The following is a 72,089-nucleotide window of genomic DNA, read 5'->3' as shown; positions in this document are numbered from 1 at the left end:
CTTTGATAATAAACATAAAGACATGGAAGACTCATCCTATAGGTTGAGGCATTATAGCCAATGAGACTGATAAAACTATTTGGACACTAAACAAGATCACCATTTAGGCCAAGAAAATGGCCAATAAAGGTGATAAGAAGTCCATAAGCTCTAAGCAAGCTAAGCTCTACCAAGCACCAGAAACAAGCTCAATAATGTCAAGGATGAGGGGCAGACAAAGAAGCTAAACTCAAAGATCTTGTCAAGACTCAAGAGGAATATATGAGGTAAATTCCCAAGTACTTTAACTCCTAAAATATCAAGGATGGAGTGGTACACAATAGAAGGCTCAAAGAAGCATGGGTGGAGAGCCACATGCTTTATATGATGGCCCCACGAGGTCAAAGAAGTAAATCTTGTTGTCTTGGCTCATGTGAAGAACCTAATCCAATGCCAAATACCTCACCCCCTAAGAAAGAAGGAGAATTGATGTCCTTGCTCAAACAATTTCAAAATATTTTTACTTGGGAACATACTGACATGAAGGGAATTCCTTTGACAGTGGTGAAACATGTAAAACCATCAAAATAGAGAGCCGATCCCCGTAATCCCAAGTATATATGTCAACGATGTGGGTTATCCATGTGTCATTTGTGTATGAAATTGAGCATATCGATGTTGATAATGATTGTTCTAAAAAAGAATGGAAAGCTTAGAGTGTGTTAATCTCAAAAAAGTTACTGCTGCCATAGTTCGCTCACTACCCTTTACCTCATAGGACCATATATTAGAAAGAGTCATCGTCAAGGGGGCATAAGCTTAAAATTCCTTGGATGGCTTCTTAGGCTTCAACCAAGTGACCATTGACCTAGCCGACCATCACAAGATAACATTTGCTATACTGAATGGGGAATCTACACTTATCATGTCATGCCATTTAGCTTGACCAGTGCCCCTGTCACCTTCAAATACTTGATGTGTATAGCCTTCAAGGATCTTCTTTGAAAGATCTTGGAAATATTCATTAATGACCTATGCATGTACTCAAAATTAAAGGAGCATCTTACTCATCTTAGGCTAGTCTTTGAGAGATGAAGACTCTATTGCATCTTGCTCATCTCAGGCTAGTCTTTGAGAGATGAAGACTCTATTGCATCTAGTTGAACCCATACAAATATTAATTTTGGGTTAAGCTTGGTACCATCCTGGGAAACAATCGGTGTACACATTGTCTCCAAGAATGGTATATCTCCACAGATAAGGACAATATCCATGTGATCTTGGAGTTACCACCACCCATCGTCAACTGCAAGGGCGTCTAGAGATTCATGGGGCATGTAGGGAGTTATAGAAGATTCATGTTCTTATATGCCATATATGCCAAACCCTTGTTCTTATATGCCATATATACCAGACCCTTGTATAAGTTGCTAATTATCTTTGAATGGACCTGACAAATGCCAACAGACATATACAAAATTGAAGAAGGTATTAGCAACACCACCCATCTTGAGATCCCCCAATTGGGATCTTTATGTGCATATCAATGCTTCAATATTTGCTATTAAATGTGTGTTACATAGTCGAGGGAGCACAACATGGACTTCTTTATGACCTTCACTAGTCGTTAACTCAATATCGTTAACTCAATAACGCTCAATGTAATTACATAACTACTAAGAGAGAAGGGTTAGCCATGGTATATACTATAAAGAAGTATAGGCTTACAACATACCAAGTTTGTTTTCTTTTGTCGACTATCAAGTTGTGCTTTTTTGGTGAGCAAGCTAGCGCATCACCATATGGTTTCTTATTCTTTTGGATTTTAATTCCACATCATTGTGTGAAACCATGCGAAAAAGATTCGTGCATGTCCATGCTGACCATCTTTCCATAATTCTAAATGTAGGACCCCCTTTAGGAGTGGAAGATGATCTTCCTGATGCTCCATTTTTCCACATTGACCATGAACCAAAATGGAGTAAAGATATTGCCCACTTTTTAGCAAATGGATTTCTAATTGGTTATTCCATCAAGAAGGATAGATCTAGGAAGAAGGCGACCCTTATCAATTGAGAGCAGGAATTATTTACAAGAAGAGTCAAGATGGCATCATGAGAAAATGCATTCATGAAGAAGGCTTTATCACCAATTGAGCAAGCCCATTTTTGCATAGGTAGAGGACACTTCACCTGGGGCATAAGTGCCTACAAAGGTTTTCCATGCCAAACTATGGTGGTGGCATACACTATTTAGAGATATAGTCAATTTTGTCAAGCACTATGAGGAATGCCAAAGGTTTATCATGGTCCACCAAGAGAAGGATCTCACCTTGGAATAACCATTTTAAAAATAGGACTTAGACTTCACAGGTTCATTAGCCCACCAACCGCTAAGGGAACACATGTGCACTTATCATAATAGTTGCCACACTGATTACCTTTCAAAGTGGGCTGAGGCCAAAGCTATGTAAAATGCCAACACACAATCTACTGCCAAGTTCCTCTATGAGAATGTGACTACTCGTTTTGGTTGCTTGCTCACTAAAAATAGTGAGGGATCAGGGTACACATTTTATAAAAGAATTCCTTATGGGGTGTAGCTGAGCAACCCATTGTTATTGCAAGGTTAAGAATGAACTCTACTAGCTTTTTATTGGTAATTATTTAATACAATCATGGGCATTGATCTTAAGTTCTTCTTCATTTTGGGAAGTGGCTCCTTCATTCTTTCACAATAAAGGGGAACTAGTCCTTGATTTATTTGCAGGGATTGGTGTCATGGCTAAGGCATGCACACGGAGCTTCACCTAAAGCATTGTATCAGCATAGAAAATGATTGGTTGTGCTATAATCAAGAGTAGGCTCATTTGCAAGAGGGGACTGTAGATCTTGGTTCCAATTTGTTTGAAGGAAAAGAATCTAAAAAGATCATTCAAGCAAGCATGCAACCTCAGATTTCATTGGAGGCACCTTTGCATGGACAACACCAATGGTTGTGGTGCATATGTACCATGTGGTGCTACTTCTATAGCTCGGCAACTTTCTTATTATCCACCAGCACCTGGAGCTACCAATATAGCCCGACAACTTGCTTATTATCCACCACCACCTAGAGTAGAAATGACATAACAATGATGCCATACCCTTATTGTACATACCATAGCTTAATATGACCAACCCATATCAGTATCCGAATTGGGGGGAACCTCCATGGCCCAACACTAACCAACAAGATCATGCAACTTCAAGTAGTATTGGAGCCCCACATGGAACATGAGTCATGGAGATGGCCATGTCATTGGTTGTTTCCACCAAGAAGACTTATTGATATTTTTTGTGCATTTTGTATTCAATGTCTCATGTGTGGAAGTGAATTTTATCAATATCTCATGTGCAATTGTAATGTGTTGGTGTGTGCATATGTAAATAACCCGAGAGAGAGAGAGAGAGAGAGAGAGAGAGAGAGAGAGAGAGAGAGAGAGAGAGAGAGAGAGAGAGAGTAATGCTAGAGCTATGTATATGGTATGATTTCAACCGTTTGCCAATTCCACAAAACCGCTCACATGCAATTACTTGCTAAAAAAATGCACCTTGGATTTCTTGTGGTGCACATACATAATTCCTTCTCAAATATTTCCTTGTGGCACACAATGCATCGAGAAGAAATTACAAGCACAAGTTGTATATTGTGCTCTATATGTAGTCATGCCATTAGCTCTAAGCCTTCAAATTGAAATAAGGCATAACCTCAAGGGAAACCCTCTCAAAGAGAGGTTAGTTGTCTTAGAACAACTAAAGGAGCAACATACCTTTCTAGCTTGTATTTGGTAGATATGACCATATGGCTTATACAAATTTGTAATTCTACTGGAGATATGACCATTTGTAAGCATGGCCATATATCATGCTTACATATATTTGATTGTGTTGGTTGCTTATATTCTTGATGAGAGTTGTTTGTATCCTATTCTACCCTATTCTTGATGATAGTTGTTTGTATACTATTCTATCTCTGATTATTGGGGTCGCTTATATTCCTATTATATGTAATGAAAGATTAACCACGGTTTTGTAGTTGGATGACTAATGCTCTTGTAATTCTTACCCTGGAGTACCTTAAATTGACTGATGCTCTTCTGATTCTTACCCTAGAGTACCTTAAATTTTCCATACACTGTATTATTAGTGGTAATTTTCTTGATTAAGGCTTGTGGTATATGAGTTCATCTATCTTGTGACCTTAATAACAAGAGGGAGTAGTTTATTGATACCTAGATTTCCCACTCCCCATTCATATTGTCTAGCCTTAATTAGTGTCTGGGATGGTTGCAACAAGTAAAAGCATGCTCCCCCTCAAACTAGGTGTACTTAAGATGACATAAGACAACACATGAAATAAATGATGGGTTTGCTTAATTAGTTTTCTACTTGTAATTCTATGATGTACCACTACACTAACCTCTACATTGTAGTGTTAAGCTAGTAATGTCCTAACTTTGTGGATTTGTAACGTCACACACACACACACACACACACACTTACTCCATTTGTGCTCATATGGCACGTGTAATGGCACAAGTTGCATGATAGCCTACTTTACTAGGGCTATTTACTTCCACAACTCTTTCACATTGGACCTATGGGTTGTTGCGACTCTGCCGTGCCTTTGTACACGAATGTTCATCAATAACCCTCCAAGGGACGATGGTGGGTAGTTATGTTTTTGTGGCACCTACTACCTATGGGTTGCTGTGACTCTGCTGTGCCTCTATACATGATTGTTCATCATAATCTTACAAGGGATGGTGGTGGGAAGTAACGTTCTTGTGGCACCTACTCCTATGATGAAGATGGAAGACTCCTCTGCTCTGCCTCAGTCATGACCCATATATTAGAATGGAGGTGGGTTCTTTAACTCACTTAACCTGTCTGCCTTCTTATTGAACATTACACCATGCCTCTCACCCTTACCTCTGCAAGGGGTACACAAGTACTTAAGAAAAATATTATTTTTCATACCTGAATAAGCAGGATTTTCTAAGTAAGTAAACTAATCCTTGGAACTATATTCATGGCAGCATCATTATGTGTTTTAGCTCTGAATATTGCTAGATCAAAGCTTTGTTTTAATTGTTTTGCATGGTAAGTATTTGAGAAAAATGAAAGAGTGTTTCTTTGAACTCTGAATACACATGGGTTCATTCTGGCCATGATCACTCTGCATGGTAAGTATTTGAGAAAAATGAAAGAGTGTTGCTTCGAACTATGAATGCACATGGTTATGAACATGGGTTCATTTTGGCCATGATCATCACTCTGTTTAGACTACATTTCCTCATACTAAAGATACGCTACAGATGGTTATGAGTTGCCCAGCCCATGGCACATAGCAGATTTACAACTATCCTCTAAATCTCTGCTAATATAGTCTGACACCTTACCCTCCTCAACTTGAATCAGATGATCCTCTAAAATGTCTTCTTACGTAAGATATAACTCTGAACAACCCTAATCTTCAACCCTATCTCCTCAGCTAACCTTCTCTGCTGATAACTTGCTAACCTAAACTAACCCCAGTTGACTCTCAGCTAACCACTACTTGATTATAATCTGATTGAGCTAATTGCTGTTGACATCTGTCAGATTCTTATCCTCCAGAACTTCAAATTTTCCTCCAAAACCAGCAATCTTCAATCCTCAAATCTCTAGCTCTAGGACCCTACTGAATATGTGAGCTGTCCTCCTACTGACTCTTATTTGACTCAGGTTTGACTAAATTGATTTAGTTGACTTAGCTGATTCAGATCTCTTTACCTTTGTGTCCTTTGACACTCATAGACCTTCAAACAGCTCAAAGATTTAACACTACAGTCTCTTACCTCACTTTAGCTGACCCTCGGCTATGATGACTGCCTGAGTCCTATCTGGTTTAGCTAATTGATCTGACTCGGATCTTTCCACTTATGTATCCTCTAAGGCTTAAAAATATTCAAAAACCTTAAATCTCACAAAGATTCAGCCTTATAACCCCTATATCTGCTCATACTAAAGATACGCTTAGGTGATTATGAGCTGGCCCCAACCGAGGGCACACAATAGATTTACAACTATCCTCTGAATCTCTATTGATACAGTCTGGCACCTCACCCTCCTCAACTTGAATTAGATGATCCTCTAAAATGTCTTCTTAGGTTAGATATGAATCTGAACAACCTTGATCTTTAACCCTATCTCCTTAGATGTCCTTCTTTGACAACCTGGTGACTTAAATTGACCACTACCTGACTATAATCTGATTCAGCTCTGCTGCTGCTGCTGACCTTCTCTGACAACCTGCTGAAATAAACTAACCCTAGTTGACTCTCAGCTAACCACTACTTGACTGTAATCTGATTAAGCTAACTTTGCTGTTCTCTATAAGATTCTTGTCCTCCAGACCTTCAAATTTTCCTCTAGAACCAGTAATCTTCAATCCTCACATCTCTAGCTCTAGGACACTACTAAATATGCTAGTTGTCCTCTACTGACTCTTATTTGACTCAGGTCTGACTAAATTGATTCAGTTGACTCAGTTGATTCATATCTCCTTACCTCTGTGTCCTTTGACACTCACAGAACTTCAAACACTTCAGATCCTACAAAGATACAGTCTCTTACATCACTTTAGCTGACCTTCAGCTATGATGACTACCTGAGTCCTATCTGATTCAGTTGATTGATCTGACTCAGATCTTTCCACTTGTGTATCCTCTAAGGATTAGAAACCTTCCAAAACCTTAAATCTCACAAATGTTTAGCCTTAAATCGACATCAGCTATCTTCCAAGCAGCTGACTCTATTAGATATCCTTCAGCCCACAAACTGTTTGACTGACTTAGACTTACTTTATGACTGTCAAACTAGACCCAAAATAGCTTTCTCTCAACCCAAAAATACTGACTATATTCTTCCACACCCTCAGCTGACATGTTCTGACACTCACCTGACCATGTCAGACACTGATGACTCTCAGTTGATGCTACCGACTCAAACCTGGCCCAACATACTTCAAATCTTCACTCACAAGTGTTTTACAGTCTTACTAAGATATTATAGTCTTACTGAGTTTTGAAAGTCTGTTTCAAACACTAATATCTTATTGAAACTTACAGGGTTTAGCTCTAGGTGTGTTGCTCCTTAGAAATTGTATGCAGGTTTGCTAGTTACATAGCAATGAATACTTTCCTAACTTCAACAAACCTATCTAGTAAGCATCCATCAAGCAAGATTTAATAGCATACTTGCAAGCAAGAATAGAGAAGAGAAGAGCTCACAAGCAAGTATTATATTGCAAGGGAAAATGACTTATACACAAGTGACTAGTTTTCACACAAAGTCGCAAAACTTAAAATGGGGCCACTATAACTAGTCTTAAGCAAGTATGTACACCAAGGCCTTAGACTTTCCCTAATTTACATTAAGGTCAAGGTAAGGCCGCTTTATATGCTCTAACCCTATAATAAATGCACGTTCAAGAGTAAATTGGCAAAGCACCTTATGGTAGGTCGACGTGTTAGCATACAAAGTGGTTGCTTTGGTTTAGCTTGTGGTCAATTTCAAAGAAGGCAGAATGGTAGCTACTCTTCATAACAAATACCTCTTGTAGCATCAAAGGTGGTACACTAAACCTAGCCATGAGTGAGTTGACAGATTTGGACATTGCTAAAGTTATCTTCTAACTAGTCATCATGATAGTTGGAAAACACAAATTTATAAATAAATTATCTTAGTTAATTACACTCATATGTATATAGACATATAATTACAACTCGATGAGTTATTCAAGATCCGACCAATTATAGATGGTCCCAGCAAGGAGGAGTTTAAGAATTGTGCATTTCTCCCCCATTTAAAGTGAATTCCATACCTTTGGAGAATTCAGTTGCTTCGTATAAAAAAACTACTAGTAAAGAACAAACCACTCTCATGAAATGATGCTTCACATGTGTGTTCCAATTAGAAAAAAAATCAGTCACATCAAACTCAGGAACACAATAAATGGTACCACATTTCTTGGCTTCCAACGCTGAACAAGCATGACTATCATCATGCATTACAAAACTGAATAATCAAGAGAAGAATCATTGGACCACAAAGTTCACTCCCCAAAGTCAAACTATTCCTATTGTATTCTAAATTATAAAATATAAAAAGACTGATTATAATGGGACTATTCCTATTGTACTCTAAATTATAAAATATAAAGACTTATTATAATGGGAATTCAGTGGTAAAAACCACTCTTTGGCCAGAAAAACATTCATGCTATGGAGTCTTAAAAATAAAGACAGATATATCCTCCTCAAAATCTTGGAGCCTCAAAGAGAGGAAAGGAAAGATAGCTCCTCCTTAAAAAATAAAGAAAGATAGCTCCTCAAAATCTTGGAGCCTCAACGAGAGGCAAAGAACCTCCTCTGCCTTTAGCATAGCATTATGCTTTGTGCCAAATTCTCAATGTATCGATGGGCCACAAGGCACCACCAAAATAAGGTATCTTAGGTCAAGATTGGATGAAGCATACTAGTGTAGGCTTGCCATGAGCTCCATCCACCACTACTAGGTTTCTTAATCATCACAGGACAAGCGAATGGACAACCCCATCACGCAAGTCTTAGGGGTTACCGAGGAATCACAGAATCTGATTGAGGTCACCAAGAGATCTCTTCTATGATTGCTCACAATGTGGGACCCCCCACTAGGTCTCTAGGTTGCAATTGCTTTTAGTGTTTTTTTTTTTGCATTTCTTTGATTTCTTTCCTTTTTAGCATCGTTCTATTTAGACGAACCTTACATTATCTTTCTCAGTGGCAACTACAGTATCGTCATAGATCTACGCAAAGTGAATTAAGTCCTTATAGGTCTTGGACGTACTTCACCTCACTTCATTTTCTAAAAGCTCGAGAAGTCATTATATATAAAAGAGGTGAACATGGGGTTAGAGAAAAACTCATAGACATGCACTAAGAAAATATATTCTAATGCAAGGATACGTCACTCAACACGTGATGCAAGCAAATATATTCTTTCACCTCCTCCTTGAGAGAAAAGAATGTATTTTTCTAGCATTTAATAAATCCAATGATTGGGAAAAAAAATTAATGAATTAAATATAATTATAAAGAAAAAAAATTTAAAAAAACAAATCAAAAGTTTAGTTTACCTAGATTTAAGAGGAGTCTTTGAATTCGAAGAAAACATTAGGTTATGTTAAGATGAAAACTCCAATTCCATGAGCAAAATTTGAGTATAGAGGTTTGCTTTGAAGTACTATTATTGAAATCTTGGAGTCAATTATTAGGAGGAGACATAAAAACTTCAAAAGGCTTAATGGCAAGTTGAAGTTTTTCTATTTTGATTTATCAAAGGGAATACCTTTGTTTTGTAAGGTGGACAGGTTTTAGTTCTAGGAAGATTTGAAAGTTTTTTTGGTGGCTATTTCTCATGGGCAAGATAGACTTTGGGGGTACTTTACTCAAAATACTCACCAAAATCTCTTTCTTGTTTTCAATAATTAATTAAATCGCGAATCGCGTTGGTCATTGCCTAAGGTGCATTTGCTAAGGTTTTATGAGCTTTTCTTTTAAGACATAATTAGGAGTCAATTTTGGTTATTTCTTTTTTTAGTGTACTTATACGTGGCAACCATGCTTCTAATAGCTGCACATTCTTTTAATAAATGCACATTCAATAAATGAATTAGAGCAACTACTAGCGCTACAGCATGGAGGTAAATGATTCTAGTGGAGAAGGCGACCTCGGTGCAAAATGGCAGAGAGCTCCTCGGCCTTCTACTTCGCCTCCAACTCGTGGGCGAGCTCGCCCTTCTCCTTCACCTCTAACCCCGATTTTGATTCTAGTGGAGAAGGCAATGTCGGTGCAAAATATTAGTAGAGAGACCACCTCCTTCACCTCCAGCCCATGGGCGAGCTCGCCCTTCTCCTTCGCCTCCATTCGTGGGCGATGGCAGAGCAACACTAATAGGGCTCGTCCTTCTCCTTCGCCTCCAGTCATGGGTGATGACAGAGCAACACTAATAATACACAACCTTAATCGTGTAAGGTTGTATTAGTTAATGCACGTGCATAGTGGGCATTAATTAATACAACACTAATAAAAAAAAGAGTGAATATACAACATTAAAATAATAACACTAATTAAAAAAAAGAGTGAATATACAACACTAATAAAAAAAAGAGTGAATATACAACACTAAAATAATAACACGTGGAAACAATTTAAAAGACCAAAGTTTAAAATTGTCAATTAAGAAATTGAAGCTTAAAATATGTCGCAAGAATTTAAAGCAACCATACTCAAGCCTCCCAAAAGGTTTCCAAGGCCCCAATGCCACCCACATTTGATTGAAGTGCTTCAATATGCTAAGCTTGCGCACAAGGTCCAAACTGCGCAACTCGGTGATACTCACAAACATAATTCAATCTGCGCTGGCGTATTTCAAAGGTTTACTAAGAAACCCCTTTCTCTCTCTCTCTTTGTGTGCATGGGGAACTCCAAATGACTACTTATTTGGATTTCTCACAGTTAACATGAAAAAGAAAAGAGTCTGTATTTGGTTGCTCAATTTCATGGTTCCGAACAATCATGATACATCACCAAATCTCACTCAATTTCATTCAACAATAATTAAAGCTAATACCAAAATATCAAACTTCACAATCTTAAAAGAAAACATTTGATACCAAATGAAACACCCCAAAGAAACAATTGTACTTCCACACACACATAAGCATAACCGTGAAGTAATTTAAATACATGTATTCTATAGTCACTAACACATCAACATAACCAAGAGTACATTGGGTTTTGCTAGCACTCACCACCCAAGGGTAGGCTCTAAACCAAATACAAAAGGAAGCCACCTCCTAGCTAGAGAACAAGAAACCCTTGCTAGTTCGCACCCTCAAGACATGCATGTCTCATACCATGCACCCTTAGTTCTCTTGGCAGTCAGGGAAGCCACGACATGCATGTCTCATACCATGCACCCTAAGTTCACTTGACAGTCAGGGAAGCCTATAGTAGGGCTAACTAGTAGTTGGGCTCTTTAAGAGGCCCTTTCCTGGAACAAGCCTTGTGGTCAAGCTTGCTGATGGGAATACAATTAACCATTGGAATCTTTCAAAAATGAGTCACAATCTAACTATATAGCCCGTAATCTAGTTCACATTATGATGAATTGTCCTACCGGCCTCTATGCTAGCGTCGTTATGAATTGTCAATGTGAAGCGCTACAACCTCACCAATGTTGCTTGTTGTGGCCGAACATGAAATATATTTTTTCTTTTAGTGGGTACAATCAAGTACTCGTGGCTCCAAAATACATGAAGAAAACCACTTTTGTGACTAAGTGGGGTGCTTTTGCATCCAATTAATAAATTTTAATTTAAAGAATGTTTCATCAATATTTCAAAGGATGGTGCAGGAATTTTTCTTATGAATTTCTTACCAACTTCATGATTGTTTTCTTTTAGTGTTTTGTGTAAGATGAGTAAGCATTTGGAATGTCTAACTAAGTGCTCGGAGCTATGTCAAGATGCACGAGTTAGCTTTAATTTGGCTAAGTGTGCTTTTGTTATAGCTCGTGAACTTCTATTGGGACATGTTGTCTTAGCTGTTGGTCGATATTTTAAAGCCTCCCACTAATAAGTGAAAGTAATTTTTGGGCCAGATCCCATAACATAGTTGTTTCTTGCACTATCTAGTGGATGTGGCATATCCACTATATCAATCAACAAAGATAGACATAATTTTTTATTAGGCTATTGATTGCAATCTTGAAAGCTTTTAGTCATTTAAAACAGACGTTTTCAGTGCGCTTGTAATGTTGTAGCCACCAAATTGAAGTTGAACTTTCATGGCTTTTATTATGCTTCAGATACAACTATTGGCAACGTCTTGATGCAAGAGTCAAAAGAAGACTTGCATCGACGACAACCTATCAATCATGAAATTGGATGTTGTCAAGGGAACATTTATTTCACCACAAAAATGGGAAGCATTGGGAATAATGTATTATATCCATATGCTTTGGTATTATGTGCTTGGAAACCTATTTTGGTTTTATTATGTCGCCTCTTTTCGTTTTATTTGGAGCATCAAGCACTAATATTTTTTATTAACAAGCCAAACATGACAAGGAAACTCATAAGATGAATCCCTTTGCTTCAAAGATTCAATTTACACACTCCTGATCATGAAAATGTAGTCATAGATTTCTTGTCTCGAATTGAAATTGATAAATCCACCTATGGAAGTAGATCATTCACCTCATGCAAATTTGTTTACAATACACTACTGGTGTGATGAAAGTGGTTTTTCTTAAGGATCATTTTTCAAAGCAATGTGTAGCGATGATCGAAATCGATTCGTGTTGAGATGTAAATCATTCATGGTGATTCCTGACCAACTTTATAAGATAAGAATAGATAAGTATTGTGCTCGTGTGTACATGCACATGAGAGAAGAGGCAACTTTACATGAAGACCATCCAAGGAATGCACAATTCAATAAAACTTTGAAGCAAGATTGTGGTGGCTAAATACTTTTTGAGGGATGCTTAAAAGTATACCAAGGAGTGTGAAAGTTGTGAATAGATTAGAAAATTGGGTTAGACTAATCGAATGCCTCTTAACCCAATGTCATCCTTCGAACCCTTTCAAAAGTGTGGAGTAGATTTTGTTGGGCCATTTTAACCAGTGGCTTAACATACCAAAAATAGCAATGACATACTATTACACCAAATGGGTCTACAAAAGCTTGAACTGTCGACGATAACATGACAATCAATAGCCAAATTTTTGAATGAGATGATTATATGACCTGCTTTGGCTATACCCTATACATCGACGATAACATGACAATCAATAGCCAAATTTTTGAATGAGATGATTATATGACCTGCTTTGGCTATACCCTATACAGTAGGTTAGTAATCAAGGGAGATTCATTTTCTGAGTGCATCCACAAGTAAATGATCAAGTTAATTCTACCTACAAAAGCTTCTTGAAGAAGGTGGTTGATGAGAATCGGAAAGAATGGGAGCAATCTATATTAGGCTTTCGTACGGCACTCAAGATGACTATTGAAAAAACTCCTTTTTTTGTATATAGATTTAGTTCCATTGGAATTTGTCTGAGCAGCACTAAATGGAACAGCTCCTAACTTTGCATGAAAATCGTCTACATGACTTGTGTGTCTCATGGAACCTGCATCTTTAACTCCCAAAACCTCGTGCAATTTTTGAAGGCTACAAGCACCCCTCACACTCACAAAGACAGCTAAAGTCTTCCGAGTGCTGACAGGAGGACAACTAATTGTTTGTTTATAGACCCAAAGCCAGCATTGACAAACTGACCAAATATCCAGTGACACAACTAATTGTTCACTTAACTTCGAATATCCCCTTGCTTGGGGGAGAGAGTTACTCAGTTGGGCTTCATTCAAGCTTTAAGGCTAGTTACACACAGAAGGTCATCTAATCAAGAGACCACTGCACTTTGGTTTCTTGGAACCGAAGCCAATTCCTACTGCTATGCCTGGATATAGCAAAGAGCATAAGAGATTACCTAGACCCAGCTTGCACCATGAAAGTTCTCATATAGCATGTCACTCAAATGTGAAGCGCTTGGTATGTAAATGACTCTTGACTAAAACGTGACCAGAAAGCAAGTGACTGGCACGTGGCATGAGCAGCAAGTGCCTCAAAAGTCACTGGTATGGCATATGAAAAGCGTGCACATGCAAACCTAAAGACTGGTAAAAAAACAGGATACCGTCTGCTACATGACGTCATATAAATAGAATGCAGCCCATTTAGGAGTGTCACACATCTATTAACACCATATAACAGAACCCTTAAAAAGTTCCATAGAAACAAGCCCTCCAAAAGCTATTCAGAAACTCTTTCAAAAGTTAAGGGCAGACCTCATCCATTAGAGACTCGAAGTAACCCCCTGCTCAGAAATACAAATTTATTTTAAAAAATTATAGAAAGGAAGCCGAAACAATGACAGTCCTACATTGACCTGCATGCAAGTAAAATTTCATGTTGAAATAGAATTTACACTACGCACTAGCAAATCTGAAAAGCATATATAATCCCAAACAAGTACTTAAAACTTGTGCCATGTCATGAAGAATTTTTCCCTATAATTAGAGACTACTATACCGGAGGCACTCCTCAGGTGAAATTCCACATTATCCAATTATCATAAACAACCTTATACTTTCCGATCTGTGCTTTTTCTGGACTGCTCAAGTCGATCTGCACTTTTCCTAGAGTGCTCATGCCGATCTGTGCTTTTTCTTGACTGCTCAAGTCGGTCGACACTCCTCCTCGAATGCTCAGCGCGATCAGTACTCTTCCTGGACCCATTCCGATTCAAGGAGGATTTCTCTAAAGAAGCTACAAACTTCCGAAGATGCCGTATGTACTCTGGGTAGAGCTCCAAGTTGCAATGGCCACCTCCTTTCAGCCAAAGCGGTTCATATTTTTCCTTGCACAGCTCCCAGAGCTGCTTTCCATGTGAGCAATCGACCACCTCATCAGATGTGCCCTGCAAACAACGCATTAGTAGAAGAGCCAACAGCACACTAAGGAAGAAGCAACACGTACATTGTCTTTTGACACACAAGTCAACCGCATTTTTTATTTTGCCAGTAGAAACTCCCTGTACGGATTCACCATGAAGCCCTAAGCTAACAATACAAGAGCGAAAAAAGGATCTCCCATTCCACTGCCAACTAGCCGATCTGCCTGCATTTATTCATAGAGTATCCCGTCATATAAAGCACACTTGCTACTATGTAGACTTCCAGCTGCACCACCTTAAGGATGTGGGGGAAGTGTATGGATAGCAGCAAAATCTGTGCTGTCATCACACCCCCTTCAGGTCCTCTGAGATTTGAAACCGTGGCATTGCCTCGCACAAATGATGAAAACCTACAAGACAATGCAAATGGAAGAACCTGACACCAATTTCGTCAAATAGTGGAGGACCCTACAATCCCTCTCCATAGAAGAGACCTTGTTGTGGGGCTGATCATAATTCTGAGAAACACCCGTACGCAGGGGTCTCCAGGCCAAAACACAATACGTGAAACGACGCATTTACCCCATTTTCGCTGTTTCTTCCACAACACCTACCATTTTCCTTTGATTTTACATTCAGTTTAGGTCAACTAATTTATTCCAAACTCCTACCTTCACTTGCGTCTTCTTTCCTCTCCTCTCTTTTCCTTTCCTCTCGCAATTTCTTTCCTCTCCATTCCTTCCCTCTCTCCCTCTTCTTCTCTTTACCCCCTTCGCTTGCTTCATCCTTGCAGGCATGGCGTTTCCCATTTCAACCACCTCAAAAGTGATACTTCTTTAATCAAGAGGTGCAAAGAGTACTTTCCTGACATGGAAGACGACATAATAATTAACAGGCATTAATTGATCCAAATGAAAATGACCGTGTATAAGATTGATAACACAACAGAAAAGAGATAGGACTCCTTGCTAAGGGCTGGCCTCCACACATTTATGAAAAATGTGTAGGACGTACTTGGGAGTTTAGAAAATATAGTGGATGCTGCTAGAAATCATGGAGAAGTGAGGAAGAGGGCTGCTTATGAAGATGGAGGGTGTTGGCAAATATGCCAACAAGAGATTACGGATTACGCACAGAACAAATATGTTGAAGTTAATGAAATAAACAGAAAACTAAAGAATATGAAAGATATTACCACACAGAATTACAGAGCTGCATGACTGAATTGAAGCTGTATTCCAAAAGCTTGAATGAATCATCATACAGTAAGCACTTCGCAAACAAATAATATGTATCAGTTACATAGATGTGATTCAGAGTGTTATCTAGGTTCGGAATGACTATTAGTATTCCCAAGGTTTCCTAAGCTAACGACTGGCACACATTGTCCGCCCCACGGACAAAGGTTGGATAAATATAGTTGCAAGAATCACCAAAAGGGAGTGTGTGTGTGAACCACTCCTTTAGTATGTGTAAGTATGCCTGTGTGTGTGATAGCTAGATAGTGTGTGTATGTAGTAAGCAGTGATCTCATCTCATGTGCCATGTGTCACTGTATCAGTATGTGTAATTGAGTGAAAAGAAGCCTATAACAGTATTGTACTTGGTGAAGGATTTATATCATTAATCGAATCATTATTGACTCCTGCAACACTCTGAGCTTCGTCGTCTCTAACTTAGACTTCTCAGAAATCTCTTTAAAAGGAGTAATCTTGAGATATGCATCCCAAAATTTCTTGTTGTAATGATCAATTGTCTCACCTGTTCCATCCGTAATCTTTCCCATGCAAGGTGCACATCATCTTCAAACTTCTTAGGTAAAAACTGATCATAAAACTGCTTTTTGAAGTCTTTCCATTTCTTGGGAGATGTTCCCCCAACCATGAGTGCACCCAACCATGCATTGGTTGTCTCCGTAAGATGTAAACTAGCCATGCGAATCTTGGATGACTCTGAATAGTTTTCGGAACCACAAGCAATATCAGTAAGGGATTTGCCTGTGTAACAATAAGCTCCATCATATGGTGTAAACCACACCATCCCTCCTCCTCCTTTCAATTCTTTAGCTTTGCACTTACCTTTCTTCCCTTTCTTTCCATGCCGTGGAGAGGGTGACCTAGAAGGGGAAGAAGAAGAAGAGGAAGATGAAAGGCTTGATGAAGAAGATGGAATCCTGGACCTTTTTTGGGTGATCTCTTTGATGAAGCCTTTTGATTTTCCCACAATGAGAGTAGGCTGATTTGGAATGGCTCTTCTTCCACGAGAAGGTGGAGGACTGGGTGACCTCTTTGAGGGAGATCTCTTGATTTTCAGCCATATCCTCCTTTGTTGGTTGCTCATCCCCTTTCCTCATTTGCTCGATCTTCTTAGATTCAAAAATTCTCATCTCGATCTTCTTAGATAGTTCCTCGAAAATTCTCATAAAGTCGAGATCTTGGAGAATAGTATCACAATTTCTTTGCCATGAGGGTTCTAGGGTCTTCTTGGGTTTGCTTTCCACTTTTGGTGGCTTGGTCCTCTTCTTGGTGGTGAGAGCTTCCCATTGCTTGAAGAAAAAGCAAAAAGCACTGCATGTAAAGATCATTATCCCTCATAGAAGAGAGATATAACCTTCGCTCTAATATCACTGAAGCTGGCCTTCATAAGGGCAGTGGCACGGGTACTTAGCTTATATTCAAGAAAGCAACAATTTCACCTGTAAAACCTTGAGAAAATAAACAAAAGACAAAGTAGAGAGAGAAGACACCACGCTAGGGATCGAAATAGCCTTGGGCCGACCACCCCCCCCCCCCCCCCCCACACACACACACACACCTCCGAATTATATTAGATAAAACTCCTTGGAGGAGTCTTAAGTACAAGTTCTTAGAGCTCTCTTGTCTTTTTACATGTCTCAATAATGAGAGAATAGCTGAATTTATAGTTCTTTTTTTTTCTAGAAACAAGATCCTTCTATTAGTTAACAAAAAACAACCTCAAAGGCTTAGATACAAATTCGCCTCCATGTATGGAGTGAGGATCAAAGAACAAAATAGGGGAGAAGGACGCGCTTCTCCTCCGGCCGGCCGCCCTATTGGGAGAAGGCTATGTCATACAAAGGGTGCGGGAGAGAATAACCACACAGGTGGTCTGTAGTGCCAAGTGGACTCACCACCACTATCTTTGAGAAAAGGACCAAGTCGCCGGAGTCTTAGGAAGGCTTCCCTCTCTCTCTCTCTCTCTCTCTTTTCGTAATGGTTGGTTGATTAGATTACGAAAATGTAATACAAAGCAAAGGTCGCATGACAAGTTATACAAACATGTACATAGAGACCGTCAGACCGCACACACTAGAAGACCACATGAGGCATGCCCACCGTACGAAGAGCATGTAACCAAGGGTCAGCTTGCACCCTGGTGATAACATGTGCATTGATCGAAGAAGAAACTTAACAAAGTAATAGACCACAAACACGCTGGACATGACCTTTCACCCAATCAAAGGCACATGCACAGGCTTACCACAGAAAAAACAACCTCGTGTATCATTATGCTGCCTTTGCCAATTACCACGACCTCTTTGACTCCCCCTGCCTCTAAACTGGCCTCTTCCAGCTGTGTGTTGTTGTTGCGAATCTTGGGACTGTTGCTGCTGTTGACCATAATTCTGATTACCAATTCAGCCACCACCTTGGCCACGTCCACGACCTCTACCTCTTCCTCTACCTGAACTTGTGTAGAAGCACCTGAATCAACATACCATACATCATCCTTACATGCTGCTACATCATTTTGTGAATCAACATCAACTCCAATCGGATAACCCAAGTGGCGTGTGATGCATCCCCTTTGTATGACATGTCCATTCCATCCCAAACCAAGCAAATCACTCTCTGTATAGCTTATTAGAGCAGATTTTTGCATATTAATGCATAATCCTGAAGGAAGACCAAAAATATCCCAAACAGCCATAGCCTTCTAAACATTATCTCTTTGAGCGTTAAGGAACATGAAAGAATCATCTGCCAATGCCTGGCTGACCATCTACTCTCCGCTTGGAAGTGTAAGCCCTAGAATTTCACTGTCCTCCACTAGCTTATCCAACCGAGATAAGATTGGATGTGTAACAATTGCAAACACGAGAGGGCTGAGTGGGCATCCTTGCCTGACTAATCTCATCAAATGAATGGGCTCAGTCATCCCACCATTAATCATAAGCCAAGCCACTGCATGTTGGATAGTATAAATCAAAGAAGACATACGAGGGCCAAACCCCATAGCCTGCATAAGCGACCAACTAACATGATCATAAGCCTTTTCAATATCCAGTTGAATCATAACCACCTCTTGCCTCGAAGCCGTTGCATAATCAATTCCAATTTGTACATTCAGTATATTATGCAAAATATTCCGACTTTTAATAAATCCATATTGCCTTGGATGAATCAAAGTAGGAAGAAAGCACGGCAACCTGTTGGCCAAGACCTTTGCAAATATCTTATACATGGCCCCCATCAATGCGATTGGTCTCCATTGACGTAGATTAACTAGCGATGGAACTGTAGGCAGTAAATGTACAAGCCCAATCTTCCAACTCGCAGGCATGATACCTATGTTCCACACCTCCTGAAAAATAGAAGCGAGAGGGGCCTTCAACTCATCAACGTACTTCGTGAAAAGCTCATTGGGGAGCCCATCCCACCCTGGACTTTTGCCTTTAGGCAAATGCTTCAACACAGCTTTCATCTCATCCTCAGAAATATCTCTTTCCAATTCATTTGCAGAAACATCTAATACCTAGTGACGAACCAAGTAAAACCAAGATTCTCTAGCTGCAATGACATCAAGAGATATGACCTCCAACGGACCCAACAAATGGCGATAAAAGTCCATACACACATCTAGAACACAAGCAGGATCAATAATCAATACTCCTTGCATATCTTGCATCCTGACAATATTCTCATGTGCATGCTTTTACTCCAAACGAGCAAAAGAACGTATGTGACTGATAATTAGAATCCATTAGGGCATCCATTCGAGCCATAAGCTTATATCTCACATATTGATTCTCATGCAATGTTGCAACCTGATGGGACAACCAATCAATAGCTATCTCAATGTCAGGGCAAGAACCATCCTCTTAAACTACTTGTTTCAAATCAACCAATAACGATTCTAGGTTCCGCAACTTCTCCCTAAAATATTATGCATTATGAATCCCATACTAGTGAGCAAGCTTTTGAATATTGAACATACAACACTCCCAAGCTGACACCCCAACAGAGATTACATGGCCTTGAAAGTTTTGTAACACCTGCAACATAAATTGATGGAAAACAATATGCTCCAAGAAAGTCTAGTTAACCTTAAGAGGAGTCTTTCCCAATAATGGCCTATAAGCATCCACAGAATGGCTATGCATCTCCAATACCAAAGGGAAATGATATGACAAAATATGATTATATTCCACCTGCATGGACAATATCTCTGGTAGAAACAAATTATGCTAGCAAATATACATTCGGTCCAAACGAGCTCTTTTACCCACGTACTATTGAGAGGCATATGTAAATCCTCTCTTATGCGGATGTAGCCATGACCACATATCTTGTTTCAAAACTTGATTGACAAACACATTCCAGCTCAGCCTCTCCGGCCCATCCATAATAGAGTGAGGTGTAGAAGCATGCTCTGGCAATTCACATACATTAAAATCGCCCAACACAAAGCCAGGCTTAGCGTTGCACAAACACAATAAATCATCCCATAACTGACGACGTTATGCAACACCATTAGGTGCATACAGTCCCACAAGCCATAATGTTTCATCCATAAACTCCAGTTCCATAACAATGAACCGCCCGCGGACATCCTGTATAACCAATAATGGCATAAACTGAGATTTCACTGCAATCATTACCCCTGATTGTGTAATGGGGTGCCCACTATAAAACACACGAAATTTCTTGTAATCATATACTTGTCCAACCATGGAATGTTGTTTATGCTCCACAACACAAAACATATCCCATTGACCTTGAAACACAGTACGCCACATGCGATAATTTTTGGACGGTGAACACACCTCTTTTACATTCCAAAGAGAAATCTTCATAATCCATAAAAACAAAAAGCCAATCAATGAGAGGTACCACCATCGTGTCAGAATACGCAGCGGAGATGATGACCAGATCTGGGAACACGAGCAAAACGCATGCAAAAAAATACAGCACAAGAGAGAGAGAGAGAGATAGGCGTGTAACTCTGCTCTATATACTCAAGAAGATCCCGGAGTATGATACAAAATGGTATGGGGGCTGGGGGCCTATTTATATGCCCCCCCATCAGCAGTCGACCTGCTGTAGGGCAGCCGACTGGACACAAGAAACCTCCACGACTGAATAATCACAGTCGGCCAGTAACAAAGTGGGTCGGCCAGCATCAGAAAAGTCCCACGACTCATGCAGTGCAGTCGGCCACTTCCAGAATCTCCACAGATGCAGTCGGCCAGGTTCAGGGTCCTCCTGCCACTACTAGACTGCCTCCCGAGTCCCATGCCACAGAAAGAAGGGAAAAAATGGAAAAAAATACAGAGAGTGGGGAAAAATGAGAAAACACCTCATAAGGGCGGGCACACCCACAACAAGGGCCCTGGTGTATAAAAATAGACAGGAGATGACTTCTAACACCCCCTCTCAGCTCCTGGCTGTGAAACCAACCACAGGGAGCTGGGGTGCCGCCTGAGCAAATCCTGAGATAGCGACTTCGTGAAGAGGTCCACCGTACTATCCTCCGTCGAACAGAAATCTAGCAAGATGTCATCAGCAACGATCTGTTCACGAACAAAGTGCCTCTGGATGACCATGGGTTCCTCCAGTGGAAGCCCAATCCTGCAATGCAACCTCTGCATCCTCACCACCTCACAAGCAGCATCACAAACAGCCCGGTACTTTGCCTCTGTCCGCGACAAGGCAAAAGATGGCTGCCTCTTACTGCTTCGTAAAACTGCTCCTGGGCTTGAAGTAGATCTCCTCGTGTCCGGATCTCCTCCCCAAACCGAGTCACTCCAACCGTGGAGTTGGACTCCATCCAACAATCCCCCTCCTGTGTACAAGAGTCCATGATCCTTCGCATGCTGCAGAAACCACAGGAAACGCAATCCTGCCTCCCAAAGAGTCATCCGCAACCATGAGCTCAACTGCCTCATCACGAAGCTCCCGTCCAATCTGGTGTCCATCAACCAGATCAATGAACCATTCTGCTTCTGAGTCAAAGAGGCATCACACTGCTCACAAGGATCAACACCTGTTACGGTGCAAAAACAAGTCCTGGAAACCTGCTGAAGACCACGCAAGGCCTTCTGAAACCTGTCAACCACCCCCTCTGAATCCGGAACCACAAAGCTTGGAGAAACCACCTCCTTCTGCAAGTAATCAACTGCCACCTGCCAGGCTTTCCAAAAGGTCCCCGTGGAAAGAACATCTTCATCTACAGGAGGTTCTTTGTCCCGAATACTACGAGACATCAGAGCATAAGTGACCTGTTCAGTTTCCTCTGACCACAAGAACCACCAACATCAGTACTGGAGAGTTCCTGCCAACTGCTGCCGTCTACTGGCAAGCTATCCACCATCTAGTCCCGGAAAGCCTCTACCTGCAGCGTATCCACACTTAAGTGGCCATTACCAGACTGCCACTCATCACAAACCTGAGGACCTGGGAGAGAGAGTGCTGAAAGCTTGTAAACTCCATTCTCCACTCCGCCTTCCCAAACCACTTGGTCTGTTGCTTTGTCCCGGAGAGCAACAAAATGCTCATCAAACTCCACCCGTATGCCAGTCTTGCAAACCTGATGCACTGACAACAGATGAAAACCAAGTGCCGGAACATACAACACCTAGGAAGAATGCTTCCCCCCTCTGCCATCGGGAACTATCTCCATCCTGCCCTCACTGTGAACTGGGATAGTGGATGTATCCCCAGTAAGAATGTGACCAGAAAGCCTACAGAGATCCTGTAAACCGGAACGGGAAGGAGTCATGTGCCTGGAAGCACCACTGTCGAGAATCCACTCCCGAGTATCCGTTGCGGAGAGTCCTCCAATCTCCTCCCTGCCTAAAGAAAATGAAACATCGGTGTCCACCACCTCCAGGTGCACAAAAGCCGGAGTCTTCATGATTGCTGCTAAGGAATCTTCACCCTTCTCGGTCTTCCGCTTGGGACACTGCCTCCAATAGTGGCCTTTCTCGCCACAATCATTACAAGTCTTCTTTGCCTTTAGTTTCTCGCAGTCAGTAACGGACTTCTTCTCAGAAGACTTCTCCGACGAAGCCTTCCCTTTGCCCGTGTTACGGCCTTTCGACCGTTGGCCAGTTAAGGCCTCCAAACCTCCACCCTGAGGAGGATTCGTGAATCGTTCCTCCTGGTCCAGGACCATGGGCACAAGCTCCTCCCACGTGATGGTGCTGAGCCTGCCACTAGTAATCAAAGACGGGTAAAATGCGGAGTACTGAGAGGGCAAGTGTGACAGCAACGTTATGGCCATGTCCTCTGACGATATCTCCTTCCCAGCCTGAAGAACTTCCTGTTGAAGAGCCTGCAGCTTGTTAATATGCTCCCGCATCGTTGACGACTTTGCAGGGCTCATAACCCGCATCTGTACTTCCAAGGAAATCCTCTTCATGGGCGATACCCTGTTGTAAAGAGAAGCCAAATGCTACCATATACCTCTGGCCAGCGTCATATGCTTTACATGATTGATTACCTGTGGTGTGCAGTTGAGAAAGATAAACGAACGAACCCTGGCGTTGACACGACCCCACATCTGTGTCTGAGCCTCCCGATCCTTTCGGATCGACGGTAACTCCCCTTCCTCTACTTCCGGCCGTGGAACCCCAACAACGACAAAATCGGCGAGGTCGTAAGACTCCATAACAGATTCCATCATAACCTTCCATATGCCGTAGTTGCTCCCGTCCAACTGACGGTCCACCGGGAATGTGGGGAGTGTCGGGATCTTCACATGCCTCTCGGCCATCTCAAACGGATCTACCATTGCGGGGATGTACTCTGAAAAGGGTGGGTGGGAACAAAGAAGAACTAACACCTGCAAGTGGCTGTCCAGCAAATCAGCCCGCCGTCCTCTTGCTTCTCCTCTTCCCGAACAGTCCCGTACAGTCCACCAATCAGCAACACAGCAGTCCCCCTCTTGCTCACACAAATCCCAAGAACTATCTAGAGCCTAGGCTCTGATACCATGTCAGAATACGCAGCGGAGATGATGAGCAGATCTGGGAACACGAGCAAAACGCATGTAGAAAAATACAGCACAAGAGAGAGAGAGAGAGATAGGCGTGTAACTTTGCTCTATATACACAAGAAGATCCCAGAGTATGATACAAAATGGTATGGGGGAGAGATAGGCGTGTAACTTTGCTCTATATACACAAGAAGATCCCAGAGTATGATACAAAATGGTATGGGGGCTGGGGGCCTATTTATATGCCCCCCCATCAGCAGTCGGCCTGCTGTAGGGCAGCCGACAAGACACAAGAAACCTCCACGACTGAATAATCACAGTCGGCCAGCAGCAAAGTGGGTCGGCCAGCATCAGAAAAGTCCCACGACTCATGCAATGCAGTCGGCCACTTCCAGAATCTCCACAGATGCAGTCGGCCAGGTTCAGGGTCCTCCTGCCACTACTAGACTGCCTCCCATGCCACAAAAAAATAGGGAAAAAATGGGGAAAAATACGGAGAGTGGGAAAAAATGAGAAAACACCTCATAAGGGCGGGCACACCCACAACAAGGGCCCTGGTGTATAAAAATAGACAAGAGATGACTTCTAACAATCGGCCTCTCTTTCCTTAAAATATTGCAGAGGATCCTCAATGCCTTCTCTCTCCGCATACTCTTCGCAACAAAACATCCACCCGTTCCTTCTCACCTGATGCACGAGCATCACTAGGTGATGTATCCTATCTCCACTTGACATCCGGATACTTCTTGTCCCACGCTGAGACCATAGCCCCTTTTTTATCAAATAGAAGAGAAAGATTTACCTGATTTTCTTTCGTAACTCAAGGTCTCAGATTATACCGAGAGTATGATACCCTGCCTTGGTTATCTTTCTCTCGAGTCCATCTTGTGGCACCAGGATGAAATGATGAAGAGGCACCATGACCAACACCCACATTTTGATTACCACTAGAAGAAGTTGTCTGGCGCGCGTCTCTCTTCGCCACCACAAGCCAAGGTCTATCTTCTATATCTGCCAAAACTTGTTTACCTTTATCTACAACTTGCTCACTTTATTTTGGTACTTGTTTGCCCTTCTCTATATTCAAACCATATGGCAAAACAGGAGCTAATGTATCCTTATGAATTGGACCCTGGGACACATTCGATTGTGGCTGAGCATTCACCTCCTCTGGACACTCTGAAATAAAGTGACCCATCTCCTCACAACAGAAGCAATGGCCTGCAAAACAGGAGCTAATGTATCCTTATGAATTGGACCCTGGGACACATTCGATTGTGGCTGAGCATTCACCTCCTCTGGACACTCTGAAATAAAGTGACCCATCTCCTCACAACAGAAGCAATGGCCTGCAAACGATCCCCACTTTAATTCGAAATACAAAGGGTCAAATCCATCCACGCAGAACCTCAATTGTCGAGGTCGGGACTTCCCAGTATCCCACAACATGCAAACCTTGTTTTTATTCTTGGACGACATTCTAGGCTCCACCAACACCTTTCCAATAGTAATGAAAAGTCTACAACCTCCACCCAAATAGAGCATGCCTAGCGCAACATATCTCTATACTCTGCAATAGGGCGCCAAGGTACAACATGCACCAATTGTCCATCTAGAAATAACGGAACTTTTTGCATAACCAAATCTCGAACTTGTTTGGATGAGAATAAGACCTCATAGAATCTTTTGGGATCGTCAAAGATCTTCTCCCCAAAATTACCATCTAATAAATCATGCAACCAATCTGTAATCCTGTTGAAGAATGGAATTCATCCAGTAAAAAAGAAAATTGCAGCCTTGTTATGAAAGGATTCCACTTGTGCCATAAACCGCCATGTTTCCACTCAGGCATCTACCACTTCCTCTTTCAGAACCTTGGTAGCCTTAACATGATTTGCCATCACATATGGCTGCAAAATCTGATTAGCTTGTGCAACTCAAAAGTCAAAAGCCACCTCATGGTTCTCTTCCTGAGGTGCATCAAGAAGCAAGGTATCCTGAAGCATCCGACCAACCTCCTTCCCTCCATATTCACCTTCAATCAATCTATGCCTTTTAGCCTGATCTTCAGACTTTGGCTCTAGTCCTCCACCCTCAAACTTCTCTGCATCTTCTGTTAAGACATGTGCCTCTACAAAATCCATATCTATGATTCCCTGACTCATTTCCACTGCTCAACACCGAAAATTAATGCTTCCATCAGAAGAAGGAGAAGAGTTATGTTTCAGCCCTGCAAACAAAGAGGAGAAGATCTATTGCCCGGATGGAAAGTCTATCTGTACGAATGGCTCCGAAAGGGGGGTAGAACCATAGCACAACTGTTGGAACCGCTTCAGGCTCACCCACAGAGAAATTAGGACAAACACAAACACTGTGCAGGCTGAAAATTTGCACAAGGCTGCAATTGCGAATTTTCCACTACCCGGATGGAAAATTTATCTGCACGAATAGCTCCGAAAGGGGGGTAAAACCTCAGCACGACTGCTGGAACCGTTTCAGGCTCACCCACAAAGAAATTAGGACAAACACAAACACTGTGCAGGCTGGGGAGATACATTCTAGACATACAGCGCCACAGAGAGACATTATTACAGGCTCAGACAGCTCCAGAGGGGGGGCAACAGACACAGATTACTACATTTTTTCAGAGATCCATCCCCCTCCCAACCCCTACACGGCAGGGAATTACTCTCCAAAGAGCAGAGACACTTAGAGCCCGCTGGAGACAGAGGACACCTGGCTTTCGGACACCACGCCTATACCAGAGAGAGATGACAAAGATCAGAGCTCAGTTTCACAGAGAGGGTGCGGAGCGACTGGCTCGCTTCAGAGCACACCCAGGCATGTTCTTCAGGGAGCTGTGGACACCCCCTTCCCTGATGTATACCATTTTATACCCCCAGTATGGTACAGGATGGAGCTAGCTAGGTTGCATATCATGATTGTATACTCCATGCATATAGCTTTGCATTCTCCTAGTAGTAGAGCTCCATCCCCTGCAGCCCTCCGCTGCTGCCCTCCCTAGGCAGCTCATCTCTGATGGAGGCCACCCGACCATGTGCAGCCTGGCCACACTAGGAACGACAAGGTAGTGGAGGTGTATCACAGGAGGTAACTAGCATTCAGATTTCAGCCTTACGCTTTGCACTTTACTCACGTCAATAAAACAAATGCTCCACAAGGGAAGGGAAGGGGAGGGAAGATAGTCCAATTGGCACACAGTGCTGATGTCGCAAGTGTCAGTGGAATATCTATCTGTTTTTGATTGCTGTCTATACAAATATGTGAACTCAAGCTCTTGATTAAAGAAAATGTTTCTGCCAGAGTACCTGGCACCCCTCCTTACAGTCACCAGTGATTGTTTCAAAAACTTCACTGTAACAGCCACACACATGCTACCGATGGCCTGCAGACGCTTGGGCACTCTACTGAGGTGTCTGTCCTGCTTGAGGGTGCTGGAAATGAAACTGCTTTGGGCTGCTCAGCAGCCAACCCGGGGCCTCGCACTCCTTTAAACCAGTGCTGACTGTCTCAGGGTGATACATTTGACCTTGGGAATGCTTCCTACATCTACACAAGTGCTTGCTCACACTCATCTTTCCTCACTGATGTTAGGGCTCAACTATTGGTCCCTAACAATATCCCTACCGAGCCAACATGCATTTGAAGGAGTGATGCTCCAACAGCTCGACTTTCCATTTGCACTATGGGGATGTTCCTGGTAGACTTCACAATCTGATTGCAACTTTCATTGCAACACATCAGAACACTTTGCTTTTCCAGCACTACTGAACAGTTTGGCACCTGCAATCTTCAAAGAAAGGTTTCTCAGGCTATCTAAGAATCCTGGATTCATAAAACCTGTTTCAGGACCTTCTATGCAAATCTAGGTTGTGAAACTTGCCTTCACTCATTGAGATTCTTAAAATTACCCCAAAGATCATTGCAGAACCAAGCTGAGTGTGAAAGAGAGATACTCACATGCATGACCAGCACAGGACAAGATACATTTCCAATTTTGTCAATATTCTGCAAATTTCAACACAAAACACAAGTTAATCAAGACAAATAATGCATGTACCTGAGCTGAAATGAGCTTAACCTCACCAGAACACATGAATATTTAACCTAGGTTCACCTTGTATATATCGAACCAATATGTCCGTTTGACAGGATACATGACTCGCAATCCTGATAGGATAGGGCTGTGCAGCACAACAGCTCTCAATTGTGTCAGACGAGTCGCCAAATCTAAAGTTGGTCCACTCCCAACAGATTGCCCATATAAAACTATGTCTTCTTGCTTAGCACCATAATCACGCTCAAGACACTCATAAGCAGCCTCTATATCAGCATAAGTATTGTATTCGTTTGGCTGCCAATTATAAAAAATTATACAAGTTAAGCCTCTCTAAAGGACCTGAGAACTTTCAAAGCATGTAATAAGACTTCAGCCTGTATTAAGAATCATAAGTTCAAAAGATGCATATATACCTTCCCACTGGATTGCCCATAACCAGCATAATCATACCTGCAAAAAGGAGATAAACGATTCCTATATCAGCCCTGATGCATAAAACATCCAGTGTTGTAAAGAATTGTTAGTGCAGTCAGAACCTCCCTCTGAGCATATGGAAAACTCACACAAGCACAGTATCTGCCACCTAAGTATAGTATAAAACTAAAGCATAAGATTATGTTGAACACATTTGCAAATGTAATCCTTTGATTTTTTGTAGCATTCCTAGCTAAGAACCAGTAATATTTGTCATTTTATTTGATGACACAAACAATGGGTTTCTATTTGTCAACCTTCAACCTTCAAAGCCACTCTACACTTGCTCTTTCCTCCCAAGTTCGGCCCATTTTCTCCTGCAAAGCTCGTCATTTAAGAGCCTAGTTTGTTCCATCCTAGTTAACAGCTCACCACAGCATCATTTAGAAATTCTGATTTGCTATCAATATTAAAACTGGATATAGAAAATGCTTTCAACATAGAAACATTTAGGCCCCTTAAGGCTCTCACCTCCACCTACTATGTATGACTCATTCCAACTCCAAGTCCCAGATTTAGCAGCACGGAAAAGACAAGGGTGGACAATCCAAGGCCAAGGATGGTAAGAACAAGTCAGCCTCAGTACCTCGCCTCACCATGAAGAATGTAGTGCCAAGCTAGCCACTATCCAGTGTCTCTATTGTAACTCTACTCTTGCCCGAAGAAGAAGAAGAAGAAGAGGAAGAATGATAAGGGCAAGGAGAAAGCAAGCCCATCTGCCGCAGTAATAACGAGGACACCAACAGCACCCACTCCCACGAGTACTACCATTGCTCTTCACTTGACTCAGTTTGGCATGATCTTGTCCTAGGACTGTGTAACATTCGGAAGCTCTCGGTAGTCTTCTTTCAGCCCTAAGCACTGCATAGGAACACCTGAGGCAAGAACAATCAGCATAGACAGAGAATAGAGAGAGAGAGAGAGGGAGAGAGAGAGAGAGAGAGATGGCTGTATTTTCAGTATATTCGTAAAGTACAAAAAAGGTACAAAGTTCGCCGCCTTAGTAACAAAACCCTAGTCTAACACCCCACTCCATAGGGGAGTATGCTATTTCAAGTGATTGCTTGGCTAAGCCTTTTATAGGCCCAAGCATGCCCGAGAAATTGGCCGACCAGCAGTCAACCAGCCAGCAAAAAATCCCAAATAATTCTATATGCTGTCGACCTGCTCCAAAAGCATTCCAAAACTAGCCGACAAGATCTTTGTCCACTTAAAAGCCTTCTATGTACACCTGGACCCATGCTAAAGCCCTAACCTAGATGTTTATCTGCTACCTATCAAGATTAGCCTTGGATTAGGCATGTCCCATGTGCATGCACATGACATCCCCTTCTGCTAAACTTGATGTCACGTGCATCCCGCACTTGGATGCCACGTGGACATATCTGTACAGAAGGTGCAAGACCTGGGATGGTAAACTGGTCCCATGTGAGCCCAGTCCGGGACGAGTCGACCATGGTTCCATCCTGGTCCTCCGAGGTCAGGTGTGCATTGTCCTGCACATGAAATAGTGCCAATCCGCGCTGTGAGTCTCCCTCTGGAATGATGTCAGTGATTCTGTGTATTTGGTATGGTATTGGATGCCAAATCAGTGTGTAGATTGTTAGGGTTTGCATATAGCAAAGGGGCCAGCCCATAGGGCTACCCCAAGTACTTGTGTGGGCATGGGGACAGTGTAAAACCACCCCCATAAGAGCCAAGAAGGTCCTGGCTATACCCACCAGCCATGGGTAGGCCATGGGAGGACTATAGACAGCCCTAGGGGCATGCCTGTCATGTGCACAGTGTGTATCTACCGTGTGCTACACGCACGCAAGACTAGCTTCGAGGTTTGGGGAAGCTTGGAGCTAGGTAGGCTTATTGACGAGCTGAGTTAGGGATAGACTAACAGGCGGGCACCCAAGTATGGACGGGCGGGCGCCCAAGTATGGACGGGCGGGCGCCCAAGTGTGGACGCCCAATGACCGGCCAAGAGCCTATAAAAGGGTGGCCAAGGTTAGTCATTAGTCATATAGAGTCTCGCGAGATTTGTGAGAGCTCTATGGTCTGGAGCCTGGATCTAGTGCAGACATGCACCTGCTTTACACAGCCGAGGCCGGCAGCAATCTCGAGGCCCGCGAGGGTAGCTTCGTGGCGGTATGGGACGCCGCGAGGTAGAGGTTAGTCGGTGCATCAACCTAGTTAGCTCAACTCGTGGCTCGGTGGGGACAGCCAATATTGTGGGCTTGCCCACGGCTGTCATGGTTGGGTGGTGAGTCAGGCCTGCACCCCCTTCTTGTTTATTTGTTTGTTTGCAGATTTCGAGTCTCAAACCAGGAGCGTTCTACGAGGAGATCCTTTGGGGTTTTGACACTGGTATCAAAGCATGCCTCGTGAACGAGCAAGTTGGTAGGTAGAGAAGATGAGGTCGAAGTAAGGTATGTGTTCAAGAAGCTTGCTGTTTTGTTTATGCATGCTGCTGTTTTTTCAAATAGTATGTGCTTTTTCATCAAAGAACCCATGATGAGGGTGTAGGTGGTTTGGTAGGGTTGTTTTGCTTTGCAAGAAGAAGGCTGAAGATGTTTAAGCAGTCGCATGAACAAGTCATGAAAGAAAACTTTTTTTAAAAAAAAAAACATGTTCGCTTTTGGTTGAACGCGAGAGAGAGAGAGCGAGCGAGAGATGCGATCGATGGGCTAAGCGTGGTCGTGGGCTACCAGAAGTAGTAGGTGCAGGCGTGTAGGCAGCCAGGCCTACGTAGGTGGCCATGCTGGCAGGCGCCTAGGCTTACGTAGGCGCCCAAGCCTACACAAGCAACTAGGCTGGCGGGCGCCTAGGCCTACGCAGCCAAGCAGAAGCCTACGCAGGCGGCCAAGCCCAGGCATAGGCTGGCACAGGCCACCTGAGCGAAGGGGCGCCGACAGAAACGCAGGCGACAGCAGCAGGCAGGCGCCGGCAACGCTAATACCAAAAAAAAAAACCAGTAAAAGCATTCCGCTGAATAAGCTGCTTTCGTTTTTCTTTTTTAGATTCAACTTTTTTTTTAAAGAGTTTAAAGCCCCTAATGTTTAAAGGTGTTTTTTTTTTTAGAAAACAGAATATATATATATATATATATATATATATATATATATATATAAACACAGCTCTACGTCAATGAGAAGAAGTCGGAATTTTATTTGTTCCAGGTGCATTATCTAGGATACATAATTAGTGCAGAAGGCATTCGACTTGATCCGGCTAAAGTGGCCGAGATTGTCAATTGGGAAGTACCTCAGATAGCATATGACATCAGATCCTTTGTGGGTATATGCCAGGCATACTCCACCCACATAGACAAGTTTTCTGACCTCTCGGCGGATCTCACCGATCTGCTAAAGAGTGTGAAGACCAGAAGGCAACGGATTCGAATGACTCCACGAGCGTTGGAGGCATTCAAGAACCTCAAGGTGGCTTTATCAAAAGAGCCTTGTTTAGCACTTGTCTCGTGGGACGAGCGATTTCAGGTGATCACCGATGCGAGTAACATCGCAATTGGCGGTGTGTTACAACAAAATGGTCATCCAATAGCTTACATTTCTCGTAAGTTACTACTCGCAGAGAAAAATTACTCAGTCTACGATCGTGAACTCCTAGCAGTTATACAGGCCTTGAAACATTGGAAATATTTTCTTTATGGCCGTGACTTTGAGGTTCGCACGGACCATCAGGCATTATGCTGGATTCAGACAATCCCAAGTGCACAATGGAGTGACCGACAATACCGCTGGAGCCAGATATTCCAGCAATTCGGTGGTATGATTGAGTACCTTCCAAGAAAGGCCAATCTAGTGGCCGATGCTTTGAGCAGGAAGGGACAAGTGACTTTGATTCAGACCACTAGACTCGACCTTGATGGTACAGGACTAGATGACATAAAGCACAAGTACGCAGATTCCCAGGAATTCGACACACAGTGGGAACAGGCATTGGATGCCATAGGACCATGCCACTTTCTGATACACAATGGTTGGCTTTTCTACAAAGGCCGACTGTGTGTCATGAAGTCGTTCAGGGAAGCTCTTCTCCATGATACCCATGACGCCATTACTGGTGGTTATAGGGGCATGAATTCGACTCGAGAGACATTGGAACGGCAATATTATTGGCCAAAGATGAGGCGAGATGTGTTTACATATGTACAACGCTGTGATATTTGGCAAAAGGTGTGAGCTCCTCGTGGAAAGAAGATAGGGTTATTACAACCCTTGCCAATTTCTGAGGGTCCTTTCCAAGATATTTCAATGGACTTTGTCACAAATCTGTCTCCCACTCCGAGTAAGTGTAATACTTAGTGCTTAACTATAGTTGATAGATTTAGCAAATTTGTTATGCTTATTCCTTGCAGGGCCAATGTGACCGCCGAGGACAACTTCACAGAGTCTTCTAAGGTGCGGAAGGCTGCTACTTTCTTGAAAGCTAACGCATTGCAGTGGTGGACCTCACTATTGATGCAAGGACAGGCACCTACTACATGGGTCCAATTCAAGCAGCAGTTCTCTTTTGCATGGCTGACAAACACTTTTGAAGTGGATGTGATGATAGCATGGCACAAACTGGATGCAGCTAATTGTGCAAATCTGGAAGAGTACAATAAGAAGTTTTGGGATGCACTCTTGCCAGTAACTTCTTACAGGACAGTGCCATTGTCAGAGCAAATAGAGAAGTACTACTGTGGTTTGCCCAAAGAGATCAGGGATTACTGTATTAAGACCAATGTTTCCAACATGACTCAACTAATTGAGAATGCAAACATGGCTAATGCACTGCTTCAGGGAGGTTCAGGTGGTTTCAAGAGCACAGTGAAGAAGGAACCTCAAGGCAAAGGACAGAAGAGACCACTGTATGGCAAGTCATTTGAAGAGAGAAAGGCATTGATGCAAGCTGGGAAATGTTTCATCTGTGAACAGAAAGGGCATATGGCTGCAAAATGTCCACAACAGCCAACAAAAGATGCGGAGGATAAACAAGGGCCACCCAAGAAGAAGACAATGCCGAGTGCAGGATTGATACCTGACATGGTTGGTGACCAGCCATGTGATGATGCAACAGAATTGTGCAGAGCATGGGGTAAAATCAGAGATGCTACAGTGCTGATTTTCTTTGACCCTGGTGCTCGAGCCAACTTTAATTCACCGGCATTGGCAGCCAAGTTGGGAATTCGTGCTGAAGAGATGGAACCACTTGGACAGGCTGATTTGGCATGCCCTGGGCATTCAGTTCCTGTCACTCCTATACTTGGCAAACTTCGCATGCATATACAGAGTTATGTCGACACAGAGGAGTTTCTTATCATGCCCTTGGAAGGATGTGATGTCCTATTGGGAATTCCATGGTGTCATAGGAAACATGCAGTGTTGGATGCTTTCAACAGGAAAATCACAATTGTACATAGGGACAAGACTCATGTTCTGGATGTGAAGCTGAAAGGAGAGTCTGTCCCAGTTATTTCTGCTTTTTGAACCTGAATTTTGAATGACCTGTACATTTGTATTATGTGTTTGGCAATGTACAGTTTTGACATTTGTTGTCAATGACTTAATCAATGAATGAACTTTCACTGCTTTGAAGTTGTATCTGTTACACTTCAATGAATGATTATACGTGTTGTGACACTAATAGTGCGGGGACACGTGCTATCGCCCTGTGTTGCATCCGAAAACATGTATTTGCAAGGCTTGAACCTGCGATGACACAAATGGTAGTGGGGAATTCCTATCATCGCCCCGTGTCATCTGTTCGCAAGAGATACATGCGATGACACTAATCACCTGGGGAATCTTGTGATCGTCCTGTGTCATCCGTTTGCATGTGGACTTGCAATCGAGGTCGCTTGCTTCTTTCAAGAGGGGGTATGTCACCAGGAGGTGAAACTTTTTGCAGTTGTTTTCTTTATTTACATTTCTTTATAAATATATATATTTTTCTTTTCTTTCTCTTTGGTTGTTGTTGTTTTCCCCCGCGATCTCTTGGAAGGGCTTGGGCCATTGCAATGTCAGAATGGGTCAGCCAGTGGGACTTTGGACCAGTGGTTGGCTACGCCTGAGAACTGCACTGAAAGATGAATGACAGCGTCCAGGACATGGCCTGAATGAGGGCATAGGCCGGTTTACACTAGTAAGTGGCCGCCACTGAAATGTATATGTATCTTGAATTCTAAGCAAATTCTGAAGTGACCATAGTGGTCAAAGATGGTCAGGAGACCAGAAGGAATGTAGATGACATCATCCCTAAAATCTAGGAAACTGCTATTTTTGGCAGTGTCGGAATTGAAAAGTCTTCGCATCAGTTTGTGCAGAATGTCAAGGGGACCAAAAGCTGGCAAAGGACTGTTGTGATAGTGTGAACTAGTCAGGAGATTTTTAGCTTGGAAGATTGCATGTGGAAAAGGCTTAAAAATGTGCCAAGTGTCAAATTTATGTACATTTTCCACACTGGGAAGGGGGAAGCGTGGGATTTTGGGCTGAATGAGGCTCATTTGTTAGAAGTCATCTCCTGTCTATTTGTATACACCAGGGCCTCTGTTGTGGGTGTGCCCGCCCGTATATCATTTTTCCACACTCCCCGTATTTTTTCCCTATTTTTCCCATTTTTTTCTAGTGGCTGGAGGGCTGCCAGTTGATGCCAGGAGCACTCTGAAGCTGGCCGACTGCATCTGTATCAGTCGTGGGCTGTCTGAGTGCTGGCCGACTTGTTCTGTCCAGGCGTGGGGCATCAGATGCTGGCCGACTGCTATATTCAGCAGTCGTGGGAGTTTTGCTCAGTCGTGGGCCCTTTCCAGTGCTGGCCGACTGCCCTCATGGGCTTGTATATATTGCCCCCCATCCTCCTCCACTTTCTCATTCAGTATCTTCGGGATCTTGTGTATAGAGAAGAGTTTACACACATCTCTCTGTGTTTCTTGTGCTGATTATTTTCTGCAGTCTACTTGCTCTTGTCTACCCAAGTTTGGATATCATTTCCGCTGCATATTCTGACATGGTATCAGAGCCCTAGGCTCTAGCAGATCTTGGGCGTTTTTCTGAGCAAGAGGGGGAGCAACAGGTTGCTGATCGGTGGAATGTTTCGGGCTGAACGGGAAGTGAAGGTGCAAGAGGAAGGCGGGCAGAGGGGCTGGACAGCCACTTGCATATTCTCTGATTTTCAGATTTTTCCCAGCCACCCACCCTTTCAGGTTACTCTCCGAGATGGCGGATTTACTCGAGATGGCTGAGAAGCACGTGAAGATTCCGACTCTCCCCACGTTCCCAGTGGATCGGCAGTTGGACGGGTCCAATTATGGCATCTAGAAGGTCATGATGGAGTCAGTTCTGGAGTCATATGATCTTGCTGATTTTATTATCAAAGGGGTGCCAAGGCCGGAAGCTGAGGAAGGGGAAGTTTTATCAACGAGGAAGGACCGCGAGGCATAGGCACAAATGTGGGACCGTGTCAACGCCAGGGTCCGGTCGTTTATATTCCTCAATTGCACACCACAGGTGATCAACCATGTGAAGCACATGACGCTGGCGAGAGGCATATGGGAGCACTTGGCTTCTTTGTACAACAGGGTGTCACCCATGAAGCGGATATCCTTGGAAGTGCAGATGCGGGTTATGAACCCTGCAAAGTCTTCGACGATGCGGGAACACATTAACAAGCTGCAGGCCCTTCAGCAGGAAGTCCTTCAAGCTGGGAAAGAGATATCGTCCGAAGATATGGCCATCACATTACTTTCCCACTTGCCTGGTCAGTATTCCGCTTTCTATTCCTCGTTGATCACTAGTGGCAGGCTCAGCACCATTACTTGGGAGGAGCTTGTGCCAATGGTCCTGGACCAGGAGGAACGTAACACGAACCCTCCTCACGGCAGAGGTTCGGAGGCCTTAACTGGCCAACGGTCGAAAGGCCGTAATACCAACAAGGGCAAAGGGAAGGCTTCTCCAGATAAGTCTTCCGAGAAGAAGCCTGATCCAGAACGAGAGAAGCTGAAGGCCGAAAGATCGTGTAATGATTGTGGCGAGAAAGGCCACTACTGGAGGAAGTGCCCTAAGCGGACAGGGAAGAGTGCTGATTCCTCAGCCTCAGCTGCGAAGACTCCGGCATTTGTGCACTTGGAGATGGTGGACTCCGATGATTCATCGTCTTCGAGCGAGGAGGCAGTTGGCTTCACCGCGAAGGATACCCGGGAATGGATTCTCGACAGTGGTGCTTCCAGGCACACGACTCCATCCCGTGACTTCTTCTTGGATCTGAAACGGCAGTCAGGTCGTATCTTTATTGGCGATAACTCCACTATTCCGATTTATAGTGAGGGCCGGATGGAGATCATTCCCGACGGCAAGGGGAGCAAGCATGCTTCCCGTGTTCTTTATGTCCCTGCTCTGGGCTTTCATCTTTTGTCAGTGCATGAGGTATGCAAGACTGGCTTTCGGGTGGAATTTGAGGAGCATTCAGTTGCTCTAAGGGACCGTGAGACGGGCAAAGTTGTTTGGGAAGGCGGTGTGGAGAACGGCATCTACAAGCTCTCTGCACTCTCCTCACTGACACGCTCTCAGGTCGGAGATTTGTGGCACTTTCGTTTTGGCCACTTAAATGTGGATGCTTTGCGGCGCGCCTTCCGGGACCAGATGGTGGTTGGCTTGCCAGATGTTGGTAGTAGGCAAGGACGCTACAGTTCTTGCATACGTGGTAAGCAGCACAGGGAATCCTTTCCGAAGCAGGCTTCCAGGCGGGCTTCGAAACCTTTGGAGTTGATTCACACTGACTTGTGTGGACCATAGCAGATACCATCCTTGGGAGGATCTCTCTACTTCATGCTGCTTGTTGATGATTGTACCAGATTCACGTGGGTCTACTTTCTTTCACAGAAGGACCAAGCTTTTGCTCGGTTCAAGGATTGGCACGTGATGGTGGAGAAAGAGTCTGGATTTCAGGTCAAGACTCTCAGGGCTGACAAAGGAGGGGAATTCTCCTCGACTGTATTCTTTCAGTTTTGTGCAGATCATGGCATCAAGAGGGAATTGGCCAATACCGGATCGCCTTCGGAGAATGGAGTTGTTGAACGTAAGAACAAGACTGTGGTTGAGATGGCGAGGACCATGCTGGAGCATCGAGATCTTCCTCGTCCCCTTTGGGGTGAGGCTGTGGCAACAGCTGTCCATACCATTAACCGCTCTCCGATGACTTCTGTACCCCATATGACTCCATTTGAGGCATATTTTGGCAGGAAACCCGATGTCTCGCACTTCCGTGTCTTTGGGAGTGACGCGTATGTACATATTCCGAAGAAGCAGAGGGGGAAGCTTGACTCCAAGTCCCGCAAACTGGTATTTGTGGGGTATAACTCTCTTTCCAAGGGATACAGGTTGTATGATCCAGAGAGGAACGAGATTGTTGTTAGCCGGGATGTGGTCTTTGACGAGCATGTTCCAGCTTCCACTGTCGAGGAGCCGCCACTTCTTGGAGATCCAGAGTCTGATGATGATTCCTGGTCTACCACTCCAGTTGATCCACCTCAGTCATCACAGGAGGTTGAGCCCGCAGCTGGAGTTGAGCCCCCGCGACCACAGGAGGCTCCACGATCTGTTCGAGTACCTAGGTGGTTGATGGACACCCTTCGGGAGTCAGGTGTCACGGAGCTACCCTCCGAGTGGACCACAGAGGACGGCCCTCGAAGATCACATCGAGTTCGAGATAAAAGCAACACGGCGGAGCTTCTTCAGGTGAACTATGCTCTTATGTCTCGTATCATGCGGGATAAAGAGCCCACTTCCGTAAAGGAAGCCCTTTCACAGGATACTTGGAGGGAAGCCATGCAGGTGGAACTTGACGCCATCGAGAAGAACAACACTTGGGAGTTGGTACCGAGGCCGTCGAAGCGGTCAGTCATTGGTGTCAAATGGGTCTTTAAGACCAAGTACGCGGCTGATGGGTCGGTGGACAAACACAAAGCCAGGCTCGTGGCTAAGGGTTATGCTCAGCGGCCAGGCATCGACTACGAGGATACCTTTGCACCGACAGCGCGGATGACCACGATTCGGACCGTTCTTGCCCTTGCTTCTTCTCAGAGGTGGCCCGTGTACCAGATGGATGTAAAATCGGCGTTCCTTAATGGTGACCTGCAGGAGGAGGTGTACGTTGGGCAGCCTCCAGGCTTCATTGTTCCAGGATCGGAAGGGATGGTTTACAGGTTACGTAAGGCCTTGTATGGTCTTAAGCAGGCTCCGCGGGCTTGGAATCAGAAGATTGATTCCTTCTTTATCCGGACTGGATTCCAGAGATCGGTTGCAGATCCGAACCTGTATCTCTTTCGAGAACGCGGCATGGTCACACTCATCATCCTTTATGTGGATGATCTCATTCTCACCGGCGGTCATGTGGAGCACATTGGAGTGACGAAGGCTGCCTTGTCAAAGGAGTTTGAGATGACCGACTTAGGCTTACTCCACTTCTTCTTGGGATTGGAGATCTGGAAGACCCAGAGGGGGTTTTTTGTCTCTCAGCAGCGGTATGTTCATGAGTTGCTTGAGGCCTTTGGGATGGAGAACTGCAAGCCTATTACTTCGCCGATGGACCCGAACACAAAGTTAACCGTTACAGATCCTTGTGAGCCAGTTGATGCCTCGCAGTACCGGAAGCTGGTTGGTTCATTGATCTGGTTGCTGAACACCAGATTGGACTTGAGCTTCTCCGTGGGGCTGTTGAGCTCTTTTTTGCAGACGCCATTGAAGACTCATTGGGACGCAGGATTGCGGATCTTGCGGTATCTGCAGAGTACGAAGGATCTGGGACTCTTTTACACAGGAGGGAATGGAGTCAAGCTCCAAGGTTGGAGTGACTCAGATTGGGGAGGAGATCCAGACACGAGGAGATCTACTTCAGGATACACTTTTACCCTCGGCTCAGGAGCGGTTTCTTGGAGCAGCAAGAAGCAGCCAACTATTGCCCTTTCTTCGACAGAGGCAGAGTATCGGGCTGCTTGTGGTGCTGCTTGTGAGGTTGTATGGCTGCGGAGGCTGCTTGGCGAGATGGGGTTTCCACAGAGGGAGCCCACAGTCATCCAGTGTGATAACCAGAGTTGTATAGCTATTGCTCGGAACCCGGTTTTCCATGCCCGGACCAAGCATATAGAGATACAGTATCACTTTGTTCGTGAGAAGATCTTGGCGGGTGACATCTTGCTACTTGATTGTTCGACGGAGGACAATGCGGCGGACCTCTTCACGAAGTCTCTACCTCAGGCTACGCTCAGGCGGCACTCTAGCTCCCTGGGGTCGGTTACACAGCCAGGAGCTGAGAGGGGGTGTTAGAAGTCATCTCCTGTCTATTTGTATACACCAGGGCCTCTGTTGTGGGTGTGCCCGCCCGTATATCATTTTTCCACACTCCCCGTATTTTTTCCCTATTTTTCCCATTTTTTTCTAGTGGCTGGAGGGCTGCCAGTTGATGCCAAGAGCACTCTGAAGCTGGCCGACTGCATCTGTATCAGTCGTAGGCTGTCTGAGTGCTGGCCGACTTGTTCTGTCCAGGCATGGGGCATCAGATGCTGGCCGACTGCTATATTCAGCAGTCGTGGGAGTTTTGCTCAGTCGTGGGCCCTTTCCAGTGCTGGCCGACTGCCCTCATGGGCTTGTATATATTGCCCCCCATCCTCCTCCACTTTCTCATTCAGTATCTTCGGGATCTTGTGTATAGAGAAGAGTTTACACACATCTCTCTGTGTTTCTTGTGCTGATTATTTTTTGCAATCTACTTGCTCTTGTCTACCCAAGTTTGGATATCATTTCCGCTGCATATTCTGACACATTTGCAGCCATTATGGTGGATTGTTGCAGGTTAAGAGCTATTGTGGTGCACTCCCTTGCCCTGCAACTCATGTATTGAGGGTTGAGCTTACTCGCCACAGCCTCTCTCTCTCTCTCTTTCTCTTGCAGACTATGGTAATGCTCTCATCAGATAAAATCAGGTACAGTTGTGTGAATTTCATGCTTATATGCAAAGGCTAGTTGCCTCCTTGAACAGGAACCGGTGTAGTTAGTTCCTACACCAAAGCAGGGACGGAAGAGGGTAATAACCTCTTCAATACAACGCTGTTTCAGCACTGTTTAGGTGCTGTTTTTGGGCTGTTATGTTGCCCGGTTGATGCCAGAATGCAGTAGGACTTTGCTTAAGTCTTCCAGGACAGTACAAGGGTTAATTTGGGCTGAAAACAGGTCTGTGCAGAAAATTACAGCAAGCTGAATTGTGATGTTTTGGACTCCATTGGGTAGTCTGATGCCTATGGAAGTGAGCCTGTCAGTTGGGACTCATTCTGAGATGTTATGGAACAGTTTTAGTGCAATTATGCTGGCAAATTTCTCCCAGAATTTGTAAAACTCAGCTGGTGCCAGTAGAGTGCTCTGTTGCACTCGTGCTTTGTATTTTCCAACTTTTTAACAATAAAGAAATACCGCAAGGGGCGCCGGACTTCGGGGCCAATGTGTTGTTGAGCGAGGGAGCGAGGATTCAGTGATTGTGTGTCCGAGTAAGTCCAGGTTATTTGTGAATGAATTACAGCTTTATGTGTCCATAGACCGGTTTTAGCATACATCAGCCCACATCTAAGCTTACATCAGGCTTATGTCAAGGTTTATATCAGCGTTTATCTCAGCCTTCTTCAGCGCATACATCAGGGCTCACATCCGTGCTACCTTTAGCAAATCTTGTGCGTTTTGGCACAGCCCTTGGGACAGCAGCCCCCTTTGCTACTTCGGGACAGCAGCCCCCTCTACATCAAGACAGCAGCCCCCTCAGCTTCAGGTACGCAGCACCCGTGTCATCAGAGACTGCACCACCATCATCGTCATCAACGTTACCTTTTTCCGCTGCCACTATCACCTAGGAGTGCTTTGCCTCACATCGACGCGAGCCTTCGTCATCGACCGTGCTTCAGCTCCGACGTCTTCTCTGCTTCAGCACTAGTCTTCTTTCTGCTCTCAGTCACCTCTCATATGAGGGCTCTTGTACATATCTGCACTCACCCTTTTATATATATTCACTCACATATTTCATGCTGTGTGGTTATACTCTGATCTCTCGTATATCTGGTCCTTCCGGCCTTTTGCCCTCACATGGTATCAAAGCTATCGTGAGAAAAATGATTGAAGACCTCGAGAGCACACAGCATGAATCGTCTGCCCGCACTCCCTAAGGACCAATTCTTCTCACCAAAAGATGCTTCTCCAAACTCTGATCTGGACCACATAGGGAATGGGATTTCTTACTCAGTGGAGAATCCTGTTCAAGATCATACTTTGGGAGACAATCAACGCATGCACATCACCTCATCCACACCACCTTTGCCATCACGATCGCCCTCTCTGACTTTATCAGATTTTGATTCCAAAGGTGGAATACAAAAACTGCCCTTTCTTGTCCGAAATCAGATAAGCCTAATTGCAAACATAAAGTTGAAATTCTATTGGCAAACCGAAGGACTGGTTGCGCGTTTAACCGCGCTCCCCTGAACTCATCTTCGAGTCGCTCAAGGTAGTGGGGCGGTAGAAACCGCTGCTTAAGGCTGCGGACAAACTCGTCCCACACATAAGCTGCCATACCTAATCTGGTGTGGGCATGAGCCCACTAAGTCCACCAAGGAATGGCCTCACCTTCCAAGTACCAACTAGCTAAGATCACTCTGTCATCAGTATCTGTCTTTCTAACTACGGCAAAGTAAGCTTCAAACAGATGCAGCCATGAATAGAGAGTTGTGAGGTCGAGTTCACCATTATACTTAGTAAAATTCATTTTCTCGAGAAAATGATTCGAGGGCGCCGCCAGTGTCGATCTGGCGTCCAAAGCTGCTAGGTAACGCTCGTGTTCCACGCGTCGCATGGCTTATGCCGCACGTTGTCGGATCTCCAATGCACGCATCTGCAACTCAAGCAAAGAGCTCGGTTGCGGTCGTGACCCCGCAAGAGGGTCCCTGTGTCGAGGATCTAGAATCGAGGATACGGAAGGAGAGGGAGGAGGAGATGGAAAACGCGACGCTGGAGAACGGGTACGCTCTTCTAGAGCCAAGAACTGCGCCTTTTGCTCTTCCAACTTGGTTGTCTGGTCTGCAATTGCTCGCATCATCTGCTGGAACATATCTGTAACACTCAAGCCTGGTGCCCTAGCTGGGCTGCCGGTGAATTATGAGATAACACAATGGGTTGGGGCCTCCACTATTTATACTACCGATAAAAGGCAGTCGGCGAGCTATAAATCCAAGCGGCTGTCAATAATCAGCCCACGACCTATTATTCAGCATTAATGCGATAAATTCCATAAATTGTTGCGCATCTCTTCCTTGATGGCTAGGCACTAGACGCCTGTATTTCTAACAGTTCTATCCCTGTTTACAGGCTGTTTGGAGCCTAGGCAGCCTGTATGGGCTGCCCCATTCTTGCCCTTACAGCCATAAATAGGCTGTACCACCTGTATGCTTCCCATGGCCTACCCCTAGGGCTGTCCTACAGCCCCTCCATGGCCTATTCATGGCTGATGGGTACAGCCAGGGCCTTCCTGGCCCTCACGGGGGTGGTTTTACACTGTCCCCATACCCACACAAGTACTTGGGGTAGCCCTATGAGCTGGCCCCTTTCCTATAAGCAAACCCTAACTTGTCTACACAATGATCTGGCATCCAGTACCATACCAGATACACAAAAACACTGACATCATTCCAGAGGGAGACTCATAGCGCAGACTGGCACTGTTTCATGTGCAAGACAGTGCACACCTGACCTTGGACTCATGTGCAGGACAATGCACACCTGACCTCGGACGACTGGGATGGATCCCTGGCTGACTCGTCCCGGACTGGGCTCACATAGGACCAGTTTACCATCCCAGGTCCAGCACCTTTTGTACACTACTTTAGCAGATAACAAGTTTTCTACTTCTGTTCTTTCGCACATGTGCTTCTTTGCAAGATCTATTTGCTGTTTTTTCTGTTTTACAGCCATTCTTTCAAGCACTTGTTTATTCCCACATTAATCACTATTAATATTTAACACTTACTAGACTCCGAAATATACAACATCAACTACATTGATAAAATTGTGGGCTCGAATTTGTTGATAATTAACCTTAGTATTGAGCATAGTAACAGGAACACACGTTTCCTAGCAAAAATTGCAAAAATTCCATTTCTTTGGGGGCTCTATTTCCCTTACCCAAAGATTTTTCCCACTCATTTTCCAAGCTAATTTTTTATTCCTCCCAATTTTCCACATTATCTCTTTCAAATTATGATCTAAGTTTCCCCTCTATTTCTCTTTACCTTTTTTCATCATTCAATTTATAGCTATCATAAAATGTTGAAGGAGTGTCAATTCATGGCCGTTTTTGTTTCCTAGTTTCAAGCCATTTCCACTTTGATGCAACATCCGTTTTCATTGTCGTTTCCGTTGCATGCAACTACGGTATTAAGGTTTTTATTCACATGATTGGGCACCCAAGGCTGGCTGGCCCAACATAGGCTGCTCAACTTACAAAAGGATTGCCCAAACTGCCAATGGGATGCCCAATGTCATGTGCATGCACATGGGCATGGCTAATCCTAGGCTAATCCTTGATTTGCAACAAATAAAACATTATGATTTGGAGCAGTAGCAACTATCACAGGCATGGAAGGCATGGTGTGTGGAATAGGATCCTGTCAGCCAACAGATGGAGTACCTATTAGATGGTGTTGCCAGCAAGATGATTATTGCATGACCATGGAACTAGTCGACAGCAGGTCCGCTAGTTCACAATCCCTTCAAGGGCCTATAAAAGGGATTGCTTGACTCCTAGTAGATCATCTGACACCTCACAAGTGTTAGGCCACTGTAGATAGGTTCCACCCTTTTGGGCATGCCTATGGCTGCCAGAAATATGTACCTTTTTGTACTATATGATTGTAGTGAAAATACAGCTCTCTCTCTCTCTCTTCTCTACATCTCTTTGCATTTTGCATCAAGATGTTCCTATGAAAGGTGTTTAGGGTTGAAAGAAGACACAAAGCTTCCGCGCATATAACATTGGTATCAAAGCAACAAGCTCAACAAGGCTAAGCATTGATAGTGTCCCACATGAAGGTGCACAGTCCAAGGATAGTAACACAAGACATGGAAGAAGTTTCCAAGACGTTGGTTGGTGGTGTTCCACAAGACCCAAGGGGAATGGCAACCTTGTGAGTCAGATGCCACTTGGGGAATACAAGGAAAGGCTTTCAAGAAAACGGTTCCAAGGGATGTTGATCATCCAACGGGTGGAGTGAGGATGCCAAACTCAATACTCACGAAAAGAAGACAAAAGAAAATGCTAAGGGACAGGGCATGAAGGGCCAAGGGACAAGTGGAACACATGCACAGATCTTCACCAGACTTGGGAGTGGAATCAGAGACCTAAGGCAAGGTTTTCACTGAAAAGGTTTCCAAGAAGGGAAGGATGACAAAAATGGGAGACCATATGTGAAGACAAAGGATGATGACAGTCATCCAGGGTCAGAAGTTGGAATCCCGTCATCAAATTTAGCAGAAGGGGATGTCATGTGCATGCACATGGGCATGGCTAATCCCTGATTTGCCAGCATTTGCAGCTGTCACATGCATGGAAGGCATGGTGTGTGGAACAAGATCCTGTTGGCCAGCAGATGGAGTACCTTTCAAATGGTGTCAGCAATAGTAGTAAGATCATTATTGCATGTCCATGGAACTCGCCGACAGCAAGCCGCCCAATTCGCTATCCCTTCAAGGGCCCTATAAAAGGCATCGCTTGACTCCTAGAAGATCATATGACACCTCACAAGTGCAGATAGGTAGGATAGGGTTTTCCACCTCTTTGGGGCATGCCTATAGCTTCCAGAAACATGTACCTTTATGTACTACATGAATATACTGAAAATGCAGCTCTCTCTCTCTCTCTTCTCTTCTTTGAGTAGGATAGGTAGGATAGGGTTTTCCACCTCTTTGGGGCATGCCTATAGCTTCCAGAAACATGTACCTTTATGTACTACATGAATATACTGAAAATGCAGCTCTCTCTCTCTCCATCTCTTCTTTGAGTTTTTCATCAAGATGTTCCTATGAAAGGTGCTTAGGGCTGAAAGAAGACAGAGAGCTTCCCTGCATGTAACACCCAATGCCTAGCTACTGTACCCAACTTTTCCTTGTTATGTGGGTGACCTATAGTTTGCCCACACTGCTAACCATGCTATGGTATAACACACTCTCATTGGCGCACCTATGACCTAAACCTCATGGCACCGGCAACTTGTCCCTGGACTAGGCTCACGACATGCTCAATGCTCATCCAACAAACAACCTAACGATGTACTTAGTACAAGTATGTCAATGTGGAACCTTATTAAAGCGGGAGCATGTTGTACTCTTTCAAACCCAAAAAGCAATGGAGGCTTCTGGTTAGTGTTTTCTATTTTAATCCCACAAATAAAAAGAAAGAAAAAGCAAACTTCACGAGGATTTTTTTTCCAACATTAGAGAGTTGGCATCTGTTCTTGAAGCCATGCATTGACCCGTGAGATTGCAAAGTGTCATGTACGCTCCCCTCAGATTTGGGCAATTTTGAGCTATTTTGGACCACACTTCAATAGTTTGGATCAATTTAAGTTTCACTATAGTTGGCCAAGGTTGACCAGGCTTCACAACTGCTTTTTGATCAAACTTGAACAATTTAGACATGTTTTGACCACTTTTTGCAAATGGCAAAAAGCATTGAGCTACTCCATCCATACGTTGGCAGGTGGCAAGAGAGAGAAAGAAAGAAAGAAATCTCTATTAATGTCTGCAAAAGGCCAAAATTGCCTATGAGACCCAATACATAAATCAAGACCATTAAGGTTTTATGTTAAATCTGTAGTCCGAAAAATGAAACAAAAAAGAAATATCTTCTATGCCACTAGAAGATGAAACATTTACAATAGTGCCAGACTGGAGACTATTGGACGTTGTTACTTGAGGAAGAGCTGGTTTCCGGTGGCGGAAATTTTTTGAGAGAGAGGTGACCAGCAGAGCAAGAAGCCATGCTGCTGTATGGATAGGCTTTGTGATGTGTATCAAGCTGCCTACAAGGCTGTGGGCAGAAAGTTGAGGCTGTACGAGCAGCTCCAAGAGGGACTGAAATGGTTATTTGTTGTATAGATGGCAGGCAGAGGAGAAACAGGCTGAAACCAAACGTGCAGCTGCTTTTGCACTTGTGAAAGGACTCAAAAAAGGCAGTCGGGTACTTAGGTCCAAGTGGGTTGTAGCTGCATGTATGGACAGCACACGTGTTGGGCTTCCAAGTGGACCTTGTGTGCAGAAGGCCAGTACTTTGCAATCCAAGCTTGAGTTTTCGGGCTTTGGTAAAAACAAAAGCAAAGTCTAAATTTGGCAAGAATAGATGGCTTTTTGCATGCTTTTATTTCTAGAAAGTCAAAAAAGTAGTGCCTACCAAAACACCAATTGCCCTGCTGGAGTCACAGTCCTCGTCATGGCTAGGGACGACACTCAATGGAAAAGAGAAGACCGCGGTTCCCACATCCAAGGGAGTGCCAAGGCTTTAGGCAACAAGAGTTGCCATGCTTCCACAAAGTGTTGTATCAAAGTTCAATAATAAAAGAATACCTAGACGGGGGGGGATCCATCTTCAGACTCAATGCTGTAAAACAGGAGCCTTCGTGTATTCAGTGCATTTGCATCCCATGATTATTGCTAGGACCCAAGGTGGTTGCTTAAGAGCTTACGTGTATAATAGGTATGGGATGAAGAACATATGCCCCACCCTAATCAACTGGACCCTGGGCTTTAACGCTGAATATGCAAAGGCACATGCAACTAGAAAAATTTTATAGAAATTGTTGTTGCTGGAAAGAACAAAAGGATCAGAATTTGTCTCAAGGGTGTTATATTGGACTTACAAAGTTGTTAATTAAAAGTTACGCTTTCTGGAGAGCCTTAAATCATCTGGAAAACATTGACAATTTATCTTATTGAAGGGACGAAACTCTGAAATAGCACGTCATTATATTCCACACATGCATAGATCACGTTTAAAATGGGTACATGAGCTTGTATGGATGATTTCTTTCTGTTAACTACTGCTGCAAATTCTTGCCTAAGAATCAACTACAAAATCTGGAGGATCTTCAAGTCATGGACACTCGAATGACATGTAGATCCAGGACACAAAGAATGCATTTCCATCTCCAAACAGAGCAGGTGGTTTCCTGCAATTATGGCAGAAATCACATACCCCATCAGATTCACTCGCAGATGAACGCTCAGCTCCACGAAAAGCTCATACATCTGGCCTAGATCAGCTGCATTGCCGTGGGAGTACAGTAAGGTAAGGCGTGCAGAAGGATTGCGGACATAAAGAGCTACTATGCTGTGGCCCCTTTTGGTGTTCAGCCACATGACGTCCACATTCTCTCGGTCAGGCACATCAGAAAGCTTCAATTTGCCTGTGGCATCGTCCTTCACAACACGATATGAGGGTGGAGTGGGTGGGAAAAAAGCGAATCTGGCTGCTACAGACGAGGTTACTGCTCCCATGTTAAAATAAGTGTGTCGTACAGAGGGCAAGATTTGGCATCAGAGAAGCTTCATCTCCCCTCTGTTGTTCAGAAAGAGCAGAAACAAACCCTATATAAGCTCCATCTCCGCCCCCGTAAAAGTGCAGAAACCAAACCCTAAAAGACCTTCATCGGGAGAAACAAACCCTAAAGGAAATAAATCTTCCTCTCCTCTCTGCTTTGCAGAAAGCAGTTTGCGTCTCTCCAGGAAGCAGCACAAAGAAAAACCAGAGAAGCTTCGCCGCCTGTGTGTTGCTACAGAAAGAAGGACCTAGAAAAGCTTCATCTCCACTGCACAGCGGCAGGCTGGAAGCGATCAGTGGAAGCTTTCCTCTGTGATGTTGCAGACAAAAACCCTAGAAAAACTTCATGTCTCCTGTGTTTCTGTAGAAAGCTCGGGGAAAGAACGCAAGGGCGATTGTGTTGAGCTCCGACGGATCTCCCGACGTGCAGAGAGAATCCGATTGAGATGAGAAGACCAAAGCAAACTTCGATGCATGCGTTGGGAAAGAAAGACCCGAAACATACACAGGGGTAGACCAAAGAGTGACCACCGCTTCTTTCGGGTCAAAATTACTTCCAAAATTCTCTAACTATTTTTGCAAAAAATTAGAACCCCAAATTTCTTAACCACTATAGTGCATGCCATGGCCTGGGTTCGAATCCCTCACACCAAAAAAAAAAAAAAATGTCTCTAAAGAACAAGTAGGGTGTTTTAGGGGGGGTGTATAAAAAAAGTTGCAAAGCTTGAAAACTTTGTTGTATTTGTCTCTATCTTTAGTGAAAGGCTTGATATTATGTCTCTTGTAGTAGGGAGGGGCACCCTCCCCCTCTACCACATATAAGGGATTGATATACATTCTTCTTGTGCAAAGAGAAAGAGAGAGAGAAGAGGGGAGGAGGGAGGGAGGGACCTTCTCTTTTAATGACCCTCACCTTAGTGACATGAACACAAGGAGAGGGGGGGACCCTTCATTTCAATGACTACATCAGCTTAGTACCATGAAAAGCAAGAAAAAGCTCTCTCTCTCTCTCTCTCTCTCTCTCTCTCTCTCTCTCTCTCTCTCTCTCTCTCTCATGCTTTATGCATCCAGCTCCTAATCCTCAAATCACACATTCAATCCCCATCTCATGCATTTGTAGTCATGTGGATCATATGCAATCCACTCACTTGGCTATGATGTTAAAAGACTTATTTGTTTAGCAGACAATAACTGAAGTCCATGAATGTTAAGATATCTCTCTCTCTGCATGCACACAGTCCCCACTCATTAGGTCCCTAACCAAAACTCTAATTAATATATAAAAATCTTCGATCAACATACACTTATGGCTTGAACTCATTAACTTTAATATATTGGGCTTTATTTACTACTTCTATAATAGCTTAAGACTAATTCAAAAATACCACAATGACCTTAAAATATTAATAATAGTTTTGTTCCATAACAAGTCAAAATAATAATAAATAAATAAATACATCAATAGGACTTTTCATTAAGCCCTCCAAACTTAAAATAAGCTACAATATAATAATTCTTGTAATCATCAAGCTACAATATATAAGATTTGTAATTGTCATGTTACAATATATAATTTAAGGTATACAATTTGTATAATCGTCAAGCTTAAATATCAACCGCCTTTCAAAGAGAAATAAACTTTCAATACAAATGTTTTCTTGAAAGAGCTCTTAAAAAATAAATTCTATGAAAACCTTCGAGGAATCAAAAATAGGTTTAAGGTTTGACCTAATGATATCGCCGACTTAAGCTCCAATCGTAAGAAGCTTGCCCATAAACCTCTACGAGCGTATTCCACCCTTTCACCATCTTTCCACATATACACTATGTGGGCTTCCCTAGCTAAGAGATGTGATCCACTAAGGCCCGTTACTCCCGATTCCTTATTATCACATTGCCTATCGGGGTTCTTTATCATTTTCATCATCCTTGATGCCATCCATATGTAGGCATACTTGTCCTTTCATGTTTTCTTTTCAAAACCAACATTTGACATATAATCAAAATTTCATCATTATCACAAGTCCTCATGCAAATGCACTTTGGACTAAAACCTCAATAAGAATATCCTTGCATGGCATCAAAACATGCATTCAAAAAGCATAAACATTGAAGATCCTATCAAGCTCATAACACATTATCAATCCAAGTAAGAGACTAATCCTTATAAACTCATCCAAGAGTAAGCTTAAGCAAGATTATAATCGATACATGATTTAAGCCTTCTAGTCAAAGCCATCAACTTACAAATAATGTCTCACTTCATCAACTTGGTCATCAACATGGATCAAAACAAGATGATATAGCATCTCCAATTGCTTTCATATACATGACATCATTCTTGATTCTAGAAATAAGTGGGCATTCCTTCAATAACAAATTTTAGAGTTAATTTAAACAAGATCAATGCATGAGTTAATTCTTTAGCTCTAAACCATCAATAGTCATATAACTTTCCAACAGCTTCTAAGATCAACCTCATCACCATAGGAATCCATCAAGCTCTCTCAAATGTTTTTGGTCATTAACCTTTTCTTTGGGTCAAGGTCATTATCAACCATAAATTTGACCATAGAGGAAGGAAACAAGTTCTCTCAAAGGTCTCTGATCATTTACCTTTTCTTTGGGTCGATGTCATTGTCAACCATAAATTTATCTTTAGACCATATAGGGAGAAAATACAAAACAAATATAAATCTCTTTCATACTATCCATATTATTTTAAGTACATCTCTGAGTTTTGGACTTCATAGGTCACTGGCACTGATTAATAGAGAGTAGGGTCAATATCATGAAATGGCCAAGACGTCCAATATATTTACATTAATTCACATTGCCACTTAGTACTTTAAACCAAATGGAGTACGAAACTCCATATAATGACCCAACTTAATCAAATAGATATGTAATCCTTTGAACTTCTCTTTATGGATGACTCCCAATAACTTATTAAGTATGAACCTTGATAACTTCTTCCAAAAGCTCCCAAAATCTCTAGTAATTTTAGAATGTTTATGTAAGCATTCTCATTGCATAGGTGAAGATGAACTACCACCCTCATGACCACCACAAAGATTTACATGTCTTCACCTACCATTTCAAGGTCTTCACCACAAAGATTATATGTCTTCACCTACCATTTCAAGGTCTTCACCACAAAGATTATATGTCTTCACCTACCATTTCAAGGTCCTTTTTATCATTACTAACTCTCTTATAAATGCATATTCATGCCTACATTAGGCAGTCAAAATTTTGTAGTAGTTATAATGCTTCTTGGGTAATTTCTTTTCCAATTACCAAATTGCAACCAAGGGTTCCTATGAGGCATCTCTCAATAACCCACTTCATTAAAACTTGTGTAGTGCCAATGTAGCTAAGTCGTAGGACTCTTATATGTAGCGATTTTTAACATCTCATTAACTCTCTCTCTCTTTCACATTTCTGCATCCCATCAAAAGGTGACCTCAACACATTATGTTTAGAGGAAGCCAAGGTGAATCTTTTCCTGATCCACACCTAAACATGCCATATTTTGTGGCTAAAATGATGCTAAGACTCAAGGGCTCAGTTCTCTTTTTCAACTTCAAGGAGAAATAGATCCCTTGTAGACCAACTTTATTAATCTAGGTTACCTCAATTACTTTGGCTCATCTCAATTATTAATGTCTTACTCCATCTATTCATTTTGATTGCACAACTTCAACCCCTCATGCTCAAGATGATCTAGAAATAGGTGCTTACACTTGAATAGATCTGGAGACAAGACTACACATTGGAGAAGATACGGGCTCAAGCCTTTAATAGACATATATGACCTATGTATCTTTACAAAAAAGGTATAAAGACAGTATAATACATTTAATCAAGTTTTGTATATGTAGTTGCAAACTCATAAATAGAATAAGTTAAGGAGAGAGGGTCTTCTTATCTCGATAAATAGACCAGTTGTCCATGGAAAACGATCTTCGTTCTTTGCTTCACAAAATCCTTGTACGCACAAGCAACACCTTATTGCTCCTTTTATTTTATAGCTTTTCTTTTTACATTGTCCACCATGCACCATGCCAACTTTCTAGGTATTACCATCTCCTTTTGTTTGTCCTTACATACACAACCTTACATGGAGACTATGCCAAATGAAAATCATGCTCTTCTCTGTATGCTCATGATCTTGGTCCTCTACCTTGTGCTCAATGGCACCTCAAATCTCAACAAAAAAAACTTCCTTAAGGGGGGGGGGGGGGGATATCATGGATTATATGAAAGAGATCTATATGGGAAGATATTGGTTTAGTATTTTCTCCCTCTATGGTCTATAGATAATTTTATTATTGACTTAAAGAAAAGGTTAATGTCTTTCTATATATCTACAAGCTTGAGATAGTGGGGCTGATATTGTAAGGGTTGGATCTAGTCATTCCCTGCACCATTTGCAAAAGCACTCTTAAACACATCCCTCCCACACCTAGGTGACTTACTTTACCAGAGGATTTCGTCGAATTCGCACTACGTTGCCCGATTTTCGTTGATTTTGATCAATTGGTTATGTGATTTATTATCCTTCTGTGCATCAAATTGGTTTAAGCCCTCTTAGACACATGATATTCATTATAAAAGGTCCCCACCTATCAAATCTTATGGCATTTCATACACTAGAGATTCCACAACAAGTAGTTTATCACACCTCTGTATTAGGTCAAATCTTATGGCATTCCATGCACTAGAGATTCCACAACAAGTAGTTTATCAATCGCCTCTGTACAACAAGAAGTTTATCAATCGCCTCTGTATTAGGTCAAATCTGGGACGTTTGGATAAGATTGAGCTAGAAATTCTCCTTGTACCACTTCCCCTCATCTATTATAATAACCCCATTAAAAATTCCCTATCAAAATTGCTACCCATGAGCTCAATTGATCCCTCCAAGCTGTATTGCTAGTAATCACTATTTTTTAACCTTAAACACTATTATTAAAGGATCATTAGCAGGAATTGGTCTAATTGAAGGTTAAAATTGGATTACTTGGGTCACATTAACCTTGGTTGAGCATCAAATCACATCATTTGGTATTGATGAGAAGCAATTGGGCACATTTTAATTGCTACCAATTTGTAAGTAATTAGACACTGCAGAGAGTCAAACTCCGATAAGACCTTTGCACTGGTGTCACAGCAAAAGTTGAGAAGCTCTTTGGGGAAGGGTTTCACACCTAGACTACACAAATTAAGTATCTTCTTATGCATAAGAAGCTATGGAAATTAATTAAGGAGAATGCACCCGGCTAATCCAACTGAGGATTGGAATGAAAAAGATGAACAAGCACTGTCATGAATTGGATTGTACTTGGGCAGCAACCTTATTCATCACATTGATTCAAAAATCACGGCAAAACAAGCATGGGATGAGTTAAATTTAATATTTGGTTTCAAGGCCAACAATCAAGAAATCCATTTGAAGATAGAATTTTATGGCTCAGAGATGAAATTTCATGAGTCACTAGTACAATTCATAAGCAAAATGAAAAGCATCATGACCTAGTTAGATGGTATTGATGTAAAGATAGGTGAAAAGGATGCACCTACCATACTTCTAAAAAGCATGCCTGAGGAATATGGTGCACTAGTGGCCATTCTAAAGAATTTACTTGAATCAAGTTTTGAGGGTTATATTTCATCCCTACTCAAAGAAGAGAAGTGGCTAAAGAATGGAGAACCACAAGGGAACAAGCATTCTACACCAACAAGGGCACAAAAGAATGTTACCATTGTGGAATAAAATGACATTTCAAAAGCGAGTGCAGACTTAAACACACAAGCCAAAATGTGGACACTGCAACAACAAACTCGGGCACAAAGAAGAGAAATGCATACTGAAGAACTAGGAAGCCAACTAGCCTTCATCAAGTAAAGAGAATACCCCCAATGAGCATCTCTTCTAAAACCAAAGCTACATCGACAAGCCTCGCCACCTTAGCCCATGATTGTAAAAGGTCACCAAATGAGTAGATCTAGTCTTTTATTTTTTATCACACTTGACCACCTGAGAGTAGCAACTTTTACACCCTGGGTGGTGATGACATATTGTAATACCACACTTGACTACCTTAAGTAGCATGTTACACTAAGGGGGAGTGATGGATCTTTTGTAACTCACATCCAACCACCTTGCAGTAGCTTATACATCATGGCACCAAGGGGGGGTGTTGAGATTTGTGATGCCATTAAGTACAAAGTAAGGGAAAGGCATAAGTAGAGGATCAGGATCAGGAGCATGCAACTACATCATGCTTAGACATTATCCCACATAAGCACATTTGTAAGAGGTGTACCTCCCTCATATAAAAGGGGTCATTTTCAAGCAATGAAGACAAGCTGCTCTCAAGTTTGTCTTTCTCTAAGTACAAGTTTCCACCTTGTAACTTAACTGAACTTGAGTCAAGCTTGATTAGTTCACCATTATGTTTGTGATTAGGCTTCATCCTCTACATGATTAAATTAACTTAATCAGTATAATTATGGTTAGCTTCCATAGACATTGATTAGGGTATCATGAATTTCATCATTTTTCTATAAGAAGTCCATCTATAAGTTTAGGACTTTATGTCATTGGCATAGACTGACATAATGAAGAGAGTAGGGTCAACATCAATATTGATATCATTATCATCACTAGCAAAGACATCCAATTTTTATATTGACCTTCATTGCCACTCAATACTTTAAACCAAATGGAGTACTAAACTCCATATAACAATGACATAATGAAGAGAGTAGGGTCAACATCAAGATTGATATCATTATCATCACTAGCAAAGACATCCAATTTTTATATTGACCTTTATTGCCACTCAATACTTTAAACCAAATGGAGTACTAAACTCCATATAACAATGACTTAGCTTAAGCAAATAGATATGCAATTCGTTAAACTTCTCTTTATGCATGACTCTCAATAACTTATAAAGTATAAACCTTGAGAGCTTCTTCCAAAATCTCACAAAACTATTAATGCTTTTATAATATTTCTGCAAGCACACTCTCACCATATGTGTGAATATGAATTGTCACCTCGTGGACCACCATAAAGATTTTATTTCACCTACCATTTATCCGTCTTCACCTTCCATTTAAAGATCCTTTCTAAGGACCTTATTATCATTTTGAATTCCACATTCATGATTGCATTAAGTAATTAATTGTAATTATAGTAATTATGATGCTCCTTACTCTATCTCTCTTTCACATTTATGTGTCCCAACATAGATGTTTTGCTGATGAAGTTTAGTAGATGTTTAGACAAAAGCCAAGATAAATTTTTTCCTTATCCATGCCCTATTTTGTGCCTAAATTGACATAAGACTCAAGATCTCAGTTCTCTCTTTTAACTTCGCAAAAAAAGATACATTGTAGACCAACTTTATTAATCTAACTTAAATTTATCCATTTTGATTTGTACAACTTTAGCTCCTTGTGCTTAAGATGATATAGAAATAGATGCTCACATTAGGATATACATGAAGCAAGACTTACTTGGAGAAGAAACGAGATCAAGTCTTTAATAAACACATATGACCTCTACCTTTTTACATAAGAGGTATAAACCCTATAGATTATATAGAATATAAATCAAGACTCATACATGTATCTGCACAGTCATAAAATTAGTATAATTTAAAGAGAGAGAGTCTTTATAATCTTATCTTTCTTTGCTTGTTGAGAAACTCCTAATATGCATAAGAAACACGTCGTAAATTCTCCTTCTATTTTTAAGCTTTTCCTTTTATGCTATCTTGTATGCACCATGCCAATTGCCTAAGGCATTGCAAGAGTCAACCATCTCCTTCTACTTGTCCTTGCATTAGTCAATACACAACCTTACATAGACTCTAATCTAACTATTGCCTAAGGCATTGCAAGAGTCAACAATCTCCTTCTACTTGTCCTTGCATTAATCAATACACAACCTTACATAGACTCTAATCTAACTATTTTCTTTCTTAACTGTTTGAAACGAGAAAGTACATGGGACCTCGAGAAGTGTGCCAACAAAAAATTACAGATGCAAGATAACAAGGAATTTACTTATTCTTTTTTGATACCAGTGAACAGTGTGGTGGTAATGAGCTTTGATTAATTTAATATTGAAAAGGGAAATCGCTTTTTCTTTTTCTTTTGTGAATATGAGAGACACTTTATGCGCACCCACGAAAGGAGTGGTACTAGAGTGGTGTTCATTTTTGCATGCACCTAAAAAATGAGAGGTAATCCTTGCATGGCCAAACCATTTAAAGGAATGGTGTTCCTTTCTACATGCACCCACTCTAGTTTTTTTTAAAAAATCAAGCCTAATTTCTTGTAATTAGACTAATTGGACTGGCATTAGTGTTCTAAATACTTACATTGACCCAAATCCATGTTTAGTCCACTCCCATTAGGCCTTAATTGGCAAGAATTAGCACTAATTAGGTCTCAGTTGCCTAAATTTCTCTCTTTTGAGTGGAAGAAGAGGGCTAAAAGGTAATTAATAGTGGGATTAAGAAGATTAATCATTAGTTAAGTTAGAGTACCTCTTAATTAGTTTGATATCTGCTAATTTAGAGGTAGCCTCTAACTTTAGTCTTTTCTCACATTAATGAGGGGATCTTAGTTGTCTCCCACTCACTTCCCTCCAAATTTGAAATTCAAAATTCAAATTTAAAGTTCCAATTCAAATTTCAAACTTGTCCACGGCCGTTCACACCTAAGGCAACTCGAAAAACTTTTTTTTTGAAAAAAATAAAAAATTTCCACGATCGTACCTTCCTAAGCGTATGGTCACACCAACCTAAGTGTATGGCCATACCAACCTAAGTGTATGGCCATACCAACCTAAGTGTACGGACGTACCGTCCAAAAAAAACTTGCCACGGTTGTACATTCTTAAGCGTATGGCCGTACCAACCTAAGCGTACGGACGTGCTGTCCCAATTTGTTTTTTTTAAAATACAAGGGTTGTACCTTCCTAAGCGTACGGCTGTACTAACCTAAGCATATGGGCATACCATCCTAAAAAAAGTTTTTTTAAAAGAAAAAATTTACCACCACGATCGTACCTTCTTAAACATACAGCTATACCAACCTTAACGTATGGACGTGCTGTCCAAAAAAACTTTTTTTTTCCAAAAATAATAATAATAAAATGCCACGATTGTACCTTCCTAAGCTTAGCACAAGTTCTAGGAAGGGGAGTGTCACAACAATTGCACCCACAGACATCACATACAAAACCTATGTGGATGAAAATTTTCAAACTTCCATCAAAATTCCACGGAGTTGGAGACCCCATATTCTACATAGAGGTATTTAACCAAATCTGTCAGGCATTTGAAATTTTCAACGATGCAACCAAAGTCTGCCATCTCCATGGACTCAACCTAGAAGGCAAGGCGGTGCAATGGTTTCAATCCTTGGACCTTCAGCACACAAAGGTGCTTTCAAAACAGTGAGAGAGTCCTTCATTCTTGGCTTTGCACCCTATGGGCCCAAATGGAGCCCCATCATCAAACTATTCCAATTGGAACAAAAACCAGAGGAAATCCTATGCAACTACATCGCACACATTAAGTACATTGATTCGTGTTGTGAAGAAAGGGAAAAATTGAGTGACAAGCACTTAATGGATTGTTTCTTCTTGGGCTTGCACAATCCAAGACTCCACAACCACATGTTGGTCAAGGACCCCCTCCACATTTGATCAAGCCTGCAAATGGGCGATCTTTCCCAATGACAACATGCGAGAAAGCTATTCCACACAATTGGCCACTGCGCCAATCCTAACCCAAAGCTTATTTGTAATAGTATCTTTCTCTCCTCTCGGGCACCAAGCCTTACTGGTGGCACCACCCCCAACTACCTACTCACACATATAGCACCATTACGACCTTCTCCGATGCCCATCTTTCCATTCCAATCGTTGCCTCTTCGAGCAAACCCCATTTCTTATGGAAAGATTCGAACCAGGTCCAGTGCTAAACCCCTGGAACCCATGTGCCCCGCCATCCCTGAGGCACTCATAACACATCACCTCCCTTTGCTTGTGCCTCACATGGACCCTAAACCACTTGTGCACACTACACATGTTATTCCATTGATCTTTAAGAGCTATGTCTATCTTCCACTTTGGTTTAAACATTTCAAAAGATAGAACTCTACATCTTCTTCGTTGTTTGCCTCTACATGTATAGCGTAGTTGTCACCTTCTTCATTGTTTGCCTTGCATTCACAACGTAGTTGTCACCTTCATTGAGTAATTCACTTAGCATATCCAAGGATCCCTTAAACATACCTGTGTCATCTTGACACTCTTCTATAGGAGTCTCCTGTAGTACCACACTAGCATGTAATTTGTGTTTCGGTGATGTAGCAAATTGCCTTGCTTCACACCCTGAGTGCAAGTGTAGCTCCACAACCTGAAACAACCACCCTTAGGGTTTTGATAGATTTTCCCATTAGCTTGTAAGTTTTATGTGGTTCCCATATGTGAGACAAAAGAAGCAGTCGTCTTTGGCGGGCGAAAGCTGGGTCCAGAACACTACAAGTACAATCAACTCAACCTGATAACAACACAGGTACCTTCAAGCTTCCCCAGGGCACGGTAACAATGATCCTCTATTCTCGTGTCTCTTCGGAAATGAGAGGGTGTGGGGGAGTTAGTAAGATGGAAATAAGTTAGTAGAGTACTGGCGATTAAGTATCCAACTAGTGGGATGGACTCTTATGAATTGGCTTTCTTGTACTCTTTATTTATTTTTGGTGTTGTTTTTCTTTTTTGTCACCTTTGCGGCTGGACATCCTCTTTACAGAAGCTAAAGTACGTGAATGAGTAGACTAGTATGGAATACGCAATGAACGATATCCAAGTGGTAGGTGGTATGATGAAGGAAGAGTTAGTAAAATAATGGTGTTAGTAAGCAAGTGGGCGAGGGGGGAATTTTGAAGGGACAAGGAGGCAACTCACATGGAGACTGCTTGCACTCTGAGATGTTGTATGTTGATGGTGGGCGATTGTAAGATTCCTCCCCAACCTCTCAAGATGTCCAGTATCTTCCCCTGTAATCAAATCCCTCTTCAGATATATAAAAGATCTTGTTTCTACCTATTTTGGCTTAGAGAGAGAAAATATTCTAGAGAGAGATTATTCAGATTTTAGATATTTTTGGATGGAAAAATATCTCTTCTTATTAAAATAAATTTCCCCGAAACAGAAGTTCAAAAAGATTTTCAAAAGGTGCATTAGAAATCAATTATAATCTGTTCAAAAGGCCTTATCCTAGGGGTCCAGATTTTCTGAAATTTTTAAATTAAGGTTTTGAGGGGCCAATCAGATTCATCCAAATGTGTGGAGGAGATAAATAGAAGAAATAAAGAAAATGCCCCCAAAAATGAGTAAATACTCACATAAGATGAAGAGTGGACTAAGGACCAAAGGAAATACTGAAAAAATGAATTTTTGACACCTCAGATGTGGGGATTCCCCCTCATGAAGGAGGCGCCTATTTCACATGTGTGGTGGAGTTTTAAATTCCCAAAAATTGAGATATTTCATCTCTCCTCTCTCCTAATTCAAGTCTAGTTCCAAAAAGTAAGCTAAACTGATCCAAAAATGGTCAAAAATTGACCAAACTGATCTAGAAAATTCTAGAATCAGTTTGCTTGGTTAGAAGCTCACTTTTTGCTATAAATAGAAGCCTCCCCCTTTGTTAAAGCTTAATAGTGTTTTATGCACTGTAACTCACTCTACTCCTCCTTCCCCGGAGCCAAAAACTATGAATTTCTTAATAATTCATTAGTTTTTGACCATTCCCTTTTCTAAAGAATTGGTGGCCACTCTTGTTGCAAACAAGAGTAGAACCCTCAAACCATCAAGCCAAAGGAAAGCTCCCAAAAATTCATGTAAGTTAGAAATCCTACTTTTTCTTATTCTTTTAATGGTTTTCTAATTTTTTGTTATCTCTTTAAAATGATAATCTGATGCTATGCCTTGCTGGAAAGGTTTTCCCCCTCTCTCATTCTTAAATTCAGCCCTTCTTTATCCTAGTTAAGTAATCAAATTGTTTGAATTAAACTTTTCATATTGTTTCTCTTTTAAAAGTGGAATTTGATTAGTTTAGAATGCTTTAAACAAATTGGGGATAATTTTTAAGTAAATTAAGAATAGAAAAAATTAAAAAATGGTCAGCCCTACAAAGGAGGTTATGGCGAGATTTTCTTAAATTTTATGAAATAAGTATTACCTTTTATTATTCAAAAAGAGTAATCCCCATCGTTTGTGTATTCTAAAAATGTTATTTTCATTCTATGCATAGAAAAATGCATAGTAGAAATATTTTTATTACAAAAGTGTTATTTCTATTAGATTTAAATTCTATGCATAGAAAGATGCATATTGGTTATTTTTTTTAATTATAAAAGAGTGATTTCTATTAGATTTAAATTCTATGCATAGGAAGATGCATATTGATTTTTATGCATAAATAAATGCATAAAAGAATTTCTTTTATTATAAAAGTATTACTTTCATCAATATTAATTTTTATGCATAAAAGAATTTTTTTATTATAAAAGTATTACTTTCATCAATAATGATTTTTATGTATAAAATGATGCATAAACGAATTTTTTTTATTATAAAAGTGTTACTTTCATCATTATTGATTTTTATGCATAAATAGATGCATAAAAGAAATTTTTTATTATAAAAGTGTTACTTTCATCAATATTGATTTTTATGCATAAATAGATGCACAAAAGATTTTTTTTAATAAAAGTGTTACTTTCATCAATATTGATTTTTATGCATAAATAGATGCATAAAAGAATTTTTTTAATTATAAAAATGTTACTTTCATCAAAATAGATTTTTATGCATAAATAGATACATAAAAGAAATTTTTTATTATAAAAGTGTTAGTCTCATCAAAATTGATTTTTATGCACAAATAGATGCATAAAAGGATTTTCTTTTATATAAAAGTGTTATTTCCATAGAAGTTGGATTTTATGCATAAATAGATGCATACATAAATTTTTTTATATCAAAATGAGAGTTCTCTTTAATCATTGTTTAAATCCCATGAATATTGTAAAATGAATAAGTAAATACTCAGTGAAGGAAAATTATACCATTTCATATTCTCTAGGATGGTAATGAGAAAATTCAGAAAAATTATCGAAGTCGGAATTTTTGATAAATGATTAATTTATTCCTCATAAGAATTTGTGACTAGTTTTGAATTCAGTTAAGCAAAATACTCAATGAATGAATCAGACTATGACCAAGACGTAACTCCTTCATCAGTTTCAAGAAAAGACGATGTGATCAGTTCAGTAATCTACACTCAAATCACCCACCGAATCTGAAACTACGTCGAGACCTTTGGTTTTGATCTGAGGATCAAGAATTCAGAATTTGAGGAATTCTTCTTGGGAATCCAGACCTGTGATCTAGAAGTCTTGGGATACGGAATTAAGATATACTCATTGTATTCAAAAGAAAATCAAAACTGAAAACTTGCATAGAAACCCTGTTTTCTTAAAGGACTGTCTTACGCCAGAATAATGCTGGAGGGAGCATTTGGTATATGTGTTTTCTAAGGGAAGTTCGGTTGCAATAGCTGGCGAGGAGTGTTCAAAAGACGGCTCACGCGGCAAAAACCTGCTGAGGTCTTAACCAGCTTGGGTATGGTGTAAAATGGTGTGCTTCCGGTGGTACAATGGGTGAGGGCCGACGAAGCAATCCCTGAGTGAAGTGCCAGGACACCTAAGGAGGATCCTGGAGGGTTCTGACCAGGTGATGCACGGGTTCACGGTGCTTAGGACACCCATGCGTATGTCGTGGAAGATATATATATGTATGATGGGGCGAGAAAATTATTGTAATCTGTTTACTGGATCTCGTTTGCTGATTTGCTGGTCTCAACGGAGAGTCCAGAGTGATACTGTTTTGTGAGAAACAAGGATGGAATGGAAATTTTGAGTTATGACATTTGTAACCAATAATTGTTTGTCAATGGATTGTTTTATAAATTAAAGTTTAAAGAGGAGTGTGTGCGTATCTGTATTCTAAAGCAAAAGTTAAGAAAGACATTCAATTATGGGTGGGTGAGTACTTGTCTGGTTCTACCAATTCCAGTGGTTGGGTAGTGGCTAACCCATGGGCTAGATGGGGTTAGGCTGGAATCAGTAGAGTTTTAATAATAAAATTGATCAATAGGAATACGCTTAGAACTCGAATAGTTAAATAATAACCTGAAGACTTCTCAAATGAATAGATCAACGGCTGTGCCTGATTCAATTAAGAAAAAAGCGTTGATTCCTTCAAGTTAAGTTTGTAATAGTTTCCCTTCTATCTGGTTTATTCAGATGAAGGTTAGTTCAGTATCTTGACCTCGTTAGAAAAATTCGTTAAGAAATTCAAAATGGTGGAATCGTTCCCATTTTTCGAGCATGGGAAGTTTTCCCGGTTTCGGTTTTCGGAATGACCACCAGCTTAGTCTCGTGCCCGGACATTTGAGGGCGAGGCCCTGAGTGGGAAACCCTGCCCTGTGCAAGAGGGAGCTGCTTCCGCTCTGCCAGCAATTGGGAATTCGGTGCGCGGAGGGGGCAGTGGGATCCCACAGTTGGTATCAGAGCACTATTGTAAATTTACGTAACAGCAACAGAAATTGCTTAAAATTTTAAAGTAAATCTGGGAAATAATGTTTTCACTTGTTAATATTATGTTGAATGAACTTCAAAAATTGAAACTCATAAATTGAATTGGAAATTTATAGATGGATACCCCGAATCTATATGGCATTCCTGAACTCTCCCAGAGTCAGGATATGATAGCCCTTGCATTCGAGCACCTCATCACCTCTGCTACGACCCGAGTAAGTAGAGTGAGACTCGCACGTCATTTTCAGAGTCTTTACTTTCCTGATCCTCTTGAAGCGACATCGGTATATGTGGTTTTGTGGAGGACGATGTATTAATGTCAGTACCAGTCAGCGTCAGAGGCTCAAGAAAAATATTTCCTTAGTCATGATTCTGATAAGGCTAGGGCTTGTTCAGCATTTTCAACTCTTTGATCATTCACCCAAGAACTTCAGAATTTCATGCCGAGTTTTTAGGCTTCTTAGCCACTTTATCCCTAGAAGTAGAATTACAGCACCTCTTTCTGTAATGAATCGTGTGTACCATGGTATGTCTCCTTCGCAGTTTCACTTCTTTATGCGAATACGATTGAGGCAGTGATTTTGGGAGCCATGATGCTCTATGTATATATCGAAAACTTTTGATAATAAATGATGTTTTGCAAAAAAAAAAATCCAAATTGTTTTCATGATTATGAATATGGTTAGTAAAATTATCAGAGTAAATCTTGTTTCATGAAGTATGATGCAATAATTATCTGTTTGAAGAATAAATCGTAAAAATTAAATAATCATAAATCTGTTGTCAAGTTAAGTTGATGAAAATCTCGTTTTGTCAAAGTCACGAGGCACGTGGCCCGTGCAAGGTAACCGGATCCTCTAACCGATGACGAAGAGTTAGATCCAGATGTTCGAAAAGCCCTGCACAGATCCCAACCTGGTCCCTTCAAAGGTGAAGGGGAGCAGTTAGGTGAAGTTGTTAGTCAGTTAATAAATCATGTTATAAATTGAAATGTTTTTTTATATAGAAATGGTGCATAAGCAATCAACTTTATTAGCGTTTCCTGGCTTCACACGTTCTGTTGCTGTATCTAAAAAGAAGGCTAGAAAGTAGAGAGATTCGACTTTGCACGATTCTGAAGGTGTCTCTAGTAACACCCAAGAGTGTGAAGTAGAGAGAATTAAAAAATGCTTGTAGTATGTGGAATGATGGATGGAATATACCTTTTGATTGGGCGCATTTTGATGCTGCACGTGGTCGTATATTTTGCACGTGGTCATATATTTTGCACGTGGAATGATGGATGGAATATACCTTTTGATTGGGTGCATTTTGATGCTGCACGTGGTCGTATATTTTGCACACTATATGCCAAAAAATGAGAAAATGTAGAAGTGAATTTGGCACATCGCTTACTCTACCAACTATGGCACATCGCTTACTCTGCCAACTATGGCAAAAATGCTTTGAAAGAAGGAATAAAGCGGCAACAAGGTGATGTGGACTTGGGAGTTTTAAATTTGTTTCGATATGCCTACTACATTGCCAAGGAGGATCTTGCTTTTAACAAGTTTTCAAACCTTGTTGAACTAATGTCTATGTGTGGTGTGCAAGCTCTTCCCAAAGAGCTTTATTAAAATGATAAGGCTGCAGCCTTGTTTGCCTCATTCATCAATCAGTGAATCGATATGCCAGTCCGTCATCCAAAAAGTGAAGGCTTCTCCTTGCTTTGCTTTTATGGTTGATGAATCGACAGATATTTCTATTATAGAGCATCTTATAGTGTATGCAAGCTACATGCACGATAATGACGTGCAAACTTATTTTTGGGTTTGCTTGACGTCATGGATCGTTCAGCAAAGGGATTAGAAATTGCCTTGGTTGGATTGTTAGATGAATATGGTCTTGATCGGTCAAAACTAGTGAGTTTTGGTTCAGATTATGGAGCATCAGTAATGATAGGTGTAACAAATGGTCTTGCTACCTTGATGAAAAAGAGGAGTCCTTTCATGATTGCCATCCATTGTGTTGCTCATAGAATAAATTTATGCGTGTCTGATGCATTCAAAAACTCACAGCATGCTAATTTTATGGATACAACCTTAAATGAGATTGCTACTTTGTTTAAGAAGAGCTCTAAATGTTCAGCAAGGTTAGCTCAATTGTAAGAAGAATTGGACTGTCCACACCTTAAGATGGAGAAAATCCATAAACTAAGGTGGTTAAGTCGGCATAAATTCTCGGAAAAGTATGTTAAGTACTTGAGGCACTTCTCCTATGCTGCCTAAAAGAGGAGAATGAAAGATTGTATAGGATAGTTGCCAACTTTAAGTTTATATACATGTTGCATTTCTTGGCTGATGTGTTAGATCACTTGGCTAATTTGTCACTAGTGTTTCAGAAAAGTTTTGTGGATGTGACAAGCATACCAAGCTTGATATCTTCTACTATTGCCTTTTTAGATGTGGAGTTTTTAACTGGTCCATGCTATATAGATATGAATTTGCAAGGTCATGATGGTTATGGATTTCCATCCATTCTTGAATTTGGTTGCCAAAGCATGGTTGGTTGTGGACAATGCATAAGGTAATTAAAGGTGATATGTATTATGGGGTAAGGATTGAGAGATGTGCTGTTGGAAGTGACTTGGCTACGGCTCTTGATTTTCAAATGGAATTTTGCAATGAAGTTAAGAATTACTTGAATACTAGATTTGCTGATTCTTCTATAATGAAAAATTTCAGTATTCTTGCACCTCTTGGATTTTCGTCATCCAAAGAGTTGAAAAACTATGGTGCTGTTGAGTTGGATGCCTTGGTTCTGCATTATGGATATGCTATCACATTGGAAGATGGTACACATATTAATGCAATGTGTTAGATGAGAGATGCTTAAGAAAAGAGTTTCATGTGTTTGATTTTACAGATGCTATTGGTTTATGGAGAGCTGGAGCAAAGACCTCAAGACATGTTTATTCACATGTATCTTGGGATATTTGATTGATTCAAAGTACTTCAAAAATGTGTCTTGGGATATTTGATTGATTCAAAGTACTTCAAAAATGTTATGTATTTGTTTTTCTATTGAATTGATTGCTAAACCATTTCTATGGTTGTCTATAATCACTTCTATGATTGTATCAAATTGACTTTGTAATGTTTTAATGCTTTATCAACTATAAAGATGGATACTACGATTTTTTCTTACATCATTGTGCAATTTAACTATCAACTATCAAGATGGATATTCAATGGCCTAAGGTTTTAATAAAGGCCTTAGCCTTTTGCCTTGGCTTAAACTTAGGCATAGTCGACTACTACAGGCTTTAATAAAGGCCTTAGCCTTTTGCCTTGGCTTAAACTTAGGCATAGTCAACTACTACAGGCAAGCTTCAACCCCCTTGCCTACGCTGCGCGTGTTAGGCCACAGCCTCCTGCTCGATCTCTGCCTATGACCTGCATGGCCTCCATGCCATGATTTGAGAGTTGCCTACTACCATGTTGGAGTTGGTATTGAATCAACCAACATTGTCTGCTAAAGGGAACCTGCCATGCATTGTGGAGTGTTGGGGTGGTTAAGTTAATACAGCGCCTTACAAGTTATAGGTTTGCTTTCTTTTATGAAAAATCAAAATCCAGCCTTACAAGTTTGCAAAGTGCTTTCTTTCTGTTCAAGATCTAGCCTTATAAGTTGTGGGTTTGCTTTCTTTTATGAAAAATCATCTTTTTGTAAAGTAATTTGGCACTAGGCAGCTTTTGATATGTTCTTCTTGAGTATTTAAGGACATAATCATATGCACTAATTTTATTAAAGTCTTGACTTAAGTTGTTTTTACCTCTCATTTGATAATGGCCCCCACACAAAAAGGATAAAAGGTAAGGAACACTTTTTGCACATCGGCTGGTGTGTCGATTCCAATAATGTCTCTTTGAAGAAATCCAAAACAAATAATTTGATTGCTGATGATGTGCATGTTGTACCTTCAATTAGATCATTACAAGATCTTTCTACTCTATCACATGAAGAAAGACTTGAAGAGGAAGCAAAAAGACAAAGGAGGTTATTATTTCAAGCAGAGTGGAAGGATCATTTCAAACGGGTTGGTCTATAATGAGAATGAGGCAAAAATGTATTGTGAGTATTGCTTGAAATATCCCCATCACCTTAGTGCATATTTAAGGAAAGGTTCCATTAATTTTAAAATTAGTAATCTTAAAGCTCATTGTCCACATGGATTACCATAGGCTTGTCATGCAAGGTGCATTTATAGAGGGAAAAGAATGCATAGAAAAGGGCATTAAAAAGTAAATAAGTAAATAAGATGAAGGATGAAACATTGCTAACATTATTTAGAAGTGCTTACTTGATTGAAAAAAGTTTTTTTTTAATTTTTTGTGATATTATTCCTCTTAAGAAAGATTGCTTGGTTTCTTATATAACATCATTGTATAATGATGATAAAGCATGTGTTAAAAGGTTTTTTGCATGGCTAAAAATATTGCTTCTAGTTCTTGGTTTGGAGTTTATGATAGATGAATCAATAGATATCTTGACTCATGGCCATATGGTGATTTATTTGTTATACCTTGAGGATGATTGTGTCCCTAAGATGAGCTTTTATAGTATTGTTCATGTATATGATGCGACAACAAAATCTCTATTCAATGTAATTATAGAGCGGAGTTGAAAAATGCAAACTTGATTTGTCAAAGATGATTGCATTTGGCTTTGACTGCGGATGTTTGACCATGATTGGTAAAGATAATCATTTTGCTGCCTTATTGAAAAATATTGTTAATCCATTTTTAACCTCTATTCATTACATAGACATCGTAATACACTAATAGTATCAAATGTTGCTAAGATCATGGATTATTATAAAAATTTAGATAAGTTAGTGAATGCTTTAGCTAGCTTTTTCAGTATAAGCTCAAAGTGGCTAAAGGAGCTTCGTAATATTCAAGAAGACTTAGCTTGACCAATTATATAATTACAACATACTTTACGATGCGAGGTGGCTAAGTTGATACCCTGCAAATAAGTAGAGTTCGCAAATCTTTGGATGCTGTCTTGAAAATGATCAAGAAATATAATTTTGTAACTTTATCAGGTTTATGATTTTGAATGCATTTGGTTTGCATTTCATGGTGGCTGACATTTTAAGAGGTTTGGTTACACTAAGCATGCTATTTCAAAAATATTATACTGTACAAAGTCTTGTAAAAAATAAGATTGCATGCATGCAGGAGTACTACATTAATCCACGCCAACCAGATTGTAATGCATTCACTCATGGCATAGGTGGGTATGAGATTATTCTGCATTATGGACCTGAGAAAGTTTACTTGTTTACCTTACGTGAGGCTGTAATGAAGCAGTAGCTTTAGATTAGGTCTAGGACCATGGTCATGGGCTCAAGTATAAAAGGAGGCTCATGGACCATTATTGTATCTTTTGACATCTTTTGATACTGGTCATCTTGACTCTTGGAGTCTCATGGCTTTCATACCTTGGCTTGTGAAAGACTATTTTCATCCTCTTGGTGGGAGGTTAGCTCACTTAGGTATCATGGCCATTGTTTGAGATTATATCCTTAATCTTGTATTAATCCATGGTGATTGTCTCTTATCTCAGTTTTATGATTACTTCATTTCAATCGATATATCAGAGCTCTTGGCTTAGATGACTAATTATTTTTGAATTATTCTTAATCTAATTTTTAGAATAAATTTTCTTGATCATGATTAGTGATAATAATTTTTGAATTACTATTAATTTAATTTTTAAAAAAATGTATTTTCTTGATCATGATTAGTGTTAATCATTCTTAGATTAGGGATTTTCATAGTTTTCAAACTGTATTTTCTTGATTTTTTCTATATTTCTTGATGTTTTTAAAAATCTTCTTGATTTTCTTAAATTTTAGAGAAATTATGCATGAATAAGAATTTATTTTCATCAAATCTTCACACAAATCCTAGTGTCATGCTATCATTTGTAAGATCATTTGAGTTCTTTGCATTCTTGGTGGTTGTGTAGTTTTTGGTGAAAGATTCATCAAGCAAGGCGTTGATTCACAAAGGAATTAGAGAAAGATTGCAAATATTACAAATTTTGGTGTAGTTTTTAACAACAGTCAGCAGATTTCAAAAGATGTATCGCGCGTAGATTTCTTGCAAAATACAGACTGTTGTGTAGTTTCAAGTGCAAAGTTGAAGAACATTGAAGATATGTTTAAAGATTAGTGTAGAATTGAAGATTCAAGTGTAGAAAGCAAGATTGATGTAAAGATTCATAGTTGTGAGTGATATTGTCAAAGTCCTACATATTCTTGCAACTCTTTACTGTTTGTTGTTGCAGTTCTTGTTGATTCTTGCAAAACAGTTGAAATATCAAGAAACATATGTAACACCAAGAAACAATAGAAGTGTCAAGATTAAATTATAGTGACTTATGAAGATTATCCTCAAATTAGATTATTTATAATCTAATCAAGTGGATTGATACTAATTTAAAGAGTAGTGTTAATTTTTTGAAAATCTAAGCAAATAAGTCACAAAAGTGCTGTCTTGATAAAGCAAGTACAATTTTGGACACACAAGATTGAGTGTAGATTGAAGCTTGATGCAGAAAATAATGCAAATTTATGTGCATTTGATGTAAATACGAAGTATGGCCTTGCTAAGAATTAAATCCAGTCCACTGGTGTGAGGGCCAATGTGTCCCATACACCACAAGGCCTATATAAACAAAACAAACAAGGTTCAAGGATTTCAAGAATAACAAAGCAAGGGCAACAAAATAGAGTAAGATTGTGCACCATTATTTGGAATTTCAAGCAAAATTGATGCATTTGAGGGGAGCAGCAATGTACACAACAGTCTGTTAGCGAACAAAGATGAGGGTTCACACATGAGCTTAGATGCTTGTCTATGAAGGATTCTCAAGTATGAGGCACCAGGGAGCTGATTTGGACAGATCCATTGGTGGAAGTTTTGACATGCAACAGCTAGATCAGCATCGAGCTTTCTCATAAAGCTCTCAGTCTTCTTGTGTGAGCAGTTGATCCACTATTGTGGAAGCAGTTCAGCGTAACATCTCTCTCTTCGGTTTCTCTTAGCGCACATCTCATGCTGGTGATTACAATGGGCTGTGTGCGCAGACAATATGAGACCAATAAATGCAAACTAGCACAAGCAAGCATTAGCATGCATAGAAAGCCCGAGGTGGCAGCAGTGAGTGCTTTCTCTTCAAATGTCCTTCTCAGGCTTTCATAAACATAGTAGTAGCACACATCTCAGGCTCTTTTCATACCCTCTTTATGTAGCCCATCCACGCCTCCCACTCGCTTAATTTCTTTTGATCATTTACCCTTGCCCACATTTCATACTCTCGCTTACCTTTAAATTTTTTGGATTGTTCACGTGTCCCACATTTGCATTGGATTTGAGCGTGGTTAAGTGTTGTTCACACGCATTAGCATATTGCACATTGCTAACCTTTGTTCACTTTTCAGTGTTGTTTGGGCTTGTTCACACGTGATGTGTGTGTTGTGTGTGTGTTGTGCATTGTTAGCATTGATTCACACATACTTTGGCATTGCTAGCATTTTCTCACACTTTTATAGCACATTGTAGGCTTGTGTCACACATTTGGGAGATTTTGTGGGTTTGATTACTCATTATTGGTGGTTGTTCACACACAACCATGGGTTGTTCCTATTACTTTTATCCTTCATTTGATCGCCATGGTGTAGATTCACATCATAATCGACATCATTTTGATAGCATCTTGGATTGTGATAGTAGGAGAGCTACTCATGCATTATCATCATGGCTCTATGATTGCTATTGTGATTTGCCTTCTCGTGTCATGTATTGCATATCATTTATCGTATATTTATACTAGTATTGTGATTTGCCTTCTCGTGTCATGTATTGCATATCATTTATCGTATATTTATACTAGTATTGGATGTTACAGCTTCACAGTTTGATGCCTAGTCATTTTTAGCATTTGTTTGATGAGGAGGAGATATGTGCTAGATAGTCTACACACGATGATTTCATCACCTCATTACTTGGTTACATCGGCATGGATGGTTTAGTCTTATTTGCATGGGATGTTTCTTCTTTTGGTGACTTGATTGAGTTTTGCACACTCTCGCTTCATCGTGATTATGGTTTTGATGAGGATGTGGATTACACCAACATAGATACTTTTGAGGATGATGATGATGTTTGTGATGCGACCATAGATGATTATATGGGTGATGATGATTATGGTGGTCATTTAGGGGATACATTAAGTGAGTTATGGCATGATAGGATTGGATCCTTGGAGGACGCGTATCGTGCATGCTTACACTTTTGTCGCTATTATAGTGGTGTTTTCATGGGCCTCGATAGCTTCTACGACTTGCCCTCAGCATCAACTAGCCATCATCTCATTGATTCTCATTTACTTAGAACAACTCATTCATTGTATTATGATGGGGATGATGATGTTGTATTACACACACACACACACACACACACACACACACACACACACACACACACGATGACATTGATGTATCACATACACATGCACACGATCATAGTGATATACATGCACATGATGCTACTGACACATATACACATGATGATATATGTGATAGTGGTGTGTGTGAGTCAGATCATGTGGGCATGATTTCGAGCACAGGGATGTACACCTGGCATTCTTAGCATTACGAGAGTAGTGATACATCCAGCTTTTCGAGCACTACGAGTAGTGATATGATTATGCCTACCTACCTTTTTGAGGATCATAAAATGCATTAGATTGTCATGGGGATCAGCGTTTGATTAGTGATGCATTCATTGGCACCTTACTCCACAATGTACGAATTTTCGAGATACCTTTGAGTACAGACCTAAGTTTCTACTATTAGATGATAAGGCTATTCTTCTAGGATTTTTTCTTGAGGAGATATCTTTAATTCGATCTTTACTCCTTGTCCTCATAGCTCACCTAGAAGCATTCATATGGATATAGTTCATATATTTGGGCAGTCGGGCATTGCATATGAGGATAGTGATGATTTTACTATGGTGAGACCTCGTATAGGTTACACAGGATTATACACTCAGAAATAGAGAGCTTTACATTTGATATCTTCTTAGATCCAGTGTTGTTAGAGATTGATTTATCATGGGATCTAGGTCATATATGGACATCCTTGATGGATATTGTCTATACATATGGAGATGACCTCAGTGACCTTGGAGATTTTGGGGATAGTGATTTCATGGAGGATACCACTTATCTTCCATGTGTAGAGACTTTGTTTACAGTGACCCTACTCTTGACTTAAGGTTTCACACACACCTAGAGTGTCTTGCACATGAGGATATAGTTCATGGGTCGGATCACACTCATGCATATATAGATGCAGTGGAT

At 41.3% G+C, this 72,089-nt stretch overlaps 1 protein-coding gene across 1 annotated transcript; it reads right to left on the bottom strand.

Annotated features, from left to right (window-relative positions):
* Positions 1 to 14,072: 14,072 nt before the first annotated feature.
* LOC147610925 (uncharacterized) lies at positions 14,073 to 48,639 on the bottom strand. The gene is made up of 5 exons (XM_086785585.1): positions 47,628 to 48,639; positions 28,307 to 28,343; positions 27,951 to 28,187; positions 27,794 to 27,841; positions 14,073 to 14,596 (listed from the first exon to the last, which is right to left on the bottom strand). Exons 1-5 carry the CDS (start codon positions 47,927 to 47,929, stop codon positions 14,261 to 14,263), a joined length of 960 nt encoding a protein of 319 aa, XP_086641711.1. The 5' UTR covers positions 47,930 to 48,639; the 3' UTR covers positions 14,073 to 14,260.
* Between the last annotated feature and the right edge of the window lie 23,450 nt (positions 48,640 to 72,089).

The sequence above is a fragment of the Cibotium barometz genome, chromosome 48 (assembly GCF_041138505.1).
Source record: "Cibotium barometz isolate CiBa-2024 chromosome 48, ASM4113850v1, whole genome shotgun sequence".
Classification (NCBI taxonomy): Eukaryota; Viridiplantae; Streptophyta; class Polypodiopsida; order Cyatheales; family Cibotiaceae; genus Cibotium; species Cibotium barometz.
The sequence above is the reverse complement of the archived record's forward strand: the minus strand, read 5'-3'. Positions and strand labels throughout refer to the sequence as shown.

What these genes read in the sequence shown, in the direction of transcription:
- LOC147610925 (XM_086785585.1), bottom strand. Translation starts at nt 47,929, where the DNA reads ATGGGAGCAGTAACCTCGTCTGTAGCAGCCAGATTCGCTTTTTTCCCA. An exon ending in ATGGGCAATCCAGTGGGAAG is followed by an intron (nt 28,188 to 28,306) that starts GTATATATGCAT and finishes TATAATTGGCAG; the next exon opens with CCAAACGAATACAATACTTA. An exon ending in ATTGGTTCGATATATACAAG is followed by an intron (nt 27,842 to 27,950) that starts GTGAACCTAGGT and finishes TGAAATTTGCAG; the next exon opens with AATATTGACAAAATTGGAAA.